Source organism: Tenrec ecaudatus, chromosome 2, assembly GCF_050624435.1.
Source record: "Tenrec ecaudatus isolate mTenEca1 chromosome 2, mTenEca1.hap1, whole genome shotgun sequence".
NCBI classification, from domain to species: Eukaryota; Metazoa; Chordata; class Mammalia; order Afrosoricida; family Tenrecidae; genus Tenrec; species Tenrec ecaudatus.
Window position 1 is genome coordinate 119,465,652 of NC_134531.1, and position 72,089 is coordinate 119,537,740.

At 39.9% G+C, this 72,089-nt stretch overlaps 1 pseudogene; it reads right to left on the bottom strand.

Annotated features, from left to right (window-relative positions):
* Positions 1-38,348: 38,348 nt before the first annotated feature.
* On the bottom strand, positions 38,349-39,191 carry LOC142440083 (nucleic acid dioxygenase ALKBH1-like; annotated as a pseudogene).
* Between the last annotated feature and the right edge of the window lie 32,898 nt (positions 39,192-72,089).

A 72,089-nucleotide genomic window follows, 5' to 3' on the forward strand; every position in this document is an offset into this window, starting at 1 on the left:
ATAGTGAGTCTACAAGGATTTTCCACAAGGTTGGTTGTCTCATGGCGTATTCTTTGAGTTTTTCTTTGTCTTGGAAGACTATTACTTTGCCATCATTCTTAATAGATAGTTTGGCAGGGAAGAGGATTCTTGGGCTGAAGTTTTTATTTTTTTATTTTCAGCTTTTGGAAAATATTACTCCACTCTATGTTCCTCTTTATGCTATCTACAGGTATACCTGAGCATATTCTTACCGGAGCACCTTTATACGTGATTGTTTTTTTTTTCCCCTTACTGCTCTTAAAATTTTCTCTTTTTTTCTTGAAGTTGGTTAATTAACTATTATGTGAATTGGTGAGTTCTCCCTAGGTTTTATTCTAATGGTGTCCTCTCTGCTTCCTGGATGAGCATCTGATTCTCATTCATTAAGGTGGGGAAGTTTATTTCCTAAATTCCCTTGCTAATTTAGCTGTTGTGTTCTTTGTTGTATCTTGTTCTGGTAGACCAATTATTCAAATATTGTTCCTTTTCATATCATCTGTCATTGATCTCATGTTTTCTCCTGCCTCTTCAATTATCTTGTTTGACTGTCTTTCTATTTGTTGAAGTCTGCCTGATTGTCCTCAAGATCACTGGGTTTATTCCTGCCTCCTCTAGTCTGTTGGTGAGATCCATGATCTTGTCTTTAGTTTCTGTTACCTCATCTGTTACCTTAGCCCTTGTATTTCCCTTTGGTGCATGCATTTTATCCTCTATCATGGACTTTATCACCTCTATCGTGGGCATCATCTTCTCTATCACTGAGTTCTTTTTCTGCATTGCTTCCCTCATATCCTGCATTATACTCCAAGCAACATTCTAAAGATTCATTTTTTGTGCCATATATGCGCCTGATTCTTCTGAGTGCCGTTACCTCTACTGTTGTGTTTTGCTTTTCTTTTTGAGGGCATTGCGTTTTACTACTGTTTGCTCAGAATCTTTGAAGAACTGGGCACAATATTTCTGGTAGAACACGGGGTGCCTGAGCTCTCTTTCTGTGCAGCAGTAAGAGTGTTTTTGAGTGGTGGGTCACACTGCCATGTAGGCAGGTTGCTGCAGTGACTCAGTGGCTGGCGGTGGTGGTTAGACTCAAAGTCTGGGCTGAGGCTGGTTACTCTATGTAGGCCACTGGGCTAGGTTGGGGCAGCCCTGTAGCATGGGCACAGGTCTGGTCTGGTTTTGACTGTCAGGCCATAATTTGCAGCCTTTTGAAGACACGGAGTTGTCCAAAACTAGTAAAGCCAATTTTTGCCTATGCTGTGGCAATCAGAACCTGTTAGGTTTTCCTGTTTTGTTATGTTAAAAACCTTAGGCTGTGCTTTGGAGGTTAGCTTTCTGACTACCTTGTTATGTTAATGGATGCTAATGTAGCAGAGTTTTTCAGGCTTACATTCAAAATTATACAAAGAACCACAGTATGGAATGGAAACCCTTAAAAATAATTTTTTCCTGTTTTACAATGGACTTGTGGGGTGTCCTGTATCTGGGCTGTGCTGAACTATCCCCCATGGAAGGGGGATCAACTTAGAGGAGGGGTTTGGGGCATACTGGATCTGAATTTGCCCCCAGCTACCCTCCTGTGTCCCTCCTGGCTCTATCCTATCCGCACTGCCGACTGTGCTCTGTGGAACTGTTTTCTGTCACAGGGAAATATACCAGTGGTTCTTCAATTGTTGCAAATTATTGTCTAATTTTCTACTGTTACCCATGCTGGTATGGAGCTGGGTTCAGGCGGGAAGGGCATGGCTGATGAAGTCACTCATTTCTGGCTCAGAAGGGGAATTGCAAAGCCGTAGACTGCAGGTGCAGGGCAGATAGCTGCATGGGAACTCCGGTGTGAGACCTTGTGGCTAGTTCCCAGAAGCTCTCTTCTAGCCTGGGATTATGACCACTCCAGGCAGCAGTCCGTGGAAATTACTGCTCACTGTGGGACGGTGGTAGAAGAAGGGGTGGCAGATGCCTTCCTGCTGGACCTGTCTAGGGGTTAGTGGAGCAGATAGGCAGATGCAATGTATCAGCGTGTTCTTGTGTCGCTCTGGGAGCAACAAATCAAAGGAGGAGGTCTGAATTGGACTTTAGTACACTGAAATTATTTTTAGCACCCAACCTCCCAGTATTAGCTTACTTCTCTCTTAATTTTCTGGTTTGACAGCAAGAGCACCGGCAGGTGATTTTTACCTGGACGCCATCTTGACTCTACCCTCCTCAATGGAGCTTTTCTCTCAGTTTTGATATTTGGGTTTGTTCTGTCGTTTTACTAAGTGTTCATTTGATTCATTTTTCTTCTATTTTGGTTTTATTGGCATCTTTGTTCCTCCTCTATTTCTGGGTTGTGTGAATGCTGGTTTCATTGTATTGGTTTTCTTGGTTGTGTTTTACTGTCTGGTGTTTTCATGTTTGCCTGGTGTTGTTGGTTCTCTGTCTATAGTGATCTATGCAATATTGTTCTTGATGATGGTCTTGTCTTATAAATCCCTTTAGTTTTTCATGTCTGGAATGCTTTTGTTCCTCCTTCATATTTGAGGGATAATTTTGCTGGATATAGTTATCATTGGTTGGCTTATTTTTTCTTCCAGAATTTTATATGTCATGTGCTTGGCATATTGCTTTTATAGTTTCTACAGAGTAGTCGGAGCTTATCCTTATCTCTCAGCTCTGCCCTGGGTCTCCAAATGGCTCCCCAGCTCCAGGGCTCTGGCTTATCACCATAGCTCCATGTGGCTTGTCAATAGGAATGTCTTGACAGGGATTGTCTGCATCTGGCCTCCAGTCAGCTATTTATCTCTGTTAAGCCTCCAAATGAGGTTATCAAGCTGTGACCTGATTTACAGGTTAGACTCCACCCCTTCACAAGTTGACAGGAGATTATGTAACTGCCACATACAGTGAGAATTATTATCATTGGTGAAAAACAAGGGAAGAAGAAAGGGACATGCCCTGGAAACATTGGGTCTGAATAGCAGGACTATAGTTCCCCAAGGAATTTCATTTCCTCACCTCTAGGTGAGTTAGGGCTGTGGGTAAAGCAGGTGAGTAAACTTTTATTCACAGCTATTTTTTACACCATAAAAATGGCCCAAATTTCTAAATGTTTGCAGTAAACAACATAGACAACCATCTCTGGCATTTTTGGCTTCTCCACTGCCATGTGGGAGGGGTCAGGCATGCCTCTAAGCTCTAATTTTCTTTATCTACTCTGAGGTCAACTGTTTCTCCCATGGCATTGCACTTCTGTGCTGGGTTAGATAATTCCTTTCAATGGTCACCTGGAGCTCACAGGTAAGTCTCATAAACAAGGGGGCTTATGAGGGAAATTGACTTCATGACAGTGAGTTTTTGGAGTGAGGGAAATTAATAGGTTACCACAATTCAAGATTTAGTAAACAGTAAGAATGAAGTCATTGGTCCACAGCAATAATTTTCCTTAGCCAGCAGCCAAGTCTGTCTCCAATCCACAGATGCTGAGCTCCATAGTCTCTGCTTCACGGTACCATAATCTAGGTATCGCTCTGTGGTGCTGTCTCTATACTATAGTCGCTTGTACCCTGATCTCTGCCTCCACTCCTTCAGATAGGCATCTAGAACATGCTTTTCCAATGATCCTGGGCTCTGTCTGTTTGACACTGTTTCAAAGACGGCTCATACTTATAACTAGGGTAAAAAACAAACTGGCCAATGCTTTCTAGTATTGTTCTATAAGCCTTATTTGTATAACCCTACCCAATCTTTGGTGGGGGTTACAGAGACGTGGGTTCAAAAATTCTAAAATCATTGCCATTGAGTCCATGGCAACTCACATTGAGAGGGTAGAACTGGTCCTGTTGACAGGGAGAAAGATGAGGGATAAAGGGGCTGCCTCCACAGAATGTCTATGCAATACAAAAAGTCACTGGCCACCCTTCAATAAAAGGCTTGCAAAGAAATCAGGCACACACTAGACCCCTATGGGAAGAATCCAAAATGCATCCGTGTTAGGTACCAGCAATATTACATCACACATCCTCCTAAGATGACCAATACCCTCAACCTCATAGGGTTAGCCAAGTGGGGATAGGAGGGAATAAACAGACTGAAGGCAGGCCACGCCCCCTCTTACAGATGCTCTTTTGCAGATCATGCTCTCTGGATCATGTAGACTACAGAGCATGGGGGCCCTCTTAGGGCCCGCATTCTCTCTATCCTATACTTTTCTTCCCTTTTCATATGTTTTGGTTCTGTAGATTCCTGATAATGGCCATTTTCCATGTGATTTTTCACAATTCCCTGAAGCAGCCATTTGCAGTCGTGAATTTGCCTAACAGCCCCTCTGTGGCCTTGCATGCTTTCCAAAGATAGTGTGTGCTCTCTGCAACTGTCATGCCTGAAACCACCCTTTTTCTCATAAAAAATAGCTAGGATTTACAAAAGTGCTTCTGTAATGTGAATTCTTTCAGCGCTGAGAAGCAAGAACTGAGGTAAAACATCCCAGAAACCTAATATTGTGATTTTCTGAGACTTTATTTTTACAGGAGTAGAAAGCCTCACATTTCTCTCTTGGAGCTTCTCATGGCTTCAAACTGCTGATCTTGAGGTTAGCAGCCCTACACCCCCAGGGTTCCATAAAGACTTGGGTAAAAGAGCCATATATAGAAATTTCACTGCATCACCGTGTTTAATGGTTGTAAAAACTTTGAGAGTGTTTCTGGCATGCAATGTTATTTGGAATGATGGGGTATTTTGTCCAATGTCAAGAACATCTTTTAACTGAACATAACTATTTTGTCAGGGTCAGAAGTTTGATTATATCATTGTTTTCATTAAGACTATGTTCTATGAATTGCCTCTGCATGCTCCCCTGCCCCACCCCATGCCTGGAAGATTCTCATTGTTAATATGTTAAATCTTTAATTGCCCGCAGCTGGAAGTTTCCTTCTGTAATTATGATTCTCTTTTTTTTGCATTTATATTGTTGATCATCCTGTGTGAAACTCTGTAACAGCCTTCATTTAACTCTTCTGTAGTACTTGAAAAATCACCACTTTGCCTTCAATGGAATGTTCCAGGGATGAATTATTCTGGAAAAAGAAACACAGTCCTGTTAGATGTCCCCCCCACCTCCCCATTTGGCAGTAGAGCAGGTTCCTATTGTTCAAAGTACGCATGATTAAAATATTTTAAAATCATTCTAAATTGCTTTGGGATTAAAATTCCTTCTAGATTCAAACTTGGAAGCTTTGATCTGTCTAAAATTTGCTTTTTTTTCTTCTTGTTTTATGAAATGTTCCTTCAACCAGTTTTAATTTTTAGAAGCATAAAATGCTATCTATGCACTGGAGAGTTTCTAATTTCTTCCTATTTGAAAAAATGACAAGTTAGCTAGCATTCTAAGACAGATTTATGAAATTATTAATACTTCATTCATTGTTATTTCACTGTATTTTGAAATAAATTCTTTACAATCATTTTCTGGATTTGCCTTTGGCTAAGTTTAATGTAAAGCTTTTAGCTTCAATGAGAACCATTCAGTTGCAAGTGACAGTTTTCTATGGAGATAAACTCACCATCACCACTTGGAATCAATATTCTTTGGGTTGAGAGGAATGATTATAATTTACATTATCAACGCTCTCAGCAAGTATATAATTTTTCTGTTACAAAAAGAGAAGTGAGTTTTCCCTCTAGAATATGAGACCTCAACTCAGAAGTCAATGAGTACAGTTTCCATTTAACTTTCTCACTTGAAACTTAGAGACAATTTCTTACCTTGGAGATGAATAGTAATTTCAGTAAGGGCTCAGTCTAATTGTTTCACATCAACACAGGATCTCTGGGAGTTTTCTTGCATATTCCACTGTGCAATGTGTTCTTCAAGTTTTCTCCCTCTGTACAAAGAACACCTCCCTCAGGGTCCATGTGTTAGCTGGTTCACTGTGCCCCTGTCAGATTTATTATGCAGCCGTGTGAAATCAAGTGTTCATTAGTGTGTAGCTTCTGCCTAGGTAAGCCTTGCAGAGAAGATCTTAACTGCAGGGCATCAAAGGAGATTAATGGATACCATTAACAAAGGCACCAGATGATTGTCTCGGCTTGCCTGTGTGAAAAAGATCAGCCATGTAAAGGATTCTGATGTAATAATAATGACTAATATTAATTGAGAAATTACGTGTGCCAGGGACTGATCTAAGTGCTTTGCCCGGATCATCCTACTTCATCTTTACTACATCTTTAGGCAGTCGTTGCCATTATTTGCAGTTGCAGAACCTGAAGAACTGAGTATTGAAGCTGATATTTTGCCTCAGCTTGTACAGCTAGCAAGTGGCAAATGTAGCACGGGAATGCAGACAGTTTAACTGTAGGACCTTCATGCTTAATAACTCATTGGTACATAAATCTATCCATCTATAAGGTTTGCACTGATGACGGTTTGGAAGTAGATCTCCATGCCTTTCTTTCTACTCTTATCTTTGTCTGAAAGTTCTACTCAAATTTCCCACCGTGCATCATCCTGCTGTTAGGTTTCTGAATTGGGGTACCTTGGTTCTTGCTTCACAATGCTGAAAGAATCCACGTGGCAGAAGTACGTTTGTGATCTAAGTGGCTTTTATGAGGGAAAGGGGAGTTTCAGGTATGACAGGCTCAAAAGGTGCCGCTGTTTCTGGACAGCGTACAGGCTGTGCAGGAACCGCATGGGAGTGCTTGACTGAACTCATGAAACCACGTGGAAAGAACACCAGAGCCGGAGCACGAAACCATGAAGGTGGAACCAAGAAATCCCCAGGGGCCGAAAGAGTGCCGGACCCAAGCAGACCCTGAGAGGACACGTGTGCACCCACAAACCGGAGAAATCTCACCCTCCATTTGCAGCCCACATCTGAACTAGAGCAGAGGAAGATAAGGGAGCCGACAGCCTGCCAGTGGCATGCTTGGGGAGGCATGGTTGAGGGCATGGGCCCACCTTATTGGCTGCATTTAAGCACGCGTGTGTGATGTAATGTGCCCAGGTTGTGCGGCCAGGTTTAGTTTCACCAGTGCCTAGGTGGCCCCCGTCTACGCATGCTCAGTGGATTTTTCCTTAGGCATCTAAAGGGTGCCTGATTTCCTCTTTATTTTGGCCCTGTGCAGGCATTTGGGGAGATAGCCTACCTTAGTCCCTATTCTGGTTATCTAGTACTGCTGTTATTTAAACTATTGCTTGTGTATATTCTAATATAATAGCAACCTGTCACCACAGTACGAAAAACCGACAGATGGATGGTGTTCGCCTATGCTCAATGAAAGTTATCTGTCCATGACACAATATAGGGGTTGGAAAGAAAGTAGGTACACTAATTAGACATCTACGGGAAAATCCAGAACTGAGCATTCTCTGACCCAAGTCATCTAGGCCCAGGTGGGAGGCACACCTGAGTGCACAGAGAAGTCACCAGTGACATGGCATCTCACAGGTGCTTCTAAACTCAGCAATACCCTCAATCACGCCTCCCAGCAGGTGGGCCTGGGAGGGGATAAAAGCAGGCCATGGACATCTTTTGCTCTCTTGTTCAGGTGCACACTGCAAGAGGAAGGTGCTATTCCTCCTGTGTGCAGGCACGTGTTTCGTTGAGTGCCCGCATGCGGCTGCTCACTCTCTTGGCCTCGGAATTGTCCTGCTCTTGGTTCAACCAGCATAGTTTCGCGCTCCTGTTCCGGTATTCCTTCCACGTTGTTTTTCCACCCTCCCCTGAAATGGCCATTTTCAGTTGCAAACTTTTCGACGGTCCCCGCCACTTGGTCTTTCAAAGTTCCCGGAGATAGTGAACTTTCTAAGACTGCAACACTTGAAACTTTCCCTTCCCTCATAACAGTTACTTGGATTTACAAAAGTGCTTTTGCTGTGTGAATTCTTTCAGCAGCGTTGCTTATCAAGAACCCAGGCAAACTGTCCAGAAACCTAACATTTATACAAGAGTGTTTCAATTAGTTGTGGGAAAATAAAAATAAAAAGGAGTGGAAAATTTTCATGAACTTTTGGAAACCTCTTTATACATAAAATTATACATAAGTTTCCCCTGAATTAGAATCAACTCAAAGGCAACTGGTAATTAATCTATATCAGGTCTATCTCCCATATCGCTATGGTTTGAAGCATTGAATAGTGTGGGTGTGTGTGATGTCTTAAATAAATATTGTCTACAATAAATACAAATTATAATTTTACTTGTGATTATATAATAGTTGTCTCTAATGGTCTTGAAATTTAGTCTTAGTAAATTTATGTATTTATATTTCTTGTCTCACTGGAGTAATAAAATAATTGAGAATAATATCTCTACTCTTGTCTTTCATTTACTTATTCAACATTCAAACATTTATTGAGTTGACACCAAGTTCTCGGCCTTGACATAGCTTCTATCTGCTTATAATATCTGGTTTCCCCAAACAGTGAGAGTTAAGGAGATTATGAGAAGGTGAAGAACACACAATGAAAGTGGTTAACATGAGGAGGGAGAAGAGGCAGGCCATCCCAGGACCTCTTCAGATGGAGAGATGGCAGTAAATGGAATGGCCATAGCAAACAAAGATTGGCCAGGTGATGGTTGTGGTAGTTACAGAATCTGGTGTCATTTGGGGACTTGAGAGGATTAAGAGTGAAGGGGTGGAATCTAGTCTATCCATTAGATCATAGTCAATGAGGCTTCTGCACGGGCATGGCCTTCTCCTGAGAATTCTGGGAACTCCTGTATTTTTCCTCTTTGGAGGTGAGAGACACTTCTCTCTCTCTCTGCTCACTCCCTGGGAGACGCTCTATTGACAAGACACATGGCACTATGATGATAGACTCCGCGCCTTGGGAACTGGAGAAGCTACATGGAGACCCCAGCCAGCGCTGAGATGCTTACAACACCACTGGATCCAAAGGCTTTCTACCCACTGGCCTGTGATTTTCCTGCCTTTGGTGTCATTGAATGTGTTTCATGAGTCTGAAGAGGACTTTATAGATTGATATTGGACATATGGGCTAATATCGGACTTATGGACTTGAACTGCACTGGGTTAGGATGTTTTCCCAATATCCAATTGCTCTTGTATATAAACCTCTTTCCTATACACATATGAGTGTCTCTATGAATTTGTTTCTGTAGTCTACCTGGATTAACACAGTTGTGTACATCACCATTTATTTACATGCTAAGATGCACTATTCTGAAAACTGGCAACAAAGTGATAATTCTTTGTATCTCTCACTGCCTATAAAATAGTGTCCTGTGCCTCGTTGATACTTAATTAACATTCGTTTCTGGAATAAATTAATTGTATAGATACATACTGATAGCATCCAAATAATAATACAAATCAGTTCAATAAACTAAAAATAACACTTAGTTTGTACCAAAGAAGGGATTTCTTGGCACACTGGGTGAATCTTCTCCATGACAGGGGTGGGGGGTGGGGGTGGCGGCTCTGCTCTGAGACCGACCAATCCTTGAGCAGAGGACAGCTGTCTCTCCTCCTCGGCAAGATGGAGAAGAGCCTTTTCTACCAGAACATCATATTACCTGGTAAGTTTAGTGTCATGATACAATGAGCTCTGTTTTTGTCTGAGTTCTAATATTTTACATTTTAAGAGGACTTTATCAATTGCTTTTGAATGTGTTTTGTTTTTTCTTTCCCTTGGTGGCAAAATGGAAATTTGCCGAGGCATAAAATATGCTTTATTCAGTGACTTAAGAAATCACTTTAAAATGCATTTTCCCTTTAAAGGAGACTTAGAGAAACAATGATGGAGTTGGGTAGATAGGGAGAACATTAATTTAATGTATTTTTTAAATGTACCCAATGGCTTTCAATTTATCTATTAAATGTGACATAAAATCATATACTTGGAAATCCCAAAGTCTAGGTAAGTTGCATATTTAAATGATCTATTTCTTTAGTTATTCAGATCATAAAGTGATTCTGAAAAAACTTTAGCATTGGCGTTTGAGCTTGGCTTCAGGTGCAGGTGTGATACATGCACTGTTTTGCTGCCTAACCATGAATTCACAAAATGTCCCTTACTAAATGTCAGCTGCTAATTGGAAAGTTGCTGGTTCTAATCCACGAAGGCACTTATCAGTTCAAAGATCTGACCATCTGCTCCTATTAAAAAGTAGATGCTTCTTTGTGAAGGAAATTGACCCAGATGCATTAAAAAATCAACTCCTGAATGCATCTGGTGGGCAGGCACACTTGCCATACTGAGACCTAAGAGAAGAGACACACGAAACCAAACTCACTGACAGAGTCGATTCTCACTCATGGTTACCTATAGGTCAGGGCAGAACTGTCCCTGTGGGTTTGTCAGACTGTCATTTTGTCCAGGAGTAGAAAGCCCTCTCTTTCTCCGGCAGAGAGTCTGGTGATTTTGAACTACTGTCTTCGCCATTAGCAATGCATAATCACTATACCCCCTGGGCTCCCGAGGAAGACAGGCCTGAGATTATGGTTCAGGGTTGTTTGTGAGCAACAGAAGAGGCATCAACTAAATCTTTTAAAGTGCTGCAGAGTTCTGGGAACCTACCCATTAGGGGAATCATGGCAGATGCTCTCCAAATTACCTTGCTCCTAAAGCTGCTAAGAGGATTTGTGGACTCATGCTGTCATTTGATGTGGCTTCCAGTTGATTGTTCATTAAATCCATGCCTTACACTGACCCACAGCACTTGCCCCTGCTCCGATGCCGTCTCTGTGTGGGCAAAGGGCCAGAACCACAGAAGGTCGTGCTGATGAGCTGGGAGCCTCTGAGGGCCAAGAGTTGTCCTCGTGGCCCTGTCTCCATAGGCCCACAGATAAGGCAATGCTTGCCAGTGAGAGTCATTATTGTAGTCAGACATGCCCTCAGAGAGCATGGTCCCTTCCAAACCACAGAGAAACAACAGCATCAACAAGGGCTGCTTACTTCTTAAAAATGTACGTGTTTCCAATGGTAACATTTTAGAACATGGCTGAACGATGGTTGCCTCTGCCTGTTTCTCATCATTGAGCTTGCTCTGCCTGTGGAGAGCAGCACAAGAAAATAGAATTTTATAACTACATTTACTCTGGCTTTGCTGTGCAGAGTTGCAGGAGGGCCGTGTGGTTCATGCAGAACCAACATTTAAGTAATGCTTGATTAGTGGAAAAATGAGCCCTGACTCTTGCAGAATTCCACCCCATCTAAATGAATCCTTGTGTTTGTAACATGAAGGAATTCCTTATTTTGCAATGCTACGGGCATTTTACAAGGTTTTACTAATCTCATAACATACCTTCAGGGTTTATAGGCAGCAAACATTTTATTATTAAGTGCAGCACAATCTTGGGAGTATACATTTTAGGGAAATAGCTTTTATAAAGGTGCCGCAAGCACTTTTGCAAGATGCTTCCATGGCTGTGTTGCTCCTGTTTACCTCACTCAGCATCTGCATCTCTCTTAGTTGCCGAGTGCTACTGTAAGAAATATCAGACATGTCCATCTTTAAAGACATCGATGGAAAGAAAAAGAGGAAGAAATAATAGTCCTAAAATCTAAAAGTCCAAGTTCAAGCCTCTGCTGAGTCACTCGCTTCCTGGCCAGTCATGATCAGTACTTCTTTGTTCCTTGACGATCCTCAGTGGCATATGCCTTCCCCTATCTGTGACCTTTGTGTGTATTTTGCTGTTTTTACAGCCTACAAATGATTAGATGGAAGCCCCTGACTACTTGAGGCCCTACCTGAATATTTAGTACTCAGGCTGGGTTCTCTAAAGCAGCAAAACCAGTGATGCTTTAAAATTTAAAAACAAAACATTAAAAAAAAGTTTTATTGGAATACTTCAAATACTCATATAATTGAATCATTCAGTTCCATAAGGAAAATTTATGTAATCATCACTACAATCAAGTTCCGAATATTGTCTTTTCATACTTATTGTGAGCTCCAGGCTCATTTCCCCATGCACCCTAGCCAAGCCTCTACCCTGTTACTGTCTCTGTAGGTCTACCTCGCTTGGGTTTCATAAAAGAAAATCATATAAAACAGAATCAAATCATTCAAAATTAGACAAAACAAACAAACAAAATCCCCAGCAACAATGACTATATAAAACTGTAAAAAAAACTCTGTAAAAGAGAAATCGGGAAATATTAAAAATGGAAACAACTTTCAAATGCGTCTGAAGGGAAATCAGATGATAGGGTATTATGTTTTAATCTAGCTGTGTCTGCCACAATTGACCTTTCAGTGTTCTCTATATGATAACAAGGCTATTCACAGCCCTAGGCTACAGTCAGAGGACATTCACCGCAGAGTTAGTCCATATGGTGATCTTGCACATGGATCTCGGGCATCTGCTGTCATCCATAGCCTTCTGAAAACAAAAATAGACAAACAAAAAACTCAATGCCATAACCTAGATGCCCATTCAAAGCAACCCAACAGGACAGAGCAAAGCTGCCTCTGTGGGTTTCCCAGACTATAATTCTTAACAGGAGTAGAAAGCTCTGTCTCCCTCCCGAGGAGTAACTGGGGGTTTCCAATGGCTGACCTTGCAAGTTAGCAGCCCAACCCACTATGCTACCAGAACTCCTTTTCCACAAACCAGGTGTCCACAGTTTCAGCTCTGATACTATTCTTTCTTTTGGACTTGGGTTTTATGGTTTACAATCCTTGGATCACAGAGGTTAGTGTGTTTCTTCTATGTGGACTTAGTTGATGCCTCACTTAGATGGCTGCTTGTTTGAAGACAACTCTTTAGACCCTAGACACTATTCTTTCTGATAGCTAGGCACCATCTGTATTTTGGTGTTGTTGTTCTTTGTTTGTTTGTGTGTTTTATCACAGGTGAGCATCAAACAGGGCCAGGCCATAATAACTAATTTTTCTTAGGCTAGGGCTAAAGTTAAGTGTGAGCTCCAAATCCACTCATATATCTATGGTTTCTATATGTTTCTGGTTCATCTTAGAGATGTCATTATCATTTTATAATAGAGAACCTTGTAAATCATTCATTCCCTTAGCGCATATGGTAATTCTATTGATACTTTCACTTATTTACTCAATGTTATAGAATTTAAACAATGCTGAGAAAAGGGAATTATCCACATATAGACTAGCTTTAAACTTCAATACATGAGTTGACTTGTACAGATTAAACTGTGAAGTGACTGGACAATATTTACACAAACAATGGGGTTGATAATAGGGGAAAGCTTTCAATAACATTCATTAAGAAAGGCAGAACCATGGCTGCAAGCTTAATGCATGTCAAAAGAATGAAAGGAGATTATTTACAATAGTAAATTCTGCAATATGTATTATAAGAAACCACCATTCACTGGGCACCTTCAAAGTGCTGTATTTGAACCAAAATCCAAGGACCTCTAATTACATAACCTAGGCATGGAAGTCATCTGAACCTGTGATAATTATATGTGTATGCATATAGAAAGAGTTTTATATAAATAAATCTAAAGAAACGAGTAGAATAGGTAGGTCAAGTACAGTTAAAGTTTGTGGGTCGGATGGTAGGCTGGGGGCCTCTCCTGACGTGTAACCATAGAAATCTATGAGAAGCAGGAAGATGAAGCAGGGTGGTGGATGCAGGGCCCAATGAATCCAAGGTCAGTTGAATGAACCTAAGTCTGCTATTAGCTCCTTGATTCAGCAACGGGTTTGACTGGATGCTGCTGACAAGCCAGACTCAAGATCCAGCTTCAACAGAGGAAGTGTGCTAACTTCCCCACCATGTTAATCTAGATTCAGTGCAGTGTGGGCCACACTCTGTATGAGACTGCTCCTCGGTTGTATCGAATCTGCGACCAGATTAAGGAGGTTGTGCTTCCCACAATTTCTGCTCTGCCTCACAGAAGATACCATCATGGAGTTGATCACACCATGTTAGCTCACAGCAGGGGGAATCCTGACTCACCACGCTGACAAAACGGGTTTCTAGCAGCACCTGCTATCGAGAATGAAATAAATACCACAACATAAAGACCCTATATCTGAATAAAATTATAACCACAATTATAGGGGTAGGGATATAACACATGTTTGAGGAGGCACAGTTCAATCCATAACAGTATCTTCTCATTCAGTGGGAACTGATTGCCATTGGAATGATTATTATAACTCGCTACAGAGCTAGGATCAATGAGTCACATGCAGGTGTTAACAAATCCAGGGACCAGGGAAGAACAAATAACCCAAAACCAATGGCAAGGAGGGGATAGTAGGCCAGAAAGGGCTTGATCAAGGGCACTATAACTGAGAAGTATTGCTGAAACCCAAATGAAGGCTGGACATGATAGTGGGGCAGGAGGAAAATAAAAGGAAATAGAGGAAGGAACTAGGAGGCAAAGGACATATATAGAGTTCTAAATAGAGGCATGCACCTATGTAAATATGATTATATATGATAGTGGGTAAATAAATCTATGTTTATATAGATTTATTTATAGGTTTACTATTAAGGTAGCAGATGGACATGGGCCTCCACTCAAGTACTTCCTCAATAAAGAACACTTTGTTCTATTAAACTGACATTCCATGATACCCACCTTCCTGACATGAGTGCTGAAGACAAAGCAATGCATAAGTAAATGTGGTGAAGAAAGCTAATGGAGCCCAGCTATCAAAAGATATACTGCTTGGTGACTTAAAGGCTGGAAGATAAACATACAGTCATCCAGCTGAGAAACAACAAAGCCCACATGGAAGGAGCACACACAGCCTGTGTGAACATGAGGTGTCAAGAATCAGACATCAAAGACCCAGAACAAAAAATGATATCATTGTGAATGAGGGGGAGTGAGGAATGGAGACCCAAAGCCCATCTCTAGGCAACTGGGCATTCCCTTACAAAAGGGTCACAGGTAAGAGAGGAGCCAGTCAGGGTGCAGTGTAGCAATGATGAAACGCAACTTTCCTCTAGTTCTTAAATGCTTCCTCCCCACCCACTATCATGATCCCAATTCTACCTTACAAATCCAGCTAGACCAGAGCATTTATATTGGTAGAAATAAGAACTGGAAACACAGGGAATTCAGGACAGATAAATCACTCAGGACCAATATTGAGTGTAGTGATCCCAGCTGGGTAAGGGTAATGTGGGAGGAGAAAAGGGAACCAATCACAATGATCTACATATAACCCCTTCCCTGGTGGACAGACAACAGAAAAGTGGGTGAAGAGAGGCAATGGACAGTGTAAGATATGACAAAATAAAAATAATTGAAACATTTTCAAGGGTCTGGAAGGGAGGGAGGGAAAAATAAAGATCTGATACCAAGGGCTCAAATAGAAAGAAAATGTTTTGAGAATGATGATGGCAACACATGTACAAATGTGCTTGACACAACAGATGTAGGTATGGATTGTGATAAGAGTTATGTGAGCCCCTAATACAATGATTTAAAAAAATAAAACATAGAAAAAATGATGGGCAATATCAGTGCCAAGATCAGGTTAAAAAATGGCAATTTATAAAAAGAAGCATTTTTCATGAGAAACGGCATGAGAAGTCCTTTGGTAGTTTTCCTGTGAAAAGGCAAATCAAAATAGGAGAGTGATTAAATACTAGCAGATGCAACCATTTCATTTGACTCTTTATGGACCCATTCTTGTTTCACTTTAAAACGTACCAACTTCTGACATTCCTGGGTGGCTTTTTGCTATCCACAAACACAAGACGTCTTCAAAAAGGCTTATGCAAAATTCTATTATCTTTCTATTTTGTTTTTCTATCAACTTTTTGAAGCACTTTATATATTGCACTTTTACTGGATTAAGGACAATTATTTCAAGGGAAGAGTGTACTTAATATATTCACATCCAGAACCGTTCAATACCTGGATAGAAGCAACAGCATTCTGCATAATTATACATGGCTGCATGAGTCTGAAGAGGGATTTATAGACTAGTATTGAACTTGTGGACTTGAGTTGGACTGGACTGGGATTATTTTTATATATAATTACTTATTTATATTAATAACTATCTTATATACACGTAAGTATCACTGGATTTGTTTCTGTAGCAATCCCGGCTAACACACACACCGTAGGCTCACATTGAACTTTTTAAGGGCTTGGATAAAGTAGAAGGACAGACAAAAAAGAAGAAGTTCCTCAAAGAGATGGATTGTCACAGCAGATGCAACAATGCGCTCAAAGGAAAAAAATTGTGAAAGTCACAATGGCATAGGACCAGGGAGCATTTCCTTCTATTGTGTATAGTATTTCTGAGTTGTAATCAACTCTATAGCATCTAACACAAACAACAATTTAACCTTGTACCAGTCAGTAATAGTTTCTACTTATATTATATCCCCCAAACATTTAGTAGATAGTTTATGTCAAGATGTACTTAATATATATAAAAGAACAACCGCATTGGTATTTATTGGCAATTTGCATATGCTCTCCCTTAGTTAATACTCACATGTGGGTGAAACCTTTCTAAAGTTCTTTTACCTGCTGGTCTATCCCTGGAGTCAGCGTTATTCTCCACAACCTTGAAAGCTCCATCAGCTAGATGATGAAGGTCTCCACTACAAGTCTCACCTCCTAGATGAGTTGACAGTTTAAGAGTCACCTAAAATACAGCTGGAGAATATGAAATAAAGGGCCTGATGTTTCCCTTAAGAGTCTTGGGTTCTTTTAAGCATCTCCCACCTATTTGTACTCAAGGTCTTTCCCCCAACAAACTTCTCTACAAAAAATTCTTCTATTGACTTTGTCTCTGAAGTGGCCCTCTCATTAGGTGAGCTGTTAATTCTTCCATTTGTCTAAAGGAGTGGTTCTCAACCTGTGGATTGTGACCCCTTTGGGGGTTGAATGATCCTTTCACAAGGGTCGCCTGATTCATAACAGAAACAGAATTATAGTTATGATGTAGCAATGAAGATCATTTTATGGTGGGGGTGGTCCCCACACATGAGGAACTGTATCAAAGAGTCGCGGCATTAGGAAGGCTGAGAACCACTGTTCTAAAGGAACAAGACCTGTCAAGGACAAAACTCTCTCTCCCCCCTTTCTTGTTTTTCCTTCTTTTTTTATAATGTATTGATATAAAATATTTCAGATAGAAAAAATATCCACAGCTATTTTGTATAATTAGTCAAAATTCCAATTAAAGTTTTGGTTCTAAAAGACATAGTCAAAAAAGTCAAGCTTTTTTTGTTTTTTAAAGTAGTCAAGCTTTATATCAGCCTTTTTTCTTTTTCTTTTTTTGATTAGCCAAATGCCTTTAGGGATGTCCCCACCTTTGCTTGAGTCTTGGCTTTGACAAGGTGGGTTGGTGTGACATGGAGCTGAGGTCTAAACCATAACCGTCCTCTAGCCCAGGACAAGTTGGCCCAGGTCTGCGTGGGGAAGGTATCACTCCAAGTCATGTAAGTGATAATGGGTTCCGTTTTGTCACTTGTTACTTTAGGGTACATGTATTTAAAGGAAAGGTCCCTGATGGCATAGTGGTGTACTTGTTGAGTTGCTAACCACAAGATTGGTGGTTCAACTCCACTAGCTGCTGTACAGGAGAAACATGAGACATTCTGTTCTATTAAAGATTGACAGTCTCAGAAACTCAGAGGGGGCAGTTCTACCATGTCCTGTGTGGTAATTTTGAATTGGGGTCCACTCAATGGCAGTGAGTTATAGTTAAAACCCACCAGTCATCTATCCTACTATGGTGACTTGTGAATTGCTGGGGCATTGGAAACTGTGCCACCAGTATTTCAGATACCATTCACATTACCCATGATAGGTAGTGTTCTGAGCTCTCAGACTAAGTTAGACTGAGAAGAAAGAATGAGCTATCATTTTGAGGTATTGGCCAGTGAAAATCCTGTGAACAATATGGAACATCATCTGGTATTGTGCCAGAAGATGAGCTTCTCTGATTAGAAGGAACTCAAAAGCAAATGGGGAAGGGCTGCCACCTCAAAGTAGAGTTGACCTTAACACCAATGAAGAAGCAATGCTTTCAGGACCTTTTTTTTTTTGTTTGTGCTAATTTTGCACAACTCAAAATAAGAAATACAGTTGCATGCATCCTTAATACAGAACATGGAGTATGAAGTATATGGGCATACAAAAAATGGAAAAACAAAAAATAAAATGGTATATATATATATATATATATATATATATATATATATTAATAGCCTAGGCATAAGTGTGCTAAAATGGATGGGTATTGGCCATTTTGAATCAGACAATAATATGACTTACTCAAGAGGAATGCCATAATATTCATTGACAAAAAGAATATTTCAAGAGCTCTCTTAAAGTACAATGCTATCTGTGATAGGAAAATATCTACATACCTATGAGAAAGACCAATTAATATGACTATTATTCAAATTCCCCCACCAGCAACTAAAATCAATGAAGAAGATGCTGAAGAATTCTATGAACTTGTTCAGTCTGAAATTGATCAAACTTGCCACAAAGATGCAGTGATAAGTTCTTACAACTAGAATTAGAAAGTTAGAAACAAACAGGAAGCATCAGTTGTTGAGATAATGGTTTGGGCAGTCCAAACTAAGGTGACAATCCCATGATAGAATTTCGCAAGACCAATGTTTTTCTTTTTCTTTGAAAGTCATTTTTAAAACATTAACAATAACTATGAACCTGGCCATATTTAATACCCAGGAATTATATTGACCATGTGACTTGGAAGAGATGAAAAAGAAGCTCAGTATCATCAGCCAAAACAAGGCCAGGGGCTGGGCGATATGAAGAACTTAGAACCAGGATTGGAGGAAGCAGCAGTAACCCCTGAGATAGGAAGATAACTTTGCTTGCTGAGAGTGAAGACGATACTGTTGGAGATCAAAAGTTGCAGCCTTCAATATGGATTACACCTCAATGTAAAAAAAATTCAAAAGTGATCATGAATGGATCAATAAATGACATCATGATAAATGACGAAAATAAGGATATTAAGGAATTTCATATTATCTTGTCTCAAAATTAATACACATAGAAGCAACTTTCAAGCAATCAAAGGACCTATGCATTGCGTTGGGCAAATTTGCTGTAAAAGATCTCTTTAAAGTATTAAAAAGCAAAGATGTAGCTTTGAAGACTCAGATGAGCCTGACCAAACCAGGATACTTTTAATTACCCCATCTGCATGTGAAAAATGGGCAATGAATAAGGAGGAGTGGAGAAGAATGGAAGTATTTGGATTATGGGGATGTCAAATACTACTGAAAGTATACTGAACAGTCAGAAGAAACAACCAAACTCCCTCAAAGCCATCGCGTTCATGTCAACAGAAGAACAAATACATCAGTCTTGGTAGCAGAAGTACAGTCAGAATACTCCTTGGAAGCAAGGATGGTGAGACTTTGTCTCATGTGTTGTGGGCATGTGCCCCGGAGACGCAAGTCCCTGGAGAAGGACACCATCCTTGGTAAGGTACAGGTTGCATGGAAAGAGGAAGACCCTCATGCAAATGAACTGAGCCAGTGACTCCTACTGTGAGGATGCTGCAGAAACAGGCAGTGTTTGGTCCCCTTGTACGTAGGGTCCCCATGAGGAGGAACCAGCTTCATGGTCTCTAAGAATGCAGCAGCATTTTGAAAGAGTAATCATTCCATTCAGGAGCTCTGGTGGCGATGCTGGGTGAGTGTTTGACGGTAAACGGCCAGGTTCAAACCCACCAGTGGCTCCAAAGGAGAACTATCAGGATCCCTGTTCCCCCAAAGATTTACAAAGCCTTGGAAAGACCTGGTAAACTGATTCTATGCAGATTTCAGCTAAGGAAAACTCGTGTTGTACCCCTGTGGCCATGGGGTCGCCAGACTTTGGAGGCCCAGAAGCACAACACCCACCTCTGATTCAGATTACCTGGATGGTTAAAATGGTAAATATGCCCAGCTGCCGAGCAAAAGGTCAGAGGTTTGAATCTAACAAAGTTGCCTTGGAAAAAGACTTGATGGGTTACTTCTGAAAACCTTATAAAATACGGTTATACCCTGGCATGAGTTTGAGTGAATTATCATGAGAAACAACCCGATGCCCATTCAGCTCTCAAATTCTGTACTTCCCAGAGACCCACGCGAGTCTCTCCTTCGAATCCTTATTTTTAATGTTCTGTTGTCTAGAATGGCAGGATTGGCATCATCTGGGGAGTCGACAGAAACCTGAATTTGGGGCTCCATCTTACACTTACCAATTAGAGACTGAGAGGTTAGGCACAAAATCCACATTGATTCCAATTCACACTAAGGTTTGGAAACTACTGTGTATCTTTAACTGTATTTCAGGCAGGGCTGTGCTCTTATATCTCCTATGGTTTGGAGAAAATCATGAGATCTGGAAAAAGACTATTAATTTATTAACTACAAATATATGATACAGAGTAACCTAGTATCCTGTGACACTCATCTAAATTCCAACAGGGCCTTTTACCAAGAGCTGCATCCATGTGGTGAGAGAAATAAAATAGTTCTGTCTGGCTTATAAATTGCCTTTCCTTTCCTTCCTATTCTCCTAATTGACTTCTTCCTTCACAGAAAAAAAAAATGTGTTCACTCAGCTCACATTTTGCTCTCTATGGCGTTCTTTTAACAAGCAACCTCATATCTTGTGGTGCCCAGAGACAGAGATTGAAGCTTTATCTAAATGTGTCATAACCCCAAAGCTTCCTTGTAGTGGGGGTATCTGAGAACATAATTTAAAGCCTGTTTACATGGCTAATTATTAAAAAATGATAAACACACTTTTTAAAAGACATGAGGAAAAGTGCATATTTTCATCTACCTTCTGTTTTTACTGGACTACATTTCCGACAGATGGCAGGAGCAGCTGGGAAGGCAGCCAGTCAGACACACTGAGGGGCCCTGCAGTCACGTAGCAACCACTGCTGGTCATTTCCACAAGTCCAAGTGCAGAGGAGAGAGGCACTAGTGCTGAGGCTACACATGCAGCCTGAACTCTCTCCCCGAACTAAACTGGACATCAAAGAATCGTAGGCTAGAAAGACCTAGGATGCACTCTTTACTTCCTTGCATGATAAATGATTTAGATCAGAAAGAATTAATGTTTGAGTGTGTGCTTGTTTAAAATGATCAGAGATTATCTCATTAGTGGATAGGACCACAGCCAGAGCAATTTAGTATAATATTACTTATTGGAAATAACTTGGTTAGTGTGCTTTAAAAAAATTCTCATTTAGCTGTTTCTGAAATAAAATACTCAAAAATCAACAAGAACATATATGTGATAGGGGAAGCACCCACACTTTACAATTCATATGTCATAACACTATGGACGACACTATCTGAGAATACAGCTAGTTTACAGAGAATGCAACATTTATTCATGAGGAGATCTGCAAGGAGACTTGGGTAAATACTGCAAACTAGTCACAAGACGCTGCCTAACTCGCAGTTCCGATGATGTTCCTTGGAGCTGGTGTGCAACGTAATGAAGGAATGTTAACATTTTGTGACCTGAGAAGGATGCAGCAGGATAAAGAGAGAAACATGTATTTTCCTGTAAAAAAGCAAACCACGTTTGACTTAAAAAAGCAACAATGGAAGAAATGACAAGTTCAAGGAATACAAAAAGGGGAATGTCCTGAGTGAGCTTCACAACCCCCAGGAAGAATGGCCTTTGGACCCACAGTAGTTGTGGGAGAAGGTGCTAACTAAATCATTGTGCTATCAACACCATTTCAATAAAAATTCCAAAACCATATTGTGACATCAACTCAACTCATGGCAATCCCATGTGTATTAGAGTAGAATTATGTTTCACAAGGTTTTCACAATGGCCGAATTTTCAGATGTATAAGCCAAGTTTTCAGCACATTTTTAATGCCGTTTTGTGATAAATTAGGTATCTCAGCTGATATTCGGGTCGGCTTATACTCAAGTATATAAGGTAAGTCTCCAAGTCCCCCTGCCCCCCAGGGCAGCCTTGAATGAACTATGTGTATCATCCAGGCATTTCTCCCTTAAAATAGGCAAAGAGTCAAAGCTTTCATGTTGTTTCTCTCCCTGATGCTAGCCAATTCTCCTCACATCTGTTCTTGAGATCCAAGAATTCTCTCCTCTAGTTCTTGCCATGGACTGCAGAGGCTGTGAGCAACTGGAAAATATTTTATCTTTTCATTTTGTGTCTTGATCCTCCAGCCTACAAGGACTTAGTAAGTGTGGAATGGTCCATGGCTGAATGAGGTCAGAGGGAACCTCTGGCTCGACAAGCTTTTGGCTTGATCTCAAGCACAACTCTCTCTGCGGATGGTAGGTGCTCCTGTTAGTCTCAAACCCTTTGCTCAGATTCTAACCCCCCGTAACTTGCCTCCCTCTCTTTTTATTTTTTGTAGGTACTTGGATCAATATGTGTTTTTTTTTTCAAATTTTAGAGAAAAATAGATACGTTACCATAATGCATGCATATATGTGTGTACTTTTACAAAACCATCGGGTAGACAAGGACATACAATAGGTGTGTCAGCTGCTATCTTTGTTCACTAGGACAGCTGGCTTTTTAACAATTCTACATTTCTACGGTTAGCTTTTGTTTTTATCCTAACCCATCTTAATGCAAACAAGCAAAATGCTCATTGTATAATAGATAAACTGAATTAAAAAGACCAAAGAATTGATGCAAAAAATATTGAATATACCATGAAGTTTCAGAAAAACGAATAAATCCCTTTTAGAAAAAATATAGCCACAAAAGAGAGGATGATGGTGAGAATGAATCTCATCTTCTTTGGAAATATTATAGAAGAGACCAGTCCATGCAGAAGGGCTTCATGCTTGGTGAAGTAAAATATCAATGCAAAAGAGGCAGGCCCTCAGTAAGATCAATTGACACAGTGCTTGCAACAATGGGCTTAAGCGGAGCAAAGGTTGTGAGGATGAAACAGGACAAGGCAGCCTTTCCTCTGTTGCACAATATTTTCTATGAGTCAGACCCAACTGGATGGCATCTAACATTGGCAATCAGTTAAATTGCAATCCCTGGTGGTACAGATAGTTAATGTAGCTGTCAATCCAAAGGTGGGAGGATTGAGTCCACTCAGAGGCTGTTCAGAGAAAAGTCCTGATGATTTACTCCTGGGGGGTGGGGGGGGGGTGAAATCAGAGTTGTTAGTTGCTGTCTAGTTGCTTATGATTCTAGGTGTGTAAAACAGAACTGCCCCACAGGGTTTCCTAAGCTGTGACCTTTTGGAAGAAGATCACCAGGCCTGTATTCAAGTATGGATAGGTTCCAAGCACCATCCTCTCAATGAGCAGTCACATGCTTAGGCATGTGTGTTCTCCAAGCACTCTTTTTCTCTCTTTGCTGAATTTGTGTCTAATTGAGGCCATTCCAATGCACAGACATCTGACAAGACAGGGTAGGAGAGGATGAAGTCACCACCACCATCTATTAAAATCACGTTCATTCTTCTAGGACGATCTTCAAAGGGAGCTTCTTAATGAATCTATTCCTAATCACTGAAAGGAAAATTATTTATCTTTTTTTTTCAGCAATACTTTTTTTTCCTCTAAAGATCATTTTATTGGGGGCTCTTACAGCTCTTATAACAATCTATACAGCAATTGTATCAAACATATTTGTATATGTTGACATCATTATATTCTAAACATTTATATTCTAAACATTATATTCTAAACATTTACTTTCTATTTGAGCTCTTGGTATCAGCTCCTCTCTTTTTCCTCCTCTCCTTCCTACCTTCATGACGCCTTAAAAGTTTATTATTATTGTCATATTTTAAACTGACTGCTGTCTCCCTTCCTCCATGATTTCTGCTGTAATTATGTATCATTCATTGTCATCTGTTCCCCCTTTCTCCGCTCCTTTCCCCACCTTCCCCCTACTCTCCTGGTATCACTCTCATTTCTGTTCCTAAGGGGGTTATCTGACCTGGATTCTGTGTGTTGTGAGCTCTTCTCAGTACCTGTACACATGCTCCTGTCTAGTCCTCAGTGAGAGGCAGGACTGGGTCATGATAGTGGGGGTGAGGAAGCCTCAAGGAACCAGAGGACCATTGTGTGCTTCATAGGTGCTATTCTGTGCCCTGGTTGACTCATCCTTCCTTGTGACCCTTCTGTGAGGGAATGTCTCATGGTCTACAGATGGGTGTGGGGTCTCTGTTCTGACCCCTGTCATCCTCAACAACATGCTTTGTTTGTTTGATTGTTGGTTGTGGGTCTTCTGATGCCTGTTCCCCGATCTCGTCAACACCTCATGATCACTCAGGCTGGTGTACTACTTCCATGTGGGCTTGTTGAGTCACTGTTAATAGCTGCTTGTTTAACTTCAAGGTTTTAAGACCTCTGACTCTTTTGATAACTAGGCACCATCAGCTTTCTTCAACACACTTGCTTGTGCACCCATTTTATCTTCAGCAATCTGCTAAGAGGGTGAGCATCACAGATTGCCAAGTTGTTAGAACAGTGTGTTCTTGCATTGAGGCAGAGCTTCAGCAGAGGCCCGAATCTGTCCACTACCTCAGTGTATTGCCATATAAATATATGTACAAAAGCCAATACCTCTATTTTTATTAACTAATGTATTTACATATGTACACTCCTTTGTGTCTACCTCTGTGCATAGCTTTGCTTCATAGATCTTTCCTCTGTTTCCTTGTACCTTCCTCCATCCCACAATCATGCTTACCCTACTTCTGCCTCTTACGAATTCCTCTGAGCTAGATTGCTGTTGCTCCAACACCCCCAGGGTCTCTATTTCCTCCTTCTTGTTAATTTTAATTCCCTAGTTGTTCCCCAGTCTATGGTATTGTCTGTTCACCATTCCCTTCCCCTTCCTCTTCTTTCCCCCATGTCTCTCCGGAAACGTCAGTTCCGTTTCTTTCTCCTTGAGTTTTCTTCCCATGCTTATCTTACATAGGTAGGAAAACCAACAATAATAGGGACAAAACAAAAATTGAATAAAAAGAGGAAAAATAATAATAATATCTAGAAAAAGAAACATACATAATTTCAGGTCAATCTGCCAACCTTTGAACTAAATTAGTGATTTAAGTCAGATTGTAAACTTCTTGGAGGTAGAGTCTATACTGTATTCATTTTTTGAGTATCCTCCTCCACACAGAAAGGAGCAGGCCTCATGTGTATTGGTTACTACACAATTCATGAGAAGGCAAATTAAAAGTTTTAAAAATTAATCAGATAAACCCTGGAGTTTCTCACTGGGGAAAATTTATTGACAGTAGTAAAGACTGCTTCCTCAGCCTTCTTAATATATAATTCCACCATTCAATTGTTTTTGCCTTTCTAATTGTTTTTTTTTGTTGTTGTTGTTGTTAGTTGCCTTCAAGTTGATTGATTTCAACTCATGGTAATCCCATAGGTACAGAGTAGAACTTCTCGGTAGAGTATTTAATGGTGTGATCTTTCAGAATAAGATAGCCAAGCTTGTCTTATTGGATATCTCTAGGTAAGATAAAACCATTAGCTTTAGGCTAGTCAAACCAAATCCAAATAGATGGAAATCAAGTCAATTGTGACACACAGCAACCCTGTAGGATGGGATAGAATTGCTCCCGTGGGCATCCAAGACTGTAACTCTTTAAAGGACGTGAAGGCTTAGTCATTCTCCCACAGAGTGGTTGGTGGCTTCCAACTGCTGACCTTGTGATTAGCAGCTCAAGAAGTATTCCCCAATGCCACCAAGTCGCTACTTTTAGGTTAGTATTTCAGTGTTTAAACATTTGTGCTATCCAAAGGGCTTTCTAATTAGAATCTTATAATTGTATAATTTTAAAAAGTGGCCAGGTCTTCTCAGAAGATACAATTAAGGAAAAAAGAAAATATGACCAATTTACAATGACCTATGAGAATTACCCAGAATTATCAGGCCTTTTTCTAAATTTATGTTTTATGCATTTCAACCATTTTTATTTACAAAATGAGAATAATTAACACTTAGAGGAAAAAATCCATAGCAGGGAAGTAATTGGCATTTTAACTCAACTTTTGAAAGGTGATTTTGAGATCACGAATGAGTAGTTTCCAAAAGACTAATCATTATCCTGAGAGATCTCAGGAGTAGACACAATTTGGCTACTTGTATGTTAAATATTGACATGTATTCCAAGCAAGGAAAGTCATCAATATAAACCACAAAGATCATGGGATCCTCTCTACATCTAATAACAGGGTTTTTCATATTTCCCTGTGAGAGAGACTTTAGCAATTCAACTGGACCCCTAACACCTTCACAGCCATTCTGAGCCCAGAACATCTGTCTCCACTTATAAATCTGTCATGTCACTAGAAAAACCCAAGAAGACATTAACAGTTTATAACTCAAAAATCACAAGCTTATAGATAAAAACAACTATGCCCTATAAAATACTTACAATGTCACCTCCAGTTAATGCCACAGTGTAATAGACTAATAAAGGATACTCACCTTTTTCATTTATTAGGGCAACATTTCACTGAAAATTTGCATTCCTCAAGGCAGGCATTTATTCCAAAGTTAAAACAGCAAAAACCAGTATTCAAAGGTGATCTTGTATTGTATATAAAAGATTCTAACTTCAGAGTTTTGTAGTGGTAAAACTTCTGTACTTATGTATAATTTAATAAGTTAGAGTATTGGTGACTTCCTTTTTATAGAAAGAGATAGAGATTTATTGTTTAAATCCCACTGGGCATATCACTTTTATTGAGTAAGTTACTTAACCTGTTTGCCTCCTTTTCCTCATCTATAAAGTAAGGATAGCACTAATGATTATGCTTTATGGTTATTGAGTGGATTAAAAGAATTATTGTTGTAAAACTTTCAATGATGAATGAATTGTTGCATAATATAGTCACTAAACACACTTGGCTATAGAGCATTTAAAATGTGGCTAGCATGAGAAAGTGTAATTTTATTCCATTTGTAATTATATTTAAATAGCCACAAGTAATGGCTGCCATACAGTGATTATAACCATCCTTGGCATGTAATGAGTGATCAGGAATCATTAGCTATATCCAGTCTCCCTATGACAAAAGTTTCCACAAAAGTATTTATTTAAGGAGAACAATTATCCTACTTAGGTAATAACCAACCGTTCAAGATCAAAAGGGCAGCATTTGCCAGAGGACAGAGTTCAAAAAGGTTGCAGTTGCGGTTAAGTGCCCCTGAGTCAGTTGTGACTCATAGCAACCTATGTACGACAGAAGATAACCCTGCCTGGTCCTGTGCCGTCCTGCTGTATTGATGCAGCATATTGATTTACCATCAAGGAAATTCTGACTCACAGGGTCCCATAGGTTAGAGTACAATAACCTAAGTGGTGTTTCTGAAACTGTAACTTTTTACAGGAATAGAAATCTCACTTTTCTCCCTCAGAGTGGCTGGCGGTTTCAAACTACAGATCTTGTGGTTAGCAGTCCAAAGTGTAACCACTGTGCCACCAAGGAAAAGGGAGATGGAAACAGGAAAATGCCAGAAGGAATTGGGGTAGGTGATGCAACACACAAGCCACCCGTTTCTGTCAGCTTCTCACACTGTGGTGGCTAGTGAGTTGCTGTGATGCTGAAGGCTATGTCACTGGGATTTCAATACTATCAGGATCACTCACAGTCGACAGCTTTAAGCCGAGCTTCCAGACAACGAACAGCCATCCAGAAGGAACAGACTGTCAATTGGGAGGAATTAGTCACTGAAAACCCTTTGGATAATATTGATACATTGTCAGTTACCGAAAACCTAATGAACAGATGCAGAACATTGTCGGAGATTCTGCAAAAAGATGTGCCTGTCAGGTTGGACGGCATTCACAGTATGACTGAGGAAGAGTGGCATTGTTAAAGTGCAGCTATCATGATGAAAGCTATCAGGAGGAAAGCCTGTGGTGGTAAAGTGTTTGGGAACTTCATTTGCTGTACGGCTCCATGACAATAGGAAAAGCTCACTGCCATCAAGTCAAGTCTGACTCATAGCACCGTACGAAAACACTAGAAGAGTTGCCCCATATGGGTTTCTGAGACTGTGTTTCTTTATAGGAGTAGAAAGCCTAGTATTTCCCCCACAAAGCAGCTGGTGTTTCAGAACTGCTGATCTTGTAGTTAGCAGCCCAGAATGTAACCCACCATGCCATGAGGGATCCTCAAGAAATCGAATGCATAAAAATGGACATTCTGTATCTAGTAAGCTGAAATGGATTGATATTGGCCATCTTAAGTCAGACAATCATATTGTTCACTATGTTGAGAATGACACAATGAAGAGGCATGGCATTGTATTCTGTGACAAAGGGACATTTCAAGATAGATTTTGAAGTACTGTTTGTGATAGGATAATTATCCTCCTAAAAGAAAATTTAATCAATACAGCTATTATTCAAATTTATGCAATAGCCACTAAATCTGATAATGTAGAAACTGAAGAATCATATCCCTCTATTCAGTCTGAAATTGATCAAGCATAGAATCAGTATGCATTGAGTGATTATTGGGGATTGGAATGCAAACATTGGAAACAAAGAGTAAGGAACAGAATTTTGGGGGGAAAAAAGCTGAAGATTGAATGAGAGAATTTTGCAACGTCAGCGATTTATTCATCTTCAATACCACTTTTTAACAAGTTTAAAAGTGACTAGCCCTGTGGATTTCTCCAGATGGAATACATAGGAATCAAAGTTACTACCTTTGTGGGAAGAGACTATGGAGAAGCTAGACAACAGCAGCTAATACCAGGCCAGTCTCTGACTGTGGAACAGCCCGTAGTTGCTCCTATGTAAGTTAAAGTCGAGTTGAAAAAAATGAAAACAAGGCCATGAAAGTCTAAATACGGCCTTGAGTATATCCCACCCAAGTTTTCAGAACATGTCAAGAAATGTTTCATTTATGAAACATTAATGACAGAAAATCTGATGAGCTGTGGGATGATATAAATAACATCATACATAAAGATAGCAAAAGACCAAAAGGAAAGAAAGGATCAAGGTAAATGTCAGAGGAGTCTCTGAAAGTTGCTCTTGATCGTAGAGCAGGTGTGTCAGGCAAGGTAGACAAGAGACACAAATCCACGGAAATGCATATATGTATAAGAAAGAGACTTATATACAAGAGCAATTGAACATTGAGAAAACATCCTAGCCCAGTCCAAATCAAGCCCATAAGTCCAATACTAGTCCATATGTCCAATACCAATCTATAAAGTCCTTTTCAGATTCACGAAACACAGGCAATGATGCAGAATATAGAAGCCACAGGAGAGTGGGTAGAAAGTCATTGGATCAAGTGGCATCGGAAACAGCTCAGCACTGACAGGGGTCTCTGTATGGTTTCTCCAGCACCTTTGGCTATATCAGGGTGGGTCCATGCATCTTGTCAGCTGCTATTTGTCCCAAGGTGTGAGCAGAGAGAAGTGTCTCCCGCCTCCATTAAGAAAGTAACAGATTTCCAAGAATTATTAGGAGAAAGCCATGCCCACACAGAGGCCTCTGATCAAGTCCCAAAATTGGTCAAGTCCCAAATTGACACCAGATTGTGTAACTACCACAGAAGATAAGGTAAAGGATGAAGTAAAAGAGCTTAACAGAAACTTTCAAAGGGCATATTTAGTAGATAAAATAAAATACAATGAAGTGTGCAAAGACCTAGACTTAAAAAAAAACAGAAGAAGGAAACACACACTCAGCATAGAACTGAAAAAAATCCAGTTTCAGGTTCCAATAATGAAATATTCTATGGTCAAAATATTGAATGGTGCAGACAGCATGAAAAGAAGACTGGAAGAATGTACAGAATCACTGTTCCCAAAATACTTAGTGTATATTCAACATTTTCAAGAGGCAGCATATGAGCAAGAACCAGTGAAAGTGGAGGAGTAAATCCAAGCTGCAATGAAAGCACTGGACGAAAGCAAGGTTCCAGAATTGATGGAATACCAATGAAAATGTTTCAACAAGCTGAGGCAGCCCTGAAAGCACTCATTCATCTATGCCAAGATATTTGTAAGACAGTTCTTGGCCAACTGACTGAAACAGATCCATATTTGTACTCCTCCTATAAACAGAATGCACAAATTATAGAACACTACCATTGATATGCTGTCTGCCAAGTTGTCATACTGGGGTGGCGTCTGGGTTGCTGTGATGCTGGAAACCGTCACTGGCATTTCAAATGGCAGCAGGGACACCCAAAGTGAATACATTTCAGTGGAGCTTCCAGACTAAGGACAGACAGCAAAGAAGAACTCAGCTGCCCACTTCAGAGCAGGAGATGCTGAAAACCACACGCACAGTGCCAAAATATTTTTGAAGGCCCATTGCATGGACGCAGAACATAGACTGAGATAGATGGTGCCACAGGATGGGCCCCTCAGGTCAGAAGGTTCTTGAAATGCGATTGAGGAGGAGCTGCTTTCTCAGAATGGAGTCAGCCATGGGCATGTCACTAAGTCCATGGAAGGGGAGACTTCAGGCCCTCCCCGTGCTGATGGGGCAGGACTTGAGGTAAGAAGAAACAACTGCAAAATCTGCTAATGATCAGAACTTGGAATTTGTGAAATATGAATCTGGGAAAATTAGAAGTGGTCCAAAATTAAATGTCATGACTAAAGATCGAAACGCAAGGCATTAGTGAGCATACATGAGCAGGCGTTGGCATATCTTTATCAGAGAATCATACAATTTACCATGCTAGGAATAATACAATCCAGAATAATGGTAATGTATTCACTGTCAAAAAGGTCACTGCAAAATGAATCGCGATGTACAATGCTGTGATAGCATTATATCTACCCTCCTAGGAAAACCAACCAATAAAACGATTACTCAAAGGCTTGTATCAACCACAAAAGAATTTCATGAAGAAACTGAAGAATTCTACCAACTACTTCAGTTGGACCTTATCACACATGCAATCAAGACGCAGTGATAATTATTGGTATTTAGGTTACACAAGTTGAAAACGAGGAAGGGACCGTAGTTGAAAAATACGGACTTCGTGATAGAAACAAAACTGGAGATGGCATAATAGAATTCTGCAAAACCAATGAGTTGTTGGTAGCAAATATATTTTCTTCAACAACACAAAAGATGATTATACCCACAGTATTCTTTAGAGGGAAAATGCAGAAATGAAATTGAATACACCTGTGGGAAGGGATGTTGGAGAACTCACTACCAGCAGGCCAGTGGCTAACTATGAAATAGACCATCATTTGCTCACATGTAATTTCAGGGAAAATCTGAAGAATATTAAAACAAATCCACAAGATCCAAAGTACTACCTTGAGTGTATCCCAGCTGAATTTCTAGATATCCCAACAACAGATTTGAGACATTTAGCATAAATAGCAGAAGACGTGATGGGCTGTGGGAGCTCATGAACATAGCCATTAATTAAGAAAGCCAACAGTAATTAAGAGACAGATAAGGGAGGAAAGATCAGAGCAGATGTCAGAGGAGACTTGGAAACTTGCTTTTAAATTGCTAAGGCAAATGGATGAAATGTTTAAGTCAAGGAGTGAAATAGAAATCTTTAAAAAGTCGCTAAAGAAGACAAAGCTAAATAAATATTATAAGGAAATATCCAAAATCCCAGAGTTAGAAAACCAAAAGGGAAGAACAAACTCAGCATATCATATACTGAAAGAACTCCAGAAAAAAATCAAGCCCTGAGTTGCAATATTTAAAGATTCTATGGCAAAATTATTTAATGATGCAGAAAGTGTCAAAAGAAGATGGTTGAATACACGGTCAGTGTACGAAAAAGAATTACTCAACATTCCATCATTTCAGGATGTAGCATATGAGCAAGAATTAATGGTACTGAAGGAAGAAGTTCAAGCTGCACTGAAGGCAATGGCCAAGAATAAGGCTTCAGGAATTGCTGGAATTCACATTGAAATGTTTAAGCAAGTTGATGAAGGACTTGAAGTACTCTCTTATCTATGTCAGGAAATTTGTAAGACCATCACTTGGCCAACTGACTGGAAGAGATTTATATTAGTACCTATTCCAAAAATAGGTAGCCCAATAGAATGTTCAAACTATAGAGCAAAAGTACTGATATCACATGCAAGTAACATTTTGCTGAAAATCACCCAACAATAGTTGCAGCAGTACATTGACAGGGACTACTAGATGTGCAGGTCAGATTTAGAAGAAGACGTGGAACACGGGGTATCATTGTTGATATCAGATGAATCTTTAGTGAAAGCAGAGAATGCCAGAATAATGCTTAATTGTAGTTTATTGATTATGCCAAGGCATTCAAATGTGTGGGTTATAACCAACTCTGGATAAACTTGAGAATTGGAATTCCCAAACACTTTATTGTGTTCTTGTCGAACTTGTATATAGATCAAGAGGCAACTGTGCAAACAGAAGAAGGGAATACTGCTTGTTTTTAAATCAGGAAAGATGTGGGTCAGGGCCGTATATTCTTACCATATTTGTTCAAGCTGTATACTGACCAAATAATCAAAGACATTGTATTATATGAAGTAGGATGTGACATCTGGATTATAGGAAGGCTTATTAACAACTATAAATATGCAGATGACACACTTTGCTTGTTGAAAGTGAGGAGGAGTTGAAGTACCTAAAGCAGCAGAACAAGGATTACAACTCAACATAAAGAAGACTGAAATCCTCACCCTGGGACCAATAGGTAGCATCATGATAAATGGAGCAAAGGTTGAAAGTTGTCAAGGATTCTGTCTTGCTTGGATCCGTAATCAATGCTCATGAAAGCAGCAGTCAAGAAATCAATAGATGCTTTGAATGCAGTGAATTCGTTACAAGTATTGAAAAGCAAGGATACTACTTTGAAGATTAAGTTGCATTTGACCCAATCCATGATATTCTCAAGTTGAACATTGAATAAAAAAGAAAATTTGATGCATCTGAATTGGGGTGGTAGAGAAGAATATTGAAATTACTGTGGGTTGCTAAAAGAACAAACCGATTTATATTGAAAAAATTGCAGCCAGAGTGGTCCTTAGAGACAAGGATCATGTGACTTTGTCTTACATATTTTGGATGTAATTAATTTGGCTGAATGAATTCAGAAGTCTACTGAACACAATGAAGGCTATATATACATAAAGTTGTGAAAAATTATGTGTGACCTTGAGGTACACAAGAGGAAGAATATTTCAACTCCAAACCAGCCCAAAGTTGATTTCTATAAAATTGAGATGAGTCATGCCTCTACCCTCCAACTTTCTTTATCCTATTCTGACACCATCTGTCCCTCCCACTGCATTCGACTTCTTTTCCTGGATTCAATAGTCCATTGCAACGGACACATGAAACTCACAGACACTACTCTCTGTTGTGGGCATTTATAGCAGTTATCATTTCACAAGGCAAAATCAGAAAACATTAAAAATTCAGTCTATTTTTCTAAAGCAAATCTTACCATCCATATCAGTAGGCACATAGTTCTCTGGTCATAAATTTTTCAGCTACATTGCTCCGTGGCCTCTGTTTACTCTCAGTAAAGGATATGATGCTTGATTAGCACTGATATCAACCAATCAGATTCCTAGGCAAGACATTCAGCTTTTCTCAGTCCATAGACTGAAAAGCCCAGTGTCCTGTCTCACATATATAGTCTCTATACTGTACCCTCTGGGGCCATGGTGATTGCATCCACTTTATCTAGGATTCCCATCTTGAATGGCTGGTGTCTCCTTTGCCTTAATGGTATAGGAATCTGTCTCATCCTGCTTCTAAGATGGAATAACATATGGAGAGGAATGGAGTTCCTGACCATTCTCCTCCTCAGAGTTTTCTACATTTTATTTATAACTCTGCTTTAGGCCGGGTTGACTTGAGAACTAAATCCAGTGACACTCATATATATGTATGAAAGAACAGTATATAAAGAAGTAATTATGCATCAATAAAACAGCCAAGTCAGTAAGTCTGATACCAGTCCATAAATCCCTTTTCGGACTCCCTCAGCCACATGCAATAATACAGAATGCAGGAATATCACAGACTATTGGGTGCAAAGTCTTGTATATCCACTGGTGGTGCTGAATGTTTCACAGGGCTCTGGCAGCAATCAGGGCCACCCATCAGGCAGGTGAAGGCAGAGAGAGAGAGACAGACAGAGAAACACACACACACACACAGAGAGAGAGAGAGAGAGAGAGAGAGAGAGAGAGGACTGCAGAGAGTCATTTATATTGGTCTCACCTCCAAAAGAAGTCACCAAGCTGTGACCTAATTGATAGACTAAACTCCTCAAGTATATTCTTGCAGGTACCGTGGTGGCACACAAACTATCACAAATTCACTAAAGCACTGGGCGATATTGTCAAAGACTATGGACATAAACACCATATCAAGTAATGTCACCTCAGCACATACAAATACATAAGATAGAGATCATAGAAGGGTTTTTTTAATAACATTTTATTCAACAAGTATTTCTTGAGCAACTACTATTCCAGGTCACTTGGGTACATCAGGGTGAAGAAACAGACAAAGCCATGGCCTTTCATATAGTTTACATCTAGTGTAATACACACAAGCATAATAAAGAATTATGACACGCATTAGAACAAGGCAAATGACATGACAAAATGAAAAAGTAGAGCAGGGTAAGCGGATGGGAATTTGATCAGCATAAAAGAGGTATATTATGAATATAAGAATGGAATCAAATTTGAAGAGATGAAAGACCTCATCAAAATGATGTCCGAGGTGATGCAATCCCTGGAAGATGGACTGATACGGAGCTGGGATATGCATGGGAATGTGAGGATAGATAGCAAGAAGGCCGGTGTGTCTAGAGAAGAGTGATACTGAGCTGACATAGGGGGCCAGTGTATATTGATTTTCATAGGCCAGTAAAAATTTGACTCTCTCTTCTTTCTGCTCTCACTTTAGAGTGATACCTTGGTGTTCATCCAGAACCTACTGACATCTCTGCGACCACTCTTTTGAATGCAGTTTTAAGTAAGTACCAAGCCAAGATTGTTATCAGTTGATTCTAATGCATAACGACTCTATAGGACAGAGTAGAACTAACCTGCATGGTTTCAAAGGCTCTGAATCTTTATAGAAGCAGACTGCCATCTCTTTCTCCCGAGCAGCAACTGGTAAATCCAAATTGTTAACCTTTTGGTTGGTTACTGAACTCTTTATCATGGGACTGTGCCACCTGGTCTCCTTTTAGACTTTGCAAGAATTAATGGTCCCTGACATTAATAAAAATGTTGTTTTTCTTTTAATGTTGCCGGGGGCGGGGAGAACACAGATATTTTCCTCAGGCTGGAGTGGGTGGGGGTAGATCAGATAGAGAATTCAGGTAAAAACAAACTGGTCAGCATTGTTTTGTCCACGAAACCTTGGCACGATGGGCCCAAAGTTGCATCCTGTAGGGAGTATCTACAGGTCTCACAGGCTAGCCGAATGGGAGGTGTTGCCTGCGGTCACTCAGCTGCTGTCTCTGCTCTTCAGGCAACTCAACGTTAGGGAGCTTCATTTCTCAGATAGCATCTCAAATCTGAAGAGGTCCTAAATCCAAAGTATGGAAAATAATTTCCTTTACCTGAGCCCATGCCCTGCAGTTACACAGCTGCACAGGCTTTGGCATCTTTTTTCCTAATTTTCCAGGTTGTCCTCAGAAGCTCAAGGCAAATTTCAAATCGAATATCTATTTTTAATCTTTAACTAAACCCCATAATCACTAGCACATTCCCCAATGGCCAATTTAACTTTCCCACGAGTCAACTATTGTTGAGTGAAGTTGCCTTTCCAAAAGAATGTGGAATATATTTATTTCTTAAAACAGATTGGAAATGCAAGTGTGCAGGGTTGTTGCCTAAATATAGCGCTGTGGATCTACACCCAAAACAGGTAGAAAAGTAAAACCAAAAAGGAAGGATGCACTTAGAATTTCTTTCCATAGTTACCAGGTGTCCACACAGAAGTGATTCCTAAACGCACGAGGTATCTAGTTGCTTCTCTGGTGTCATTGGCTATGTGGATTTAGGTACATTATCTCTCTAAACCTCGCATGGCTTAATTTAAAAATCAGGCATGTGTTCGTAGAGTTGTAATTTGCTTTTTTGCTAGCCAGTTTTATGCTGCACGATGTTAGCCTTTTGGGGAGGAGTCTCTAGGAAGTGCTACTAAATGAAAGGTTAGCTGTTCAGATCCTCCTGGAAGCACATTGGGAGAAAGTCATGAATATCTGATTTTGAAAGGTTGAAGCCAAGAAAACTTTATGAGACACAGTTCTACTCTGGTAACACGGGGTCACCAGGAATAGGAATGGACTCTTTGGTAAGTTGATTTTTATAACTCTCTGAACTGCTGGCTAACTTGGGATCTCATACTGTCTGTCTGTCTGTCTGTCTGTCTGTCTCTGGCCTCATGTTTGTTTTGTTTTTGTTTTTTCATTTCATTGTGAATTGGATGAGGGTTTATAGAGTGAAACAGTTTTCCATTCAACAATTAAAACACATTTTGTACCATCTTGTCTACTGAAATCCACACAACGAAACATATCTGATCCAGCTCTGTCCCTATGGTTTTTATTCCCATTCATCCTTCTTTTCTAACCTTTCTGAAATTTGTTCTTGGGTAAATACTGCCCCTTTCATCTCAAATGGTCGGCTGTTCCAAGTTGTCCATATTTACCTGGTGTTATTCTCTGACCTCTCATCCTCATTGTCTGTGGTTTGGCTGAAGGGTGACGAATGGTCACAATCTCAGGGCTTCCACCAATCTCTATCTATACAGTAAGCCTGGCCATTTTCATGATCCTGAGGCTTTCTTTTGCTTTGTTAAACAAAGAGGTAAAATCTGGATAGTAAAAATCTTTTGTGGATGAAAAAACATATTTTCCTTAGTACATGATGATCTAACAGTTGTTTGTGTGACTTGCTCCTGAAGTCCTGCCACTTATTACTGCAAGCTGCTCATCTGTGGAGGTTCTCTGACCATGAAGTAAGTTTGCCAGATACATCTGTACAGTATTAAATGTGTGGGAACACAGTGAACACTCTTAGAATAACTAAGAGAACAAAATGACTAGCTTTTCATAGCTGGGTGTTGGCTCATAGAATCAACTTTGAGACTTGAATAATGTTAATTATCTGTGTTGTTTGTGTATTCACATAATAAATGCAAAAGCTGTTATACTTTAGGATCTGGAACTGAGAGAACAGGCAAGTAATGCAATTACAAATGTTGAGTCCACAGCCATGGAGTTGTTTAGAGTCTCACTATTTCCTTTGATTATTTACTTGGCCAATATTATTAACATTGTTTTTATTTCTTGGCGAAGACTAAGAAAAACATAGATCATATTTTTAATATAGACAATTTGTTTTTAGAATTTTATTTAGCTAATTGTTCCCTAGAAGGAATAACAACTTAGAATCTTTTTCTTCCTATTGTTTTCTTTCAGACAGTACAGTTTACAATATAGTTTCTTCAACTATACACATGGCTTTAGAAATATCTTCTCAAGATAAGATATAATAATTATTTATAAACTATCAAGGGACCAGGGGTGGGATCGGGGAGGGAGGAGGATGGGGGGAAAAAAGGGAAACCGAGCTGATTCCAGGAACCCAAGTGGAAGGTGAATTATGAGAATTACGAGTGCAACGAATGTATAAGGGTGCTTTGCTCAATTAATGTATGTACAGACTGTGATAAGAGCCTTATGAGCCCCAATAAAGAGATTTTTTTTATTGATTGATTGATTTAATTAAAAACCCCTGTAAGTTTACTCATGGAGAAACAAGCGACAGAACACTTTTACGGCCTTTGCAGCGCAACCATTACAACTGCATTAAGAGCCAACCGGGAGAGTTCCGAGACCTCAAAGACACGTGGAGAAGCCGCTGTTCCCATGCTTAGATCACCATCACAGTGACCTTCCAGGTGGGAAAGACAGATGCGATGACCTTCTTTTCTAAGGGAGGGGTTTTCCAGGTCCACCAGGGTCAGAAGAGACTCAAGGGAAAATCAGAGGATGCCCTAAGGAGTTAAGACTTCGGGAGTATTGGCGGGTTCAAAGAACCACAAGCTGCCATATGCAATGGAGGGAGTGAGTCTAGGTGCCCATTCACAGCTGGGTAAATCTGAGGTACTTGGATGCCACGGACACCCACCTCTCCCTCAGAGACAGGGCAGGGGCTGAGACTAGGGAAGTTTATATCTCCCTGGACTTTTCCACACTCATGAAGAGCCAATACTAAACTAGACCAGACAATGGGGACCACTTTGGGCAAAGTAGTTAATCTCCTATATGCAGGATGAGTCACAAGGCAACAGTGTGAGGTTTCCGGCTGCTTTTGGCTTGTCTCGGTGCTGAAGTCCATCGCTACATAAAACAGGTGTTTCCGTAAGATCGACGGAATAATACAGCAGTGTCTCTGAGCCTCAGCTGTCAGGGTCCAGCCGGACCCGTTTCCCGTGCGTGATTTTGTCTTTCAGATGGCAGATCCCTTCCTGGGCGATGTCTCGCTCGTTCTCCCCCGGGGCTTCCACAGGGAAGTCCTGGTCTGTGGCCACTACCTGTCGGACTGTCATGTTAACCCGCGCCGTTTTCAGGTAGCTGGCACACAGCTGCCGGTCCTCCACAGAACAGGGCTGGACCACGGTGTCTCTCGGGAGATAAGCGGGGAGCGGGGCCTCCAGGCAGAGATGCAGACTGTCCTCCTGAGTGCTGGGAAGAACCCGAGGGACTGCGTGATTTAGCAGGCGGCTGGAACCAGACATCACCATGATGTCACCGCTGTGCATAAACATGGCTGTAGGGGCTTCATCTCTTCTGAGGCCACCCAGGAGAAAGATGGCAGACTGTCCAAAGCTGAACGATAGGAGGGGTTTGGAGTGGTCGAGCTCCGACCTGTCCACGTGGATGCCCAAGGTGGAGTCTAAACGGTAGTAATGCAGGATGCCGGCCTCAGCCTGGAAGCCCTGAAACCCACAGGCAGCGGCCACTTGCTCTTACTGTCCCAGTTATAATGGTAACCTAAGGTCACCCAGCGCTGTTTCTCTAGCAAGCTTCGAGGTCTCCGCTTAGTCACTTCCTTACACCTGGGGGACCCCGGGGCGCGCACCCTGGGCCGTGGGGGCTGCCGAGAAGTCGATGACCCCTCCCAGGTCCGCCGTCCCGGGGCAGCTCTGCCGGTAGAAGCGGAAGAGTTTCCTGAAGGCGTCCTCCCCCGGCTCTGCGGTCAGCGTCGCCGCCGAGCCCAAGGCTGCCGCCATCTTGCCCATCTCGCCGCCGACCTTCGGCCCCCAATAAAAAGATTAAAAAAAAAAAAAAGAAATATCTTCTCACTTTACTTTTAATATCATAGTTGTTGCCCTTTGGGCAGAATCACATTGTCCTCCAGTGTTCCTTTTCTTTTTCTTTCTTACTAATAGATTTCTGCTGATCATATAGTTGGCTACCCTTCTTTGCAGCTAGAGGACTCCCGTGACTAAATTATGACTCGGGAGGGAGAAGTGGAACAGTTTGGGGTCATGCTCCTGAGAGTGGACCCTTGGTGTTGTAGTGATTAAGTACATGACTGATATACAAAGGTTGTTGGTTGGAAACATGCAGTGGTGGGATTCTAATAATTTAGCAACCAGTTCACTGCCCTAATGACTATTTTAAGTATGAAAATATATACAAAAGGCAGTTTATTATTTAATGCAGTTAATAGTTAAATAAGAACAATAAAAGAGGCACACAATACTAGATTGTGTTATAAGAATTTCAAAATATTAATTAAAAATTAAATAACACTTGAAAACAATACAATTATTATTTATGATGTTCCCATATTGCTTCTTGATTGTGTCCTCACTTACAATATTACTCAAGCATCATTGGCTGTGTAATTTATCCTTAACCATCTTTTCACTGTAGGAGTAGAATCTCATTCCTTTTGAAGTAGGCCAACTAGAGAATAGCCATTGTGTCTGACATATCAGAAAAAAGAGACTTCTCTTCTGTGAATATATTATGTGGATTTTTGAAAACCCATTTCCATTACTACTTAACTTATAGCAATAGTTCTGAAAATATTTTTAGATCATTGAACAGTTTCAGGAATTGCAAAACCCACTCATCATATCTTGTGGGAATTTGGGGCATAACACAAATTTGAATCTTAGGAGAATGAGTCAATTTCTGGTTGTTTGGTACTTTTTCTCTACATTATATGTTTGTTTACTGAAGTAACAAGCGAAAGGGAATAAAAATGTAGTATTTCATCAAAAGTATAATGTGCACTATGAAATGAATTTATCAATATCATTAGCAAAGTTCTAAGTTTTTATACCTATGGATGGAATGAACATTATTATAAACGCTTAGACTATACTGTTGTACAGAGGAACTTAGTAAGTAAGGAATATACATTTGTGATTTCCACTTTGGGTGGCTGGCTGCCCAGCCACCCACCTCAAGGAGAACCCTGATTACAAGAGCCATTTTAACCAGTTTGTGGAACTCAACAAAAAATCAGGGATCAGTTTTGCCAAACAGGTGCAAACCAGCTGAATCTCACCACTGGAACCATGGGAGAGAGGTGTAGCGATTTCCCTTTCCAAAAATTTACTACCTTGGAAAATCTATAGGACAGTTCTATCTGTTGTATCTAGTTGCTATAAGTCATAATCCACTCGGTAGGAATGTGTTTGATGTTTGTTCTTAAAACGGTTAGGCAGATACTTTGTTGTATTATTGCTGCTGCTGCTTCTGGCTGGAGCATAATGAAAACCTAGCATTCCTCCTTGAATCCAGAGATGCTAACTAAAAGTTACAATGGCAGATGTAGCAAATAAGTCCTGAATATCTATCCTGGAATGATAACACAAAAAAGAATGCACTTTCATGTTGTATTTTATGAATTCTTTGTTACAGAAGCTTAATGAGTAGCTTTCCTTGCTAACACAATTTTTCCTAAAGGTCTGGGTGATAAAGATGGCATATGGAATCAGCAAACGGTCTTATTCTGCACACATAAAACTGCACCTTTCTTCCTGCTGCCACTCTCCTGAATTGTTGCCATGTAGGTCTGTGTGTGCAGCTTGCATCTCACTTTGAACAGTGCCCTTCTGAGCCTAGGTATCCTGTTTCTGGACTCCACGGGTTCCATCACTTTCAACAATAGAACAAGTTATCTCTTCAATAGTTATACTTTGAGATTCCTTACTATATGTTTTCTTGAAGAACTTGTCACAGGTTTACACAGACTTGCCATGTTGTTATCATGCACCATCCAGATGATCCTAACTCATACTTATGATAAACAATAGCAACAAAAGGACAATGGCAATGATAAAGCACTTCCAATCAATAGATTGTGACTCAAGAGTGACTTAGAGTACTCAGTAGAACTGTCCCATAAGGGTGACAAGACTGTATAGTCTTTTCAGGTGCTGGCTGCTACAAGTATAGCTGGTAGGTTTGAATTGTTAATCTTTGGGTCAGCAGTTAGCTAGCCACATAATCACTGTGCAGCAAGTGGTCCTTTCTATTTATCATAGAACTCCCGAATTTCTGCTATAAACCTTGCTCATTGTCCCCCAAATTTGTATTCACTGCATATACTAATTGTCCATTTATGGAGTTTTCATTATATACAAAGAACATGTTCATGTCTTCTTTCCTGGAATAAATATGCAAAATATTAAATTAAAATAACTAAATATTTTAACTGCATATTGAACACTATCCATTCGACAAATCTTGATTTTCCTGAAGTTAACTGGTTTATCATATTTCTTAGAAGAGTTGGACCAGTTATTATATTTATTTTTCTTAATATTATAAAATACTATAAAATAAATATGACTATGTATTTTGTTGCATAAAATGGAAGTGCTTTATATATCCACATTCATGTAAAATAAAACTTGTGCAAGATATATCTATGTCTCTATACCTTAGCTGAAGAAATGAGACATTGAAGAGGGAGTCAAGATGGTGTCCAGGCAGATAACCTGTGCGGCACTCCTGCTGTGAGACCAGAAAATTAAGAGGTAAGGAGGTCAATACTGGGAAGTTGGGTGATAAAGATAGATTCTGGTACTAGGGTCTGGTTCAGACCTCCCTCTTTGATTTTCACCCTTGAAGCAATTTGACAACTAGCTCAAATGCTCTAAGTTCACTACATCTGTCTGTGGATTCTTCTAATCCCTCACCAGGTCCAACAAGGTGGTGCCTGTGACACTTTCCTGTGCCCTAGACCCAGAGAGAGCAATAATTTCCCCAGGCTGCTGCTTAAAAGTGCTCATAATCCCAGGTTTACAGAAAGCCTCTGAGAGCTAGACACAAGACATCACACTAGAGTTCCCCACAATGGTTCCTTCCTGCACCTGTAGCCTAGAGCTTTGCAACTCCACCCCCCCAGCCAGAAACAGAGTGATGCCATTGGCCACCCCTTTTCTGCTTCCCCCCAACTCCATGCCTGCCAGCATGGGTAACGAGAGATAATTGGACAACAATTTGCAGCAATTGAATCACCACTAGGATATTTGCATGTAACAGAATGCAATCCCCCAGAGCACAACCAGATAGAGATGAGAGTGACACAGGATTGTAGCCAGGGGTGAATTCAGATCCAGTGAACCCAAAACCATTCTGGTAAGCTGATCTTACTTCCCCGGGGGACAGAACAATACAAGGGCACCGCTCAAACCCATTATAAAAAGGGAAAAATATTTAAAATGCTTTCAATTCATCTATGGTGCTTTCTGTAACTTGAATGTAAGTCTGAAGAATTCTGTCCATTAACATACCATTAACATAGCAAGGTAGTCAGAACACTAATCTCCAAAGCACAGCCTATGATTTTAAGATAAAAAACCCAAACAGGAAAAGACAATAGGTGCTGATAGCCACAGCACAAGGCAGAAACTGGCTCTACCTCTTTTGGGCTTCACCGAGTGTCTTTAGCCTGCCAAACTAGCTATTAAGATAGATGGCGAAGTAAGAGTCTTCCAGACACAAGGAAAACTCAAAGATTATGCCATAAAATACTCAAGTATGCAGAAATTTTTTGCCCACTCACTATGGTCAGCACAGCAACATACACCAAGTACAAGCCGAAACCACCATATAGCCCAACTGCAGCCAGAAGCCAATGTGCAGAAAACAATTACAAAGATAACTGTGCCTTGGAGGGTAAAGAAGGCAAGAATGATGCCCTCTCCCCCAAATATACAACACACTGATATGAAAAGAGATAGGAAAACACCTAACACAAAAGGTACTAGATGACAGCAATGAATCCACAGATGGTGATGATAACTGATATCAATGGCCTCAACTTGCCCATTAAATGAAAAAGGTTAGCAGACTGGCTCAGAAACCTAAACCCATCAATCTGTTGCCTGCAGGACACATCTTAAGATCACAAAAAAAAAAAAAAAGATTAAGAATAAAAAGCTGGCAGAAAATATACCAGCCATCTGGCAACGTTAAAAGAGCAGGAGTTGCAATCCTAATCTCTGAAAAAATTTCCCTCAAGGTGAAAACCAGAATAGGAAACAATGCTCAAAGGATCAGAAGGCCAGGCACTGGTGAGCATAATAAATATATATGAGCCTAGCAGGAGACCCACAAAATTCATCAAACAAACTATTCAAAAGATGAAAATGAAATCACAGATTCAACAATTACAGTAGGTGACTTTAAAACACCAACATCAGGAAAAGATAGATGACTGGGAAAGAAGCTCAGCATGGAGGCTACAGAGCTAAACACAACAATTAGGCAACTGGATCTGATAGACATTTATAGATGTTTCCATCTAAATGCAAAAAAATCACATTATTTTTAGTGCACATGGATCATTTTCAAAAATGAACACATGCAGGGACGCAAGTCAAGTCCTCCTGGAACAGCATGCTAAATAACTGGAGATGAATAAAATGACTAACAGAAAAACAAGGGCACACAGTTGGACAATGAATATCAATCTTCTGTGACAGGAATGGGCACTGGCCCCGATTGGAGAGGAAATTAGGAAGTTTCTATGAACTAATGATAATGAGAATGCAACATACCAAAATCTATGGGATGCAGGAAAAGTAATTATCAGAGGAAGCTTGAGATTAATAAATGCATACATGAGATAGGCAGAAAGACTTATGACATACGCTGTCACAAAACTTCCATCAACTAGAACAGAGTCAATAGAATAACCCCTCCAATAGGAAATAAAAATTAATAAAAATCAGGGCAGAATTAAACAAGTTGGAAGGAAAGATAATACTGAAACAACAACAAAAAAAATCAATGCAGCAAACAGCTGATTCTTTGAAAGGTTTAACTGATTTGACAGAACAATGGAAAGCCTACTCAAGGAAAGGAAGTAGCAAACATCAATAGCCAGGATGAAGGATGAAACGGAAAATCAGAATGGACCCCAACGAGATTAAAAGGATAATCACAAAATACTATGAAAGTCTGTACTCCAATTAATTCAACAATTTGGAGGACATGGGCAAATACTTGAAAAAAGACTCTCTCCCTAGATTATCCCAGATAGAGGTCAAGAACATCAACAAACCCATAGCAAAAGAAGAAATAAATATGGTTATCCAGAAAATAGCAACAAAAATAGCTCCTGGACCAGATGGCTTCACAGGAGAATTCTACAAAGCATTCAGGGAAGAGTTGACATCAATCCTCCAAAAATTATTCCAGAGTATAGACAAAGATGGCAAGCTCCCAAACTCATTCTAAGAAACCAGTATAACTTTGATACTCAAACAGGGAAAGTATCCCATAGGAATAGAGAACACATATCAATATTTCTAAAGAATATAGATGCAAAAACCTTAGCAAAATATTGGTCAACAGAATATAAAATTATATCAAACCTATCATCCATCATGATGAGGTGGGATTCATTCTAGGGAAGCAGGCATGATTTATCATCCATAAATCCATCAATATCATTCACTACATTGATAAGGAAAAGTATATGAGTCACATGATAAAATCAATAGATGCAGAAAAAGCATTTGACAATAACCAACACCCATTTTTAATTAAGACATTTATGAAGATAAAAATGGAAACAAAATTCCTCAAGTTAATACAAGTTACTTTTGAAAGGTCAATAGCCAACATCATCATCAATGAAGAAAAGACTTAAACAATCCCACTTTTAAAGGGGATCAGATAAGGATGCCAATTGAGCCCACTTTTATTAAGCTTCATAATGGGGTCCTAGCTGACAACATAAGGCAGCAGAAGGACATTAAAGGTATCCAAACTGTTACTATTTGCAGATGACATGATTTTGTACATTGAAAATTCCCAAAGCTCCATAATGGGAGTACTGACCATGATAGAGGAATAGGAAAGATCAACAAACAGGAGTCTATTGGCTTGCTGTATAAATCAGACAAGACCATGCAAGAGGAGATCAAGAAGTCAATACCTTACACAATAGCCAAGAGTAATTTGAAATATCTAGGGATATATTTAACCAAAACAACAAAAGACTTACACAAGGAAAACTATAGGACCCTTCTAAAGGAAACCAAAAGCAACTTCCACAAGTGGAAAAATATCTCATGGTCATGGAATGGAAGACTCAATATAGTAAATATGGCAATCTTACCACCGGCACAATAGAGAAGTTTGACACTATCCCTGTACAAATACAAACAGCTTTCTTCAAAGAATTGGAAAAGCTGATAACCAATTTCATATGGAGATGGAAGAAGCCAAAAATTAGCAAAAAAATCTCCTTAAAAAGAAGGACAAAGTTGAAGGGCTCACGTTACCTAACTTTAACACCTAGTACACAGCCACTGTGGTCAAAACAACATGGTATGAGAATAATCACAGATACTCAGATCAATGGAAAGAACAGAAAACCCAGAAATAAAGCTATTAGTATATAGAAAACTGATTTTTGACAGGGGCCCCCAAAGCATCAAATGGGAGATGAGTTCGAGTGGGGTGCTGGACACAATGGATATCCACCTATAAAAAGTTAAACAAGGCCCTTACCTCATCTCATGCACAAGAACAAACTCTGGGTGGATTACAGACTTAAAGTAAAACCCCAAATTATAAGGACCAGCAATGAGGGGATTGGGACAAACCAAAGAACTTTGGCACAGGGATTGCACAGGCTAAGTGCTATAGGGAGGCGTACACATACAGGTGAACCTGAAATTGACAAGTGGGATCTACTAAGGATAAAACACCTGTGTGTGTTGAAAAACTTCACCAAGAGAATAACAAGATAACCCACAGACTGGGAGAGGATTTTTAGCAATGACACAAGAGTAAAAGGGCTCATTACTAAAATATACAACACCCTCAGGACCTGCAAAAAGAAGAAAACAGTTAACCCCTGAAGTCGTGATCGAAAGACCTGAAATGAAGTTTCACTAGGGAGGAGAACCGAATGGCCCATAAACATATGAGAAAATTAGCCATCAGATAAATGCAAATTAAAACAACCATAAGAAACCACTTACCAGCCTTGAGGACATTCCAAATCAGAAAATCAGAGAGTAACAAATCCTGGAGGGGTTGTGGCAAGATAGGAACTCTCCTCCACTGCTGGTGGTTGTGCACATCTGTAAGGCTTCTTAGGAATGCGATCTGACGATATTTAAAGCAAAAGGAAATTGAGTTATTCTATGACCCAGCTATCTCTGTAGTGGGCATTTACCCAGAAGGGATAAGAAATAGACTAAAACCAGTCATCTGTGCTCCAATGTTTATTGCAGAACAATTCAGTCACAAAGAATTGGAAACAACCTAAATTTCCATCAACAGATGAGTGGATTAGAAAATTCTGGGTCCTGACTAGAGGGTGCAAAGCCTTGTTAAAAGACAGTCATTCCCAAAGAGGAAGACATGGAGGCTGTTACCTCAGTACTCACGTGACAAGCTATCTTGAAATCACCCTGAAACTAGTCGGGCTTAATAAAGAGGAGATGGCTGGCTTCCAAAAAAAAGAAAGAAAGAAAATTCTGGGTGATACACACAATGGTGTACTGTGCATCACTTAAAAGCACTGATGATCACATGAAGCACATTGTCTCATGGGAAGAGTTGGAGAAAATTATGCTAAGCAAAGTTAGCCAGTTACAAGAGGACAAGTACAACATGAGTCCCCGGAGGGAAGTAATATTAGCACAGAAAGTATAGAAAAAAAGCCATTTATCTCATACTAAAAGACTTGAGGTACAGGCAGTCCAGCAGTGGACAGACCAAACCCAAGTATGTAAATACTATTCCAACACAAAGAAGGGGAAAGAGAGGAAGGCAGAAGGAGAAAAAGGGGTCAGGGAGTGGAGATGATGGCACTGGGGAAGTAGGACACCAACCCACCCCGGGGGAGACTATTGGTTATGTCTTCACAGAATTGGGAGTGTGCATGCAGACCCCACCACGGTGCACTAAATCTTGAGGGAAATGTAACCATGTGGAACAACACATGAACAGAGTGGGTTACTGTGCCGGCCCCAATAATAGTCAAACTGGCCCCTTGCTAGAAGTCTATTTTGCAGAAGACATCACTATACCTATCAATTGGGGGAGGAGCTGGCATACCATACCCACCTGGAAGCAAACCAAAAAGGAAAAAGGAGTGAGGGCTTCAACCCCATATTGGCACCCCAAACCCTAAGGATGACAAGCTTTCATGGAGCTGTTAAGGCACAGAGAGGATATCATGCCAGGGGACAATACTGGGGACATAGGACAGGGGGTTTGTCTGGTCTGAACTACCCACAGTGGGGCAAAGCAAAAAAGGGAACATAACTGATCAGCAGTGGGAGTAAAGCAAAGCTACAAAACGCCCTGAAGAGCCCCCGAAGTAGACTTCAGCCTAGAAGGGGCAGTTTCCGGGAATTACCTCAGGACCAGTGGGGAGATAGTCATAAATGTCATCAGACAGACCTGAAATTATGTAGTTTTATTAGTTATTTTTATTTTTCTCTATTCAATTTTTGTTTTGTCTCCCTTACTGCTGATTTTTCCTACCTATGTGAGATAAGCATGGAAAGCAATCTTGAGGAGAAAGCAATGGGATAGCAGGTTTGGAGGTACTTGGGGCAGGGAGGTGGCATGGAAAGAGAGCAGTGAGCAAACAACCCCACAGACAGTGGAACAACTAGGGAATTAAAATGAACAAGGAGGAGGACACAGAAATCCTGGGGGTGTTGGAGCAGCATCAATCTAGCTCAGAGCAATTGCTAAGAGGAAGAAGAAGGGTGAGCGTGATTTGGGTACAGGAGGAAGGTACAAGGAAACAGAGGAAAGATCTAGGAAGCAAGGCACATTTTGTTTACTTGAGGATTTGTTTTCTTATCTTAAATATATTTTCTCCTTATGAAATTGATAATTAGTTTTCTCCTTTTTTTTAAAGAATGAAGCTGGGATTTGGATTGTAACTGCACAGTATTTGTAGATTAGTTTACATAGTATTACAATTTTCACAATATCAAATCTTTCTATTCATGAATTTGGGGTATTCTTCCAAGAGTGTAAGTCTCTTTGGGTCTCTTATAATAATATTCTGTAGTTTTCTTTATAGGTCCTTTGTTTCCTTGACTTCATCTTTTGTTTTTTGACTTCCTAAGTATTTCATCTTTTGGTGCCTATCCTATTTTCTCTCAGCTTCTTGAATAGTTATTTTCTCACCTTTTGTGATCTTGGAGAAAATTACTTTTATGGTTTCTCATTAAATTTTCTGTGTAGTTTTTTTTTAATGTTATTGTTTCTTCTTGTTCCTAGATCTCAATGAGACATTGTTTGTTTCTCTGGATAGTGTCCACATCATTCTCAGTCTTTCTTTGGAATCCTTCGGTTTTTTTATTGGCTGTTTCTCTCATTGATTGTAGTAAAGGTAATTGCCTTCAAGTTCACTCTCTTTCTTTCTCTTCTTCTTCCTGTCTGTTCTCCAGGTATTTCACTCAGTTACCTAATTCTTTTATATCATTGGTTGTCTTCTGGTATACCTTTTAGTTCTAGGAGATTCATTTTTCTATTTCATCTGCTGTTCTCATGTGTGCTTCCCACATTTCTTGAAGGGCCCTAAATGTCATTCTTCTGAAATCTGCTTTTGGTATCTTTGTGGTTTCTTCTTCAGAGCACTCCATTGAGTTTGGGTTATTTTTGGTTTCATGTTTGCTTTTCTTGATGTTTTTGGCTCACGGTGTGTAGTTGACTACTGTTTCCTTGGCATTGTGCTTCAGCCATTAGTGGTGCGTGAACTACTGGTTGTGGAGAGGCAGCTGTCTATGTTTAGTGATTTGGGAGAGGTCTAGTAGGATCTGGAAGATATACAGGGATGAAATGGAGAAAACAGGAGAGAGATGGGTAACTGGAGAAAACAAAATTACTGATAGCAAGAATAAGTGGCTGCATAGGCCAACAAATATTTAAAACTAGGTGTGTGTTTTTCAAGAGAGTTAATCAGGATTAATAAACCCCATGAAAATATAATTCACATAGTAAAAGAGAGAGCAGAAAGAGATAATGGGTGCAGATGCAGGAACATGTGGGACAAAAGAGACAGAAAACTTGGGTGTGGCCTAGATGTAGATGCTAATTTCCATTGTTATGTGTGGTAGTTATGTAATTTAATGTCAACTTGATAAATAAGTGTAGGGGGAGAGGCTAATATGTCAATCAGGTCACAGCCTCATGATGCCTCCTTATGAGCATGGCCTTCTCATATGGATTCTGGAAACTTCCCCTCTTTCTCCCTGGAGTTGTGCCACACGATCTCTGCTCTGCCTTCTTCTTGACAAGCCATGTGGAGCCATGCTGAGACCTGTGAGAGCTCTGGGGATGCTTCCACTGTGACTAGATCCACATGACTTTGTACCCATTTGCCCTGCGATCTTCCTATTTTTTGCATGTAGCTGTGTGAATCTGAAGAATTCACGGACTAGTATTGGACTTACAGACGGAGGATCTTGATATGTATTGGCCTGGGATGTTTTCTTGATATCCAATTACTCCTTGATATAAAGCTCTTTTTACAAATACATGAGTGTCTCTGGATTTGTTTTTCTAGTCAATCTGGCCTAACCTGGAATTGTTAATGTGAGCATTTCTCTTCTCCCAAGTGAGAATGCCTTTGTTTGGGTCTCACTGCTATAGAGTTGATGCTGACTCATAGTTACCCTATAGGACAAAAAGAATTGCTCCTTTGGATTTCTGAGACTGTAACTCTTCATAAGAGTAGAAAGCCTGTTCCTCTGCTAAAAACTGGCATGTCGTTTCAAACTGCCGAACTTGAAATTAGCAGCCTGATGCATAATCACTATGCCTTTAGGACTCCTTGGCAAATCTAAAGGACTGCCTGTTTTGGCCTAGGGGTAAAGGATGTTCTTAGGAGAGTTGGCCTGCACCAAAAAAGGGCATGGAAGAGAAAGTGGGAGAGAACTCCAAGAAATCTAATAACAGTATTATAATAAAACATCAGGACAAAGCCTGAATAAAATAAAATAAAGTAAAACTGTCTTAGAGTTGGGGAAAACTGATCTTTGCTGGAGTTGTTTTGTGTATATATCTGCTGTGTAGGCGAGGTGGGGCAAGTGGTGGCAGGAAGCACCTGGGAAGAAAGCAGGAAAGAAGGAGGAAGGTGGGGGAAAGGGTGAAAAAGTTAAGCTTGGATTATGTCTGCACCAAGCTGCTCATGCCTAGCTTACAGAGGCCAGCAAGGTAAGAGGTTGGACTGGTTGGGTTGCCTCAGGCGACAGGGAAATCCACTGTCCCAGGGAGGAGAAGGGGCTAACAGAATTGACTCATGCTGCTGCTTGTCAGTGGGCCTTGCTTCCCTCCCACTTTAAGACACTTGGGTCATTTGGGTTTTAAGTTGAATTTCTCACTTCCATGGTGTGCAAACTATCCCTTCGACTGGAACATCTCTGGGTGTTGCTGAGATCTTCCCCTGCTTGTTACCTGGCAGCTACCTTCTCTTCTTTCTCAGTTAGTGCATTACTTGATATTTGAATAATCACTTATGGATTGTTTTGCTATGTGTATTATATTTTGCTTTTTAATCACTTTTCTCCTGTCTGTGGCATTATAAGTAAAGTATATATTTCCTAGGGAGCAATAACCACTTGCATTACTATCCTGGTTGGTAATCTCTGAATTTTAATTTGTGTGTTTTAAAACCTACAATATTTACTGTAGTCATTGGTAATATTTTGGTCTAATCTAAGTGTTACTATGGGCTTTCTGATTGTTTCCATTGGTTTTGCTTTGCCATTTATTTTCTTTTGGCTTTTTACACCTAATATTTTCTACATTGCATTTAAATTTTCTTTGAGGCTTTTCCAATAAGGATTACATCCCAACATAAAGAAAAAAAATGCTCAAAACTGGGACAACAGATATAACAATAAATGGAGAAATGAATGAAATTTTCAAGGATTTAAGCAGTATTCATGAAATCAAGTGATGTTTTGCAACGGACAAATCTACTGCAACAGATATCTCGAAAGTGTTAAAAAGCAAAGATGCTACATGGAAGAGTAAGGTACACCTGGTCCACACCATGGTGTTTTCAATTGAACCATAAGCATGCGAAAGGTGGACAATGGATATGGAAGACAGGAAGAAGCACAGTGTTGGGGAAGGATATTGATTATGCCATGTACTGCCAGAAGAACCAGCAATTCTCTCTAGCAGAATATTCCTTAAGATCAGGAATAGGGAGCCTTTATTTCATGTCCTTTGGAATATCAAATATTCCAAATATCAAATATCAGAAGGGACCAGCATTTGGAGAAGGACACAATGCTTGCTAAATTAAAAGATCCGTAGAAAGAGGAAGGCTATCTATGGGATGTATTGACACTGGTTCCATCAATGGTCCCCAAAGTCGAAATGATTATGAACATGGAGCAGGGTCAGTGTTTTATTCTGTAACCTAGTCAGAACTGACTAGATGGCACCTAAGAGAAACAACAAGATTTGCTCTTTTGCCATATTATTCTATTTTACTTTGTTATGTTTTTGGAGTTGTTATAGTAATTTAATATACTTAGGCATTTTATGACAGACTATTTAGAGTTAATTTTGAACCACTTAAAAACCAAACCCATCGCTAGCAAATATATTCCAATTGATAGCCAGCTTATAAGGACCCTGAGAGCCCTAGTGGTGTAATGGTTATGTACTGGGTTGCAAACTGCAAGGACAGCAATTTGAAACCACCAGCCACTTCTTGGGATAAAAATGGACTTCTACTTTCATAAAGAGCTACAATCTCAGAAATCCACAGAGAGAGTTCTGCCCTGTCCTATAGGGTCACTATGAATTGAAATGGACTCTCTGGCGTGAGTTTTTAAGGTCCTGTAGAATTGTTTCCTGGTGTTCCTAAGGCTATAAATCTTTATAGAATAGACTATCTTTCTCCTGCGGAATGTTGAAACACTAGTCTTTCTCTTAGCAGTCCAACACTAAAGCCACTGTGCCGCCAGATCTTCCAATATATTTTTGTATCTCATTAAAAAAAACTTCATAAAAATCCTTCTGCTCCACTACCCATTATGCTTTAAAAATATGTTATACCTATTTATATTGATAATTTTATTCATGTCCAGATTTTGTCATTTCTACTGAGTTGATATTGGGTTCAGACACAGTAAAAATTGTGACAACGGCATTGAACTGGGCAGAGTTTCATTCTGTTGTACATAGGGCTGCTATTTATTGGAATTGACTAGAAAGCACCTAGCAACCACAGCATTGAGTAGATAGATTCTAATCCCTTTTGGCTACATGTATTTCAGATTAAAAGTGTGATCTACAAGACTTTTATGGCCGGCACCTCTTGGAGGTAGACCACTAGGCCTTTATTCCAAGGCACCACTTGGTAGGTAAAAACTACTAATCTATTAGTTAGCTGCTTGCTAGGAACAGCAAGCTTTTATTTTCTTAGCGTGTCTTCCACATTCTTTACTAAAATTAAATTTCCCAACTTTCACTGTTAATACATTGTTGTGTGTTTTGCATTACATTTGTAAGACAGATGAGTTACATAAATTTTAGTATGTTTTAGAAAATGTATTCTACATCATCCTTAGTCTTTTAAATACACACATGCACACACATATCATGTGGTTGTAGAAGGGTCAGTAGCGGGAGAGGATTAAGTCCAGAAAGGTAACAGCAAACTGGAACATATCGATCAGCTACTCTGAGGACTTTGGTTTTTAATCTACGATAAATGAGACACATTTGCAGAGTTTTGAGCACAGGAGTGATATAATCTGATTTGTATTTTGGCCTCTGCGATAAGAAGAACAGACTGCAGTCAGTCAAGGATAGAAAGCCAGAGAAGAGGTTATTGCAATAAGCCTGATGACAAGTAACTTGGACTCAAAGGCTATGGTTGATACTTGGATTATTGAAATAGCTCAAGAGTAATACCAGTAACAGTCTCAAATATATTGGATACAAGCCATCAAAGAAATAGGGGAGTCAAGGATAACGCCAATATTTTTCACTTGATCAATTGAAAATTTGGAATTGCCTTTCAATGAGATTGGGAGATCATTGGCAAAGTATTTCAAGTTGGGGAAAAATTAGGAATTCAGTTTCGTAGTGTTATGTTAGTATCATTTAGCTTTCTGTTTTGACTCATAGAGATCCTGTGAACAATAGTAAGAAGGATTGCCTGATCCTGATCTATCCTCACTTCAATCACATCCTGGAGCCCATTATTGCAGCTTGTATGTAAATCCATCTCCTGGAGTGTCTACAATGAACAACAACAAAAACAACATAAAACAGGGAACACCTATATAGGCTGAAAACCATAGAGATTGGCTTAAATTAAGAGCCTGAATAGATCTCTTTAATTTCTGATTAGAAAGTAGAGAGTTGTAGCATAAATATTGGTATTAAATACGAGTGGCAAACAGAGCCAGAGAGATTTATCTTTGAGCTTTGTCACCCAGTTTTCTTGGTGAAATAGAAAGCAAGATGATCAGCTATGAATGAAGAAGAAGAAGAGGGTTTGGGAGCAGGGAGTTATGAAACAATCACGGAAGAGTAAAAGTTCCTGGAGTGCCTGTTTATTTATTATTATTCGAGTGTTCAGATAATTCATCGAGTTAAAAATTATAGTCCTAAACAACTCCAGGGGAAATTCTGCTCTGTCCTATAAGGTTGCTATAAGTCAGTATTTGCCTGATGGCTTTCAGGGGGGTTGGCTTTGTTTTCTTTCTTTTATTTGAAAACACTAGTCAGAATTAATTCAGTGGAGATTGAATTTATATGGAGACTGAAAATAGACTTAGGGATATCAAGGTAAACCATAGCTCTCTACAATTCAAGAACTTAGAATTTAAATTCTGTATATGAATAACAACTGTGTGTGGGGGTGGTGGTTAGGAAACACATATTAATGCACAATTGGATTCACATTGTCTTCAATGGGTTATTAGCTGCCTCTGGGACTTTATGACATGCTACTAACCTTCATCTCTCCACAGTAATCACGCCAAGGATATATAGGTTTCAGAGAATATATTTCTGTTTTTAGTTCAGATTTCTTTAAGATGAATTCTATGCCCCTTGCCTTGACTATTGGAAACCACAGGTGCCTAGTCACATCAAACACCTGTGCAGAATATTTAAAATAAAAACTATATTTGTATAATGAATGTTAGGTTGAGAGGCTGTATCTCAGCTACCGAGAAGCATCTTTTCAATGGGATTTACTTAACAAGGAATTCATTTTAGAGATAATCTGTTGGAAATAAATTTATTATAGAATTTGAAGAAGAGATATTAGGAAATTCATCCAAGCGACTAAAGACTGCAGGGATTTTCAATGTGCTTCACTCTCATACAAAAACCATCTCATACAAATGCAGATCATGACAAATTAAGGCTAAAATAATTACTATTTGAAAGAACCTCATATGCCTGTCTACTCAAAGCTGAAATGATTTTGTGATCGACTATATTTGCTTTAGATTGCAATGTTTCCCAGTATCATCCCCTCCATTCGCCTCCTGCATGCAGTTATGTCCATATGTAGTGGGCTGAGAGCTCCAGAAGCAACTCGCACATTTCAGATCGCCACTCCTATTTTGAAGGGAAATGGACGAATGTTGGCGCTTCTATTTTGATCATTCAGATAAACACTTGATTTTATGTAGAGGCTGTTCCTTGTTGTTTTTAAGCTGTTAGCTGTCCTTGAGTTGTCCCAGACGAGCGGTGACCCCATGCAGAATGGGAAGAAATCTAACACAGCATGGACTGAATCATTCATCTGATTAGTTGCCGCTCAGACCATTGGAACTCAATGGATTTCATGGCTTGATTTTCAGAAGTTGATTGCTAGGCTGTTTTTCCTAGTCCATATTATTCTGAAAACTACTCTGAAAATTGTTCAGAATCATAGCACCATGTAACCCCCCACTGAGAGATGAGCGGAGGATGCATGTAAGATGCGGGCATTAAAGGAGAGTATTTTATCATTGGAGAGGCCCACCGATGACACCTTTAGATTAAATACCTGCTGCATTCAGTTGATTCCAACCCATACTTATTCCAACTTATACTAGAACTGCTCCCTAAGATGATGGAAGATTTCTACATCCTTCCCTTCTGAAGCTGTGCTGGTAGATTTGAACCACTGACCTTCAGTCAACAGTCAAATGTTTAACTATACCACACACACACACACACACACACACACACACACACACACACGCACACACCTTGGTCTATTTGCCCAGAGTTTACGTTTTATTACAAATGCCACCCAGAGAAATATGTGCAAGATAGCATTAATTTTATGATTTTTTCTCCCCCCCCCCCAATTTTTGTTTTTATTCCTCTCTTTTATCCTAAAATATTCATAAAGCTGAACACATGTCCATTTTCAGGGCACTTTTATGATAATATGAACTGAAAAATGTGTTTTCCAGAGACAAATCTGCAGTAAATTCTCACAAATTATCTATCAATTTTTTGTTTGAATGTCAGAAAGAACAAAAACAAAACCCGACTGAGAAATGATGGCAATGATATTTCAGGGGCAAAACTTAATTTTGGAGGCAAGGCCATAATTTGAATTAAAAAAATCACACTGACCTCTAAATTCCAGCATTGGAGTTCCGTCTAATACAACGGTCTTCCGATGAAATGACTAGTAGGAGGAATATGACTCCTGATCAATCAAGTAAATTATTCCCAGGACCCCCTCACACAGTAACCTTTTTATTAATCAAATTAATGTATTATTCATTTTCCTAGTGGGAAATGTTTTCACTTAGCTATAATACATGCAATCTTCTCTAGAGGCTAGAGAGATCCTCCGAGGGTCAAAATCACATGGAATATAAAGGATTCCGTTAGTTAAAGAGGGAGAACCATAGGAGGAAAGGAAAACATTCTTGGAGCCTAACAGTAGAAGAGGACGTAATCATAGTCCCTTCGTCAGCATCTTCGGCATTCCCTGGCATCGCATCCGTCCACCGTCAGACACTCTACAGGAGAGATGAGGACGCACTACTGCAGGTTTTACCAAGAGCGCTGGCGGCACAGCGGTTACCCATTGAACTGCTAACCACAAAGCCAGCCATTGGACACCGCCAGCCCATCTGGGGCAGAAAGATGCGGCTTTCTATTGCTGTGAAGGGCGGCAGGCTTGCCAATCCGCAGAAGCACTTCTACCTTTGCCTCACTGTTCTAGAGCACGAGAGTTCGGAGTCAGGGTATTGGTAGTTTTGATCGTATCTGCAGGCTCTGAGACCCTGTTCCAAGGCTGTTGGCGATGTCCCCTGTGACGACCTATGATCTTTGACATTCTTTGTCGTTCTGTAGCTTAACTTTTTATTGTTACAGATATCTTTTCATCTTATCCTGACAATTTATCGGGAATCCTTAGGGGTGGCATAGTGACGGAAAGAAAAAGTAAGACAATGGATTTATAGTGAGATTCTACATTAGATAGACCACTCGGTGCTTTCCCACAGGCTCCCTCACTGAATTTTACCTATAGTCCCATTCAGAGCCCCTGGGTGATGCAAACAGTTAACATATTAGTGGCTAGCTGAAAGGTTGGAGGTTCTAGCTCACCCAGAGACTCCAGAGGAAACAGACGTAGAGGTCTACACCTAAGAAACCTGCCTCTGAATAATGCTTAGGAGCACAGGTCTACCCTGACATACTTGGAGAAACCAGCTCCATAGCAACTGCTTGCCACTGGTGAATGCCAGCATCACACGAGGAGTCCCGGAACATCTATGCACACATGGTCACTCACTGTCATGGAGAAGCTGCCCACTACATCTCTTTATCTCACCGGTGACGTTGCTGTGGTTAACTTGCCCTCTTGAAAGAACCCAGTTCTCAAAGTTGACCAATTTGTTTGTTAAACTAAACTCTAGTTCAATTTTAAGATGATGATATTTTGGGGCTTAAGGTTTAATATTATTTTTCTTTTTTACAAGCAGTAGCAGAGAATGATTATTGAGAGTCTCAGAAATAATGACCATCATGTAGGAAAAGAAAGAAAGAAAAACAGGCACATCAATTAGTAACTGTCTCCAGGTTCAGTACCTCTATTATGGGGGAGGAACATGAGAGGAGTCATATAATTTAGACATTTTTTGATAGTTTGGAAAAGGTTAGCATTTATTCTTTTGATTTATTTTCCCCTAATCTTAATGTCTCATTGATACTCGATCATCTAAACAACTGGTTATTCTTACCTTTAAAAATTTATCCCAATAAGAAGAGAAATTCAGAGCTTCAAGAAAACTTTAGCAAAAAGAATAGAATGTGACTATTACTTGTTGAAATAATTGGTTCAGGATCTTTAAGTGTTTCTTCCTAAGGTGATATTTTAGTGCTCTCTAACCTCTTCACCCTCCTTGAACTGACCTTTCTAGCAAGTGAGCTCATAGTCCTGATAAAAGGCTATGTGTTCCATGCAAAAAGATGTGGATATTGGCTATAAGCCATGTTCTTTTTCTTTGTTATCTTCATTTATCACAGGAATGACTCCTAGTGTTTTGCTTCTATTCTTGTGTAATGCTTGCTTTAACCATACTTTAAGGGGTGATGTTGCCTGCTATTTAGATCACAAGTGAATGTGTGGTTGGTTGACTGATAGATTGCCTTTACCCAATTTTCTTCCATTTACAATTTCTTCCCTCTGGCAACATCGAGGATTAAATACCACCGGACCATTCCTAATGTATATGCTTTTGCTACTAAAAGTATTGTTTGGCCTTTTCAGTAATGGTAAATGGAAGCTTTTAGATTATACCTATGATTCCTTATTAAAATGATATATTGTGCTATGTAATTTTCCCTGATATGTAATGATCTATTAATTTAGGGGGACAAAATCCATAACAACACTTTCAAGATATGCTTCTGGGAAAATATAATACTACTATTATACCCACGGGATTGAAATTTTTGAACAGGTAAATTTGTTTGTACCAAAAATTTCATGTTGTGTCTTTGAATCAAACACAATCTCAAAAGAGTTATTAAGAGCTTCACCTGTTCTTAATGCTGGGTACAGTTAGAGTCTGAAAGGATTTTCAAGTCTAATGTTTTTGCCAGGAATGAAAAAGCAATTTAAGAGTTACTGAGACCTCTTTCTGAATGTGAAATGCCCCACTGCTTTTGAAGAGCAGCCCATTGCCCTGGAATCTTTGAACAATCACTAAAGAAGACATTGCACGAGGGGAACAGGGTGGAAATGGTGCATATTAGCAGCAGCACTTGCACACAGTCCAAGATGAATGGTTCTTTCTTCTCTCCCCTTAACCCCGGTGATTAGATATAAATTTGTTAGGTATGTCCAGGAAGCTAATTACATCATCATGAGGAATATCCCGGTGGGGAAATCTCTTTTCAGATCAAAAGGATGGCCAGCGGCTACTGTGTGCAATCCAGTAATCTGCAGGAGATAGTGCCAGGGATGGGGGACAGGCTGCTACTTGGGAGCATCTGCTCACAGAAAATGATGGGAAATTAACCATGCAATAGGGAGGCAGCTGCAAAGCATACAATAATCTGGCTTCAGGGAAAGGTTCTTTGGGTCAATGGAGGCAATATCAGAGAAAGGTTTGTGAAAGCTAGAGGCCCAGTGCACAAGGGAGATCTCCATAGATTAGAAAACTGAAAAGCCGAAATCCTAGGTCCGGGAACCAGCTGCGATTCTCACTGGCTGATAATATTTTTCTTCTCAAGCTTCATTTTCCACACTTATAAAATTAGGCTGGAACACATAGCTCACCAATGTCATGCATGTTAAACATGCTAACTGCCTAGCAGTAGACATAACTTAGATATGGAAAGGGTGATAGTCAATCTCATTATTAATTTTTCAATATCACCCAATATCATTTAAATGCATCCATTCACTCTTCCTAGAATTATAATGTCATATACAATCGCTAGGTATATTCTCCTAAGAATGAAGTTCTTTGGATAAAAGTGCCCTTAGTATGTTACTTTTCACCCCAACATTGTAAATCATGAAAAATCTGCACATCATCTATTGGTTTCAATGACAATGGGACATCAGTGATCCAATTAATACATGTTAAATTATTTTATCTATTTTTATGATCTAATTGGAAACATTTTAAATTAAATGATAAAATGAAAATGTATGCAATCTGAAAATTTTGCACCATAGAAGATATTTTTAAATGTTTTAATAGGGGCTCATACAACTCTTATCACAATCCATACATACATCAATTTTGTAAAGCACATCTATACATTCATTGCCCTCATCATTTTCAAAGCATTTGCTCTCCACTTAAGCCCTTTGCATCAGGTCCTCTTTTTTCCCCTCCCCCCTCCCTCATGAGCCCTTGATAATTTATAAATTATTATTTTGTCATATCTTGCCTTGTCTGACGTCTCCATTCTTCCCTTTTTCTGTTGTCCATCCCCCAGGGAGGAGGTCACATGTAGATCCTTGTAATAGCTTCCCTCTTTCTAGCCCACTCTCCCTCTACCCTCCCACTATTGCCACTCACACCGCTGGTGCTGAAGGTATCATCCGGCCTGGATTCCCTGTGCCTCCAGCTCCTATCTGCACCAGTGTACATCCTCTGCATAGAAGATATTTTGACCTGTGAAAGACCATCAAAAAAAAACAAACCCACTGCTGGTGAGTTAATTCTGACTCTTGATAACACCCATGTGTTTCAGAGTAGAACCATTCCATGGAGTCTTGTTAGCTGTATCTTTTATAGAAGTAAATTGCTAGAAGGTTCTTTCATGTCTTCTGTGGGTGGGTTTGAACCACCAATTCTTTTCTTTTTGAACCACCAATTCTAAGTGCAAATAGTTTTTACCATTGAGAGAAGATTTAGAGAGTATAGAGAATATCTACTTCCATATCACAATGTACACATGCAGTAATAGAGGCCAAAGCAAAGTTAGAGACTTGCTAGTGGGGTGTGGTAGAGAGAGCTGGCTGTAAATCAGAGTTCCACAGTTTTCTTCAGTAAGATGAAGTAATTGCCATAAGTTGGAAACAAAGAGACTGTCTCATCTTCGAGAAGCAAGGTGGGACCATTCAGCCAAGTTTCAATAGTAGAATGTGCATGTCAACAATGTTTATCAGTTGTTGCTTTTAGATGCCATTGGGTGAGTTCCAACCCATAGTGACCCTATGCACTTCAGAACTAAACACTGCCCAGTCCTGCGCCATCCTTACAGTTGTCCCAGTGTCCGAGCCCATTGTTGCAGCTCCAGTGTCATTCCGTTTCCTTAGGGGCCTTGTCTTTTCCTCTGCCGCTCCACTTTAACAAGCATGAGGTCCTTCTTGTTCAACAGTTGAGAGACAGCTTAATGCCCGGAGGTGACTTATTTCTTGTGTTTATTTTTTGGATGTCACTGCCAGAAAGGTCTTTGGAAGGCATAGGTTGAAGATGATAGAGTAATACCTGGATCCCTAGATGATTATCCTGTCCTTTCTTTTCTGATAACTGACCTTAATAAGCAAGATGTACATTTCTTTTATTGTTTATTATAGCAGTTGACTTTAACTTAATAATGTGAACAAGAATCAATGTAGCAGATTTTATTTTCAATAACGTACCTCTTCAGTGGCTACTATTGTTTTTCTCCTGGTCCTTTAAAATGAATATGTTGTTGGTCCATGTAAGTTTTACTTTGTTTTTACTCATGCTCTTGGAGCATGACAAAAGATGAAATGAGAAATAATAAATGAAGTGAATAAAGTCTGCATAAACTATAAAATGCCTAGTCAGCTGCGGAATCATTAGTTTATTAACTGTGTCTCACTGTGTGTTTTTGCTTCTTCCATAACAGCCAACATTTAAGGAAACTCTTATAAGTACTATATTAACTGTTTGAATTTCTTTTACATACTGATTATTATATATCTACTCTAGGTGCCATAAGCAAGCAAGGCAGAATCTAAAGGAAGCTCTTAGGTTACTAAGAACATGTATTTATAGTGTCTGGAGCAAGATTGGGGCTATATTTTAATGATGGTATTACATAACTGGTTTGCTCCTCAAATTTTGTATCTGTAACATGTGACTGAAATGTCATATATTTTATAGAATTGTTAAGAGGATTATCTAATATGGTATTTATAAAGTGCCCACTGTAGAAACATGCTCAGTATATTCTCATTTTGGTAGAAAATGCAATTTTGTAAAACTAAACAATATAAAAAGCTAATAATTGCTAGGACAAGTATATGGTGTTTCTAGAAGCTTATGAATATGTTGAAATTATTTTCATTCATTGGACATCTAAAAGATCAAGTGATTTTATTAAGCTGCAATGAGAGAAATTATTGCTGCCGGTGTTGGGAGCCATTGAGCTAGTGCCAACTCTTAATGACCCAACGTACAACAGACTGAAACACTGCCTGGCTGTGCACCAGTCTCATGAGTGTCCCTATGTTTGAACCCACTTTTGCAGCCACTGGATCAATCTGTCTCATTGATAGCCTTCCTCTTTTTCACTACCTGTCCACTTTACAAGTGTGATGTCCTTTATAGGGAAGCGTGGTAGTTACATAATCTGGGGTCAAATGTGGAACTTGAGAGGATTACGAGTGAAGGGGTGGATTATAGGCAATGAGGCCTCTGTGTGGGCATGGCCTTCTACTGAGAATTCTGGAAACTCCTAGATTTCCTCCTTGGAGGCGAGAGACCGTCTCTCTCTCTCTCTCTGCTCACTTCCTGTGAGATGCCCCTGAGGACAAGACACAGGGCACTACGCTGATAGATCACATGCCCTGGGAACAGGAGAAGCCACGTGGTCACGCCTGCCAGTGCTAAAATGCTTACAATGCCACTGGATCCCCTGGCCTTTGATCGTCCTGTATTCATCATCACTGCATGTGTTTCATGAGTCTGAAGAGGCCTTTATAGATTGGTATTGGACATATGGGCTAATATTGGACTTATGAGTTTGGAGTGGGCTTGGTTGGGATGCTTTCTTAATGTACAATTACCCTTTATATAAAACTCTCTCATATACACATATAAGTATCCATGAATTTGTCTTTGTAGTCCACCCAAACTAACGCAGAACTTGTCTTTCCTGATAACATGTCTAACGTATGTGTGACCAAGTCTCATCATTCTTGCCTCTAAGGAGCATCCTGGTTGTATTTCTAAGACAGATCTCTTTGTTCTCTTGGCAGTCCATGGCACTTTCAATGTTCATCACCACCAGCGTAGTTTAAATGCACTGATTTTCTTCAGTCTTCCTTATTCTTTGTCCAACATGCATATGAAACAATTGCACAACCTTGCTTGCTGAAATTGAGGAGGAATTGATGCAATTGAAAATAGAGATCAAGGATTACAACCTTCATTATGAAATCAATGTAAATAGAACAAAAATCCTTATAACTGGATCAGTAGCATCATGATAAACAGGGAAAAAATGAAGTTATCAAGAATGTAATCTTGGATGAACAATCACTGCTCAGGGCAGCAGCAGTCAAGAGGTCAATGACACGTTGCATAAGGTAGATCTTCTGCACAAGACCTCTTTAAAAAGCGGACCAACCAAGCTGTCTCTTTGAGGACGAGGGTGTGCCTGCATCAAGCCATGGTGTTTTCCATCACCTCCTTATGATTTCTTTGTCATTTGCATGTTGAAAGGAAGATTATTACTGAAGTTAAGTATCTTATTACTGAAGTTAGGTATCTTATTACGTCTACTTATCTCCATCATTTATAACATTATTATATATATGGTGTTGACTAGATATCCTAAATTCAGTGCTTTGAACACAAGAACTACTCCACAGGAGACGAATGAGGCTATCTACTCTCATAAATAGCTAAAGTCTCAGAATTCTTATTAGAATTGCTAGGAGTTGACCTTGACGGCATTGAATGGGAGTTTCATTCAGTTCTCTTAAGGACTGGGGTGGTTATCTAAACTGACCAACTCCTGATATCTATTTTCACACAACAGCAAATCTAGTGATAGATAGAGTTGATGTTGGAGTTCAATGACATAATCTGAAACTTTCTGTCCTATTTTAGATGTTCAATTAATGTTCATTCTTTATCATAAAAATTCCACTGGGGACATAGGATGTGTTTAGAGGATAAGTAAGTCTGGGTTCTCCAAGAAATAGGTTCTCCAGCTCAGATTAAAAGTTGCAAGAAATCTATTAAGGAAAATGTTTCAAGAGAAAATGGGAAGGGGGTTGGAAGAGATTAAGGGAGCTGTCAGACCAGGATGCAGATATCACCTTCAGTGAAGGAGAGAAAGAAGTTGGGTGGAAATTTCTAAAGGCAGCATACAAATGCCAAGGAATATTCTTTGTGAGGCTATGAAGAATAACCCATCAGAGGAGTCTCAGTCTGCCAGAAATGGGATAGCAAGTCTCCCTGTTGGACTCAGTTACTAGCTGGAAGCAGCTATGGGAAATGTAGCCTGGGTGCCAAGAAAGCACATTTTTCAGAGGCTCTATAGTGCTCATCTTGGAGATCAGAGAGGCACATTCTTATGGCCACCTTTGGTCAATATCAGACTGATCAATGTATTGGGTTCCTCTTCCTCAATGTATTTGAGAGGATGACACTACCCTTACCACTACTGAGTCCATTCCAACTTATGAGGGGTTACCCACAAACCCCTGGAATTTTCCCCTTAAGTCATGTATATAACTGTTTTTACAAAACAACCTTATCACCTTCAAAGTCCTCTCCATTATGCCTTCCCAGGTGAACTAATTCAGAGCAACTTGCTTGGTAGTCACCTAACGGGGGATGGGGGCGTAGCGAGGAGGGTACTAAGAAAGCTTCACCCAGTGGAGCCTTCCTCCATTTTTTGGTGGGGGCGAGGATGGCGGGGGTTACTCGCTTCTATAGTGGCCCATTTCCCAGACTGGATCTCTTTACAGTAATAGAAAGTTGCTTCTTTCCCCCACATCATGGTTGGCAGTTTTGAACTACTGACCTTGAGATCAGTAGTCCAGAGCATAACCCACTGTGCTACCAGGGCTCTATTATTTATATCAGCATTTTTGAAATAATAAGAATCCGAGAAGTCTATATGTTGAAATGTTCCAGCATTTATATATACTTTTTCATATTCCTTCTTCCCTACAGGTTTTAAAAATTATCTCCTTTGATCCTGATCTCTATTATCTAGACCTTGAGTTCTAAAAATTTGTTGCATTTGCAATAATTATTGACAAGCCATTTCTTTTTACATTTTCATTTTAGTTTCTCCTATAGAGATTACATGGACTTTGTGGTGATACAATCTTTCATCTTTTTCTTAGCAAAAGAGACCCAACCAAAAGTAATCTATGAGATGATTGGTACATTACCTTGTGACCAGAATCATCAGGATTCTCCAATTATTTTACTGAGGATATTACTTCCATAGTTATGATTATGATGATGTAATTTCCAAATATTAATAAGCAGACGAGATAGTAATAATGCCTCACATTATAGCTACAGGAGTTTTATTTATTTATTTGCCATTACAAAGACATACAGGAGATACCAATGAAGAATGGTTTAATGTTTAAGGCTTCAGTCATTACAAAATATTACACCAGCAGTTCTCAACCTTCCTAATGCCGTGACCCTTTAATGCAGTTCCTCGTGTTGTGGCGACTCCCCCAACCATAACATTATTTTCATTACTACTTCATCACTGTAATTTTGCTACTGTTATGCATCAGGTGACCCTTATGAAAGGGTCATTTGTCCCCTGAAGGTGGTGCGGCCCACAGGTTGAGAACCGCTGATAATTATACTGTCATTTTTCCTGCAGAATCAACTCGACGGCACTGAGAGAGAGAATGTCACGTAATCAGAACAAAGGTGATTGACAAATTTGTCACACATACACATTTTCCCTGCTTCTCTAGAGATTTAACAAATCTCAGAAGTCAGTGTAATTGTGTTATAATTTATTCTTTGCAAAGCCATAAAAGTCCATGAGTGAATATCCATGTTCACATTAACAACTCAAAATAATTCCAACCTTTAAATTGTTGACATGGAAACATGTCTTTCTTTACCTTATCAGAACTCTGCACATGTGCCTGTGTGGACTAGGCCCTGGATTAATCAGAAATACACTGTTTGATCAGGCCTTCAGGCAGAAACAGTTATGCAGAGAAACACTATTATTCATATATATTCTGTATATCTATAAAAAACAATCAGTCTAATGGCACCACCATGGTTGCTTCTTCTGTTTATTTTTTTGGGGGGGAGGGGTAGTGTTTTATTCAACTGGAACCATCCTCACATAATCTGATTAGTTCCCAGCTACATCACCAGAGTCGTTAACAAGAGATTTACTTTAAAGAAGAGGGGAAAGACCAATTTTTATGTCAACATCACATTTTTAAAAGCTGAATATATATTTGGAATTTAAAACGAAGAATTCAGAAGAGAATATGATGGAGAAAATGTCTTAAACTATGTTGGAAAGAGGCACTGAAGTGTTTTCTATGAACCACATACCTCAGGAGCATGGATTTCCTTCCAAGCTTTATTTTAGCAATCCTATCATTTAAAGCTATAGGGTTGTGATGAGTCTCAATGGATTCCCAGGCAATGTTCTGGAGATAGAGGATGTATTTATCTGGGAAGGGGCTGGGCTCTGTATTTATAGTTCTGGAGATAGAGGATGGATTTATCTGGGAAGGGGCTGGGCTCTGAGAGCCAGAGTGAGGACGCTAATGGGCAGTGTTACTGCATTCCTCGGCATTATTTTTAACTGGGAACTTATAGTTGCAGTGATCCACATCTGGAAAATGATCTAGGCAGACAGAGTCCTGCATTTCACAAATATCAGGAAGGAGAAGTAAAATCCCCTCATTGGAAACAAGACAGCAGAACAGTTGCACAGTGCTCTATTTGCATATATCAAAATTCATTTTTGAGATTTTCCTCTTTCGTGCTGCACCAAGGTGAATCAAAATTAAAAACAGCATGGAGGAAATGGCTGGCATACTTCACTGGAATATAACCTAATTAATATTGCCCCTTTGTAGTTTTCAAAAATTCCGACTATTAAACTCATTGTGATTCTATTCTGAGAATCTCATTTTTACTTTTCTAAACAAAATGTACTTTTCCTTTCTTTGAATTCTGAAGGCTCTCAGGGGATGAGGATAGTGGTGCTGACAATCCATATCAGTGAATAAAAGGGTTGAGAATGGATCATTTTGCACACACACTGATCGAAGGTATGTTGCAGAACAATTCATTTGATCCTTAAGCTTAAGGATATCAGAGTCTGTCATTCACATGATTAATCATGTCAGGTTTTCACATAGACTAAGAATTCAAAAGTTTTCTCATCTGAAATTTGCTAGTGTCTTAGGAACTCATTCATTCATTCTTTTGGCCAGCTCATATTCCCTGAGCATGTGCCCTGGGCCATGCTCTGTGCTTTCTTTAGGGAGGCAGCGTTCTGGTTTCCATGAATCATAGGTACGAATGGCAAGAACTATAGAGGCAAGAGAGCACTGAATCTCTGCATCTCCTAACCACATAGCAATGCCTTAGACATCATGGTTTATGTGAGTTGGTGTCTATCGTGAGACGTGGCACAATCACATTCAGTCAACTGGGAGCTTCTCAGAGCACTACAAGCTATAGGTAATTTTCCTTTCATTTGGCACATGTAAAGCCTGTTTACTTATTATGATTCTTGCTAACTATAATAAGACAATCAATGTCATAGGAGTTGGCACAGATCACGCTTTCCCGTCACATTCTATCAACTCCAGCACACATCCACAGAGCTGGAGGCTGATCCAGAATTCATTCCTCATAAAGCCTTCTGTGCGGCCCGAAGAGTCCAATAAAGCCATGTGCTCCCATCAGCATTTTAGCAAGTGGAACAAATCTGTGTTGTTATTGTCAACTCTGATAACAGCTCATAGACTTTAATTAATTAAATCAAGAATAAATCCCCATGCAATTATCTAGACTCCAATAACATTTGTTAAATTTGGGAGAAAGTGGATAAATACTTTAGGTACTTTTTTTAACCACTGAATCTCTGGTATTAATTTGAGACTGATCTGTCCCTTTGCCTTTTCAGGTAAATGTTGTTTTTGTCATAAAAATGGTTGTATACCAAGTAAAAAGATGACTGTCCAATTTCATTTTATGAGGTAGAACTGAAGAAGCCAAAGCATATGAAAAATCGAATTGAGTCCTTTTCATTTTGGTTCTTTGTTTAAGTCTTTTGATACTGACTGCTGATAAGTAATGGGGCTGGACAGCTGGTCACGTTGATAGCATTGGGGATGGTAGCCAGGGCACAGCATGCACTCACAGGCTCTAGTTCCTTCGCTAACTCACTGCCACTGCCTCAGATATATCTTCTCCAAAGTTCTTCCTGAATGGCTTCAGTTCTGAACCAGGGGAGTATTGCAGTATTTAGCGTCACATCACAGAGCATTAGTTCATCTGGCAAAAAAGGGCTCAAGAAAAGAAATACATGTGAGAGTAAAAGGAATCTTTTCAGTGCTTCAGATCTTACTGAGGATATCCACACATATCCCGACAATGGAAGCATCTCACTTCAGACCTCAGTTAAAGTTCCAGCACAGGCTCTTATTTCAGGCATCTCTGATGCCACCCTCCTGGCATGACATTCAGGAGCTCGTGAATCTTAGTGAGCCTTGCCAAATGACTAGGCCAGCCTGAAAGGTGCACAGTTTGACCTTGTTCCAGTCACTTCACCATTATTAGGCACAATGTAAGTCATACTGGGACATTGAAGCAGATTCAGGACTTGTTCATTCAAATGGCTACAAGGCTGTGGTATAACCCGCATGTGGATATGATGGTGTCTGGGTCCTACAGAAGGGGTTCTGGTGGTATAATGGTCAAGGATTTGGTTCGTAACTGGTAAGTCCGTGTTGAAACCCACTGTTGCTCCACAGAAGGGAGATGGTACAGCCAGTGAAGAGTCCAACATTGAAAACCAAATGCGGCAGTTCTGCTAGGGCTCAAGAGTCACCATCGGTCACAACTAAATCCACAGGCACATGTTTGGAGGTTCGATGGTCCTGTTCAACTATAGTAGAATATTGCTCTTTGCCTACTTGATGTAAGGTTTCCAGAACTTCTGATTTTTCAGGACATGAGAAATTCAGATTTTAATGTAAGTTTCTTCATTAAACGTTGGCCATAATATTTTGCAGACATTATAGCACAAATAAAAGGCACGTATAAAATGCCAGCTGGTAACCTTGGTTTAAGAATTCAAGCATGTTTATAACATTAGTAGCCTTGGCTCTTTGTCACATGGAAACATTTCCTTGATGGAGCCAAGTCCCTGAACCTCATAGATTAAATGATGTGCAAAAGCTACTCTTTCCAAAAATAAAATTCTAACAAAACTACACTTTCTTTTGGCAAAAGGGGAGTAGATACTGATTTTAAATCCACACCATACTCCTCTTACCTTTGACTTTTGGCAAAGAATCAGGATTCCTAAGTGCCAAATCCATGTTTCAAAACAAAAACAAAAACAACACTGTTTTTGAATACTCGTATGTACTCCAGTACCAGCTGACATGAACATAAGCCGAGGCACCTAATTTTACCACAGCAACCGGGAAACTGATTGACTCGAGTAGAAGCCTAGGGTGGGAAATGCAGCAACTACTGGCGAATTTCTAAATAAAGATAGATACCAATAAAATTACATTAATTGAGGCATCAGTAGGATAAATGTTTTTGAATATTTATTTCAAATAAAAACAGTAAATTAGCTCTGTAAGTGGAAAAGAGCGTCAACAAAAACAATATAGTGTCAACAATAACCACACACGCTGCATTACTACACACGCTGCCTTACTGCATGTACACAACGCGGCTTGTACAGTTTGAGACCCAATGCTGCTGCTGATATTCCAGAATGCGATGACTGACTGTTTGCATAGTAGCTCATAATATAATAATATACACGCTGCGTTGTGTGCACGCTGTGTTGTCACATGCGCTGTGTTGCCGCATATGTCTGGGAAGTGCTACCACAGCACATGCCGTAGGGAACACAGTGCGTGCCCAACGCAGCTTGTGCATTACGAGCCCTAACACAGGCGGCGCTGCGTAAGCATAGTCAACATTGGGCCCAGATAGGGGCTAGAAAGAAAAGAAAAGAATAAAATATAGCAACTACGTAGTGCGACTAAACATACTGTGTATTCAGCAATGCTCGGGCGGAGCAAGGGGGCGTGACCAAGCGCGGGTAAGACTGTAAAGTTGGTCACAGCCCCGGAGAAGACATTCATCGACAAGGATGCGGTGCGCCCAGGAACCAGCACACAGAAGCGGCAGGTTGTTGCCCAGACAGCGCGGACAACCCAGAGGCTGCAGGGGGCAGGAGACAAGGTGAGCGGTGCTAGCAGCAGTCACCGGACCACCACAGAGGCTGCAGCGCCCGCAGATGAGCAGAGACCGTAGGACACCCGCCCTGCACCAGAGAACGGGTAAGTGGGGACTTTCATTCGAGTATAAGCCAAGGGTGGGTAAGTGGGGACTTTCACTCGAGTATAAGCCAAGGGTGGCTTTTTCAGCATAAAAAAATGTGCTGGAAAAACTCGGCTTATACACGAGTATATACGGTATCTCCCCACTCAGAGCGACCTTATTAGACAGGGTGGCGCTGCTCCAGAGGATTTCCAAGGCTATATATCTTTACAGCAGCAAACTATCTCAGTTTTCTTTGGTGCACCAGCTCGTAAAGTCAAACTGTCAATATATTTCTATTGGCAGTCAGTGCTTAATCCACTGCACAACCAGGAATCCTTAGACTTAAAGCTATGTTAAAATAAAATGTAAATGAATAGTATTATTTTAATCTCGAAAAATTGTGAGACCAACAATTCTACAGTTAAGCCAACCCTTATCACAACCAGAGTTGGACAGACAACATACAGAAGATAATAGATTGTTACTTTTCCACTGAGATGCAGGTTAATTCCCAACCCTTCTACCATCTTAACTGTTCAAAAAGTCCTCCCATGCTCACCATTTCAATAGCTGCTCAGATACTTTAGTCGTTAGATGACACTGATTTTTTCTCAACTTGTGGCAATTATTTGCACAATGGAACAAAGTACAACCTGATCCTCATTTCTCAATTCAACTCAGTGCCATTAAATTGATGCCAATTTATGGAGACCCTACAGGGCACAGTAAAAGTGTCTTGGTGAGTTTCCAAGTCTGTAACTCTTTACAGGAGCAGAAAGACTCATCTTTCTCCCACTGAGTGGCTCATGATTTCAAACTGCTGACCTTGTGTTGAGCATCCCAATGCGTAACCCACTACACCACCAGGGCTCCTTCTGCCTGTTTACACTCCCATCTAATCGCCTGTTGCAAACAGAACTGTTGTAATCCATGGGATTTTTATTGACTCAATTTTAAAAATAGGTAGTCAGGGCTTTCATTTCTAATTTGTCTTAGTCTGGAGGTTCCACCAATAGCGTTTCAGCATCAGAACAATGCCTTAATATTTACTGACCAGGTTCATGAGCGCAGTACATTTCATAGTTAAATAATCTCATATGTCACTTTGCGGAATGGGGAATAAAATCTTCCACTAAAGAAATATCTTAATTAAAACTTTAAATTTTATTTAGGATCACAAAAACCTAGGAGGAATTTACCTATTCTAATATTTTCAGTTGCTTTCAAGCTTTAATGACCACATATATTAAAATGCAGGCTCTCCTGAGGTCTAGGTCAGACTTGAGAGTCTGCTAATCTAACAAGCATCTGGGTGCTACTGCTGGAGTTGTGGTCGGTGAACCACATAGGGAGACAGAGTTCTGTAACTCTCTATTGTTATTAGGTAGTATGGAGTCAGATCTGACACAGTGTCCCTAAGTGTAACAGAATGAAACAATGTCTGGTCCGGCTCCATCCTCACAATTGCTTTTATGTTTGAGCCCATCTGTCCAGCCATTGGGTCAATCCATCTTGTCCAAGAATTTCTTCTTGCTCTCTGCCCCTCTACGTATATGAAGCATGATGTTTCCTCCAGGAACTGGTCTCTCCTGAAAACATGTCCAAAGTACATGAGGCAAGGTCTCACCAGCCTGTCCTTTAAGGAGCACTCTATTTGGACTTCTCCCCAAAATAGATTTGCTAGTTCGTTTGAGTCCATGGTACTTTCAATGTTATTCAGCGGCAACCATAATTCAAATACGTCTATTGTTTTTTGAGCTTCCTTATTTAATATTCAATTTTCAAATGCACACGAGGCAATCAAAACTAGCAGGGTTTGAATCAAGCCAACTCTTTCCTCAAAGTAACATCCCTGATTTTAAACACTTTAATGTGGTCTTATGCAGACAATGCAAAGTCTTGACCACTACTTTGATATCTTGACCACTCCTTCCAAGAACATTGATTGTGAATCCATGCAAGAGAAAAGCATTGACCGCTTCAATCTAGCTCTCTTAGGGGAAACTAAATACTAACTCAGGAGCCAACTTTTCTCCTATTACATGTTGACACTTATATTTATAAGTGATTATAAATATAGTCAGTTCTAAAGCTTTGTGTTTTATTTTATTTTTTTCCTTATTTAGTTTAGCAATGTATGAATTCAATCAAAATGTGTTAGAATCTCTTGCTCCTAGTTTATTTTTTCAACACATTAGC